Genomic DNA, 72,089 nt, shown 5'->3' on the forward strand with positions numbered 1-72,089 from the left:
TCAATCTTGTTTGTATAAGAAAGAAGAACAGAGAAATCAAACTATGTGTAAACTTCAGAGACTTCAATAGACACTATACTAATAGCTAAATAAAGAGAACAAGTTCAAAGAGTGTAGAGCGGATTCAGGACACCTTTTGGTTGTTTTCTAGCTCATCATTTGTATAGACAACAATGAAGCACAAACATCCACGCAGCATGCTAGCATCCTAAGTTCAAGACCTAAAAAAACTGTTAAGAAACTTTATAGTTTGTTAATCTTTTGTTTTTGTATAATCAAATTAATTTGTTGTGTTATGTATACTTTTGTTATTTCTGCATTAGTGTATTTTTTGTGTTATATATATACCATATTAAATTAACCTATGTTTTACTAAGTATAGCTCTCAATTCCCCTGGGTTTGAATTTTTAAAATGTGAAATTTAACTAGAGAACAAACTGATTGATAAATTAGAGATTGACGATACAAAATATAGAATCCTATGAATTATAATGTTGAAATCTATGGTATTTAAAAGATTGTAAGGATTAAGATATTAAAATTTCTAGATCAATAGGCTGAAGATCTAATAGGTCAAACTAGGATATTCGAATCACACTACAACTCTAAGAACATAATTTAAGTGAATTATTAAAATATAGATGGCCCATGTGAGTTTAGATACAAATTAATTCATTTATCCTTTAGAAATTATCTTAGACTAATGATTTATCCTTATAATTATATATGAGTAAATTTCACATTATACATCTATAAATTTTATTATACAGAAATGAACTACGCAATATGTAAGAATTTAAATCACAATAGTAAAAGGATTGATTCTCGTAATTTTCATTAATTGATATAGGCATAGGCTATTTAAAAAAAAAATAACAAGAAACTTACCAAAACGTCTACATATATCTTGACAACATGATGTCCGACTATGCACACTTGTGGACATCACATGTGTGATGTCATAGCCAACACACTACCTATATTCTATACCACTCACTCTATCATTAAATTCTAATGGGTTTTAGCATCTTGATCATACAAACTTCTCATAGGAACGATGGAAAAGGCCATATTTTCTTGGGGTTCCTATATAAGGAGCACACTGTTCATTCTTCATGGTAAGACTCTTAATATAGAATTATCTCAAAAAGTAAAATTCCATGGTCTATGTGCATTTAAAAAAGTAATCACCTATCATTAATTCATGATTGATACTTTAATTAGCACCTAAGAACTAATTGATAGATTCTAGTTGAACTAACTAAATTTTTTCAATAACCACACTCTTTTAGGAGATTATTTCTCTAAATTACTCGAGTTCCTAACTTTAAATAAATATTTATCCAACAAAATTTCTATTTCCCTTGTTACGCATGAAGAAAAAAGGTGGTATTAGGATTCCTCCAATCTAGATTCCAAGCTTAAGTTTCCTAAGGATACATGAAATTTTTTTTATCCCATCTATTTAATTAGTTTTCTACGTGCGAACTTTGAACTTCATTTAGATGCTAATAAAGACTTCACCAATGTAACCCATTTTGAAATATATAAACCATAATGCCAAGTGAAACTCTCATTTTCCTCTTTAATATTTGTTGATTAATTTAATGAATTAATCTATTCAAGGAGTAAATTTGTTAAATATTTTAGAAAAGTTTTGTTTGAGCTAGGCCATACTTAAATAATATTAGCTTAAATTTACCGATATGTTGATAATTCAAAGAAGGCTTTCCTTGCACCTTAACTTATACTTCTCATTGTGTTAGTCCTTGAGAAAACCTTGCATGAAATAACAACTTCAATAAAAAATTAATTGGATTATTACTAATGTTTTAGAGAATAACGAATAAATTATATTTATTGGTATTGATACTGAACTAACAATTTTATAGATTGTTATTGTAGAAGTTCATGATCAACCATAGGAGCCAAGAATCGCCTACAAGAAAAACACCTATCACACAAAAGATATCAAGCTAATATTATATTTGAAACACAAAATACATCATATTACAACAATTACTAAAAGTAGAGACCTTAGTCCCTATCATTAACTAAGGTCAAGGCTTCACTGGGAATTTGAAATGAATAGGATTTTGTTAGGGAACTCCAATTTCTATTAGCTATAAAAATTTCCTACAAGCTCAAATAAAAATAATAACTATTTCCAATATAACTTGAAATATAATGCACACATAATCGTACAATTGGCAACAATTTAATTCTTCACTACCAACATATTCGAATAGAACATCATACTATGACTTGATTATATTTTAATATTTTTTAACCACATTTGACATCGATTTGTAATATAAAAAGTGTAGACAATTTTATTTTTTTATTAGATAAGGTGGGAAGATGATCCTGCACCCAAAGTTATAATATTAAAATAGAGAATTTCAAAAACAAATAAGTTACTGCACAAACACAATCCCAAAACTATCAAAATAATAAACCACAAAAAAATATGTACACTTCATACTATGGAGGCTCATAAGAGAATTCAACTCTTTCATGACCAATTTTATTCTTTAATTCTAGTTCTCTCAAGTAGTACCCTTACTGCTTCTTTTCACCTTCCGTATTTAGTTTGCTTTCTTTTTTATTTGTGCCTTTTTTGTTCCATCCGAGACTTATGCCTATTGTGATACTTAGTCAAATAGTTTGAGAAGTCATTGAAAAAATCCATTAAGAAAAAATGAGTCCCCAAATTGAGAAAATATATTGCCCAATAAATTTATTTTCTCTTTCAATCTACCTTGTTTTACCTCTATCCCATAAGTGTTTCATTATGGGCCTAAATACACTCAGAAATAGACAAAACCGACACTTAAAAGTCATTCCAAAACCTACTAAATGTAAAATCTATATTTCTATAAGGATGAAATTGGGTGCAAATACTAACTTACTCAAATATAAAAAAAAAATAAAAAATTTATTTAAAACACAAAATACATCACATTACAACAATTACTAAAATCAGAGACCTTAGTCCCTATCATTAACTAAGGTCAAGGATTCACTAGGAATTTGAGATTACTAAGATTTTCCTAGGGGACTCCAATTTCTATTAGCTATGAAAATTTCCTACGTGGTCAAAGAAAAAAAAAATTTCCAGTATAACTTGAAATAAAATACATACATAATCATACATTTGATAACAATTTAATTCTTCACTACCAACATAGTCCAAAAGAACCTCATACTATGACTTGATTATACTTTAATGTTTTTTAACCACATTTGACATTGATTTGTAATATAAAAAGTGTAGATAAAAATTGTTTTTGGTTAGGTAAGATGGGAAGAGGGTCCCACACCCAAAGTTATAATACTAAAATAGAGAAGTTCAATAATAAACAAGTTACTACATCAACATAGCCCCAAAACTACTAAAATAACAAACCGCAAAAAACTATGTAGACTTCATGTTATGGAGACACATAAGAGGATTTGACTCTTTCATGACTAATTTTACTCTATAATTCTAGTTCTCTCAAGTAGTACCCTCCTTTCCTCTTTTCACATTCCATATTTGAATTGATTTCTTTTTTCTTTGTTGCATTTTTTTCCATCCTAGACTTATGCCTATTGTGATACTCATCCAAACAGGTCGAGAAGTTATAGAATAAATCAATTAGGTCCTTAATGATAGTAAGAAAATGGAAAAATGTGTCCCCAAATTGAGAATCTTTATTGCCAAATAAATTTATTTTCTCTTTCAGTCTACCTTGTTTTACCTCCATCTCATAGTCATTGTTATCCTCTCTTCACCATGCTTAGCACTCTTGTTTCTCTGTGAAGCTTAAATAAGTAGGTTGGGATCTAGCACTATGGAAGCCAAGTTGGTTTCCAAGGCCTCCTCCTCCACAATTATATGATAGTATGATTTTGACATGTCTTTAAGGGATAGGTCCAAAGTGATTTTGTAGGTATGTCAAAATCTTTCCCTTTTCTTTCCTCAACAGTGTACAATATCACTTTCAAAGAGTTAGTTCTCGTATATTTGGTTGTTTAGGTAGGTCGAATTCTTGCCCTTTAATAAGCCCCCAATTTTTAACTTTACATTTTGGTGAACCCGACTCCTTACACCATAAATTCATATTTTTATTTTCAAATCTGAGTGTATGCAATTTAAATTTCAAATTTTCATTTACAAGTTTGATTTTCTTGCAAATTTTAAACATTTAGAGGTTAATTTCATTAAAACCCTAATTTTTATTTTTAAAATTGAGCTTTTGATTTTCTTAATTTGGATTAATTATTTTAGATCTGAGAATTCGTTCAATTTCCAAATTCAAATTTTCATCTACAAGTAAAATTTCACAATTAATTTTTAAAATTAAGACCCTAATTTTTAAAACCTTAAAATTGAACTTGCAGGTTGTTTAAATCTTGAATTTACCTCTTTAAATTTGTTGTTAATCCGAATTCAAATTCAAAATTTCAATCTTGGATCAAATATCAAATTCAAATTCAAATTTTAAAATTAAGTGGTTACTTTTAAAAACCCTAATTTCTGAATTTAAATTAATTTTGTGCATTTTCCAAATTTTCAATATTCAAATATTAGATCTATTTTTAAATTTTAAATTTAGTGGTTCTTTCTATAAGACCCTAATTTTAAATTTAATTCTCTTTTGGAAAAATTCAAATTTAAATTTTTTAAAAAAAATTAAGAGGTTACTTAAAAGATCCCTAATTTTTAAAATTAAATTAATTGTTTCAATTATCAAAATTCAACATTTCAAATTTTAAAATTAAGAGGTTATTTAACAAAGCCCTAATTTTAAAATTAAATTTTTCTTGCGTAAATTCAAATCTTCTAGTGAGTAATTTTAAATTTAATTTAAGAGTTTATTTTCAGCACCCTAATTGTAAATTTAAATTTCGTAGGAGGTTGCATAATTGAATAATCATTTTTCCTGAAATTTTGAATTATTCAAATTTCCAAACTTTCAAGTTCCCATTTTCAAATTCTCATTTCATTTTTTTTTTTATATAAAATAAAAAATCAAATTTGAATCCCATTTATTTAAATAAATTGAGTGGTTTTATTTATAAAATCTTAACTTATTTTCAAATAATTTGCTTGAAATTAAATTTCAATATTAATCATGGTAATCAATGGACGTGATCTATTTTCTATTCCGCATATGATTACATTACTTTTTATGTACACATTTATTATAATCATGTGTTGGATAATGGTTTCTTTCACTTCATGTTACTTCTTTTTATTCATGGCACTTGGACATATTGCATTCTTGGGATTTCCAAGTTGATTACTTTTCATAAATTAGATCCCAAAGCTTTCATCTTTCATGTATGTTGTGCTATTGTGATGTTTTTCGGTAAATGAATTTCATACGTAGAGCACCTAAAAGCTTTTGTAGATCTTAATCCTAGAGATGACAATGAAAAACATAATACTTGCACCTCTCCTAGGGTATCTAATATGAATGAAAAAAGAGAAAATACTCCTATCAATGATCTCTATAATGGAGACCAATCATTGAAGAGAAACATGCACCCATCTTCTTCTTATACACATACCCTTGCGCAAGGGAGGCAAGGTCAAAATATTAGTCTTTCTATCTCTCTAGATCCTCCATATTCTCCTAGAGTCTATATTAGAAATCAAAACATTTGTAGAGAAGATGATGTCATTCATTTTAATCGTGATCTCTCTCCCCATATAACATTAAGAAAAAATGAGGCCTTAGATGATAAGGATCTTCCATCCCAATCTACCAAAGAGGATATGCATGATGAAATAAAGGAATATGCTCCTTTACAATATATTCCTTCTTCATCTACTAATCCTTTCATTCTTTCTAAACGTCCTTACACTAAAAACTTCAAATAAATTTATTATAATGTTCCCTGACCTTCTCAATTAAAATATTCTTATAGGAGTGGCTTTAACATAATATAAAAACAAGGTTTTAGAGGACAAGGACTTGGAAAATTTGAACAAGGAATTTGACTCCCTATACACCCTCCTACACAAATAACCATAGAAGGCCTAGGAAATGATAATAAATCTCCTATGGAAGAAAAACTTAGGATTCAATACTTCAAAAATCATCTTGCAAGTCATTAAGCTATTAGTGCTCGTAAAAGAGCTTCTTCTTCAAAACCTCCTTTTTGTTTATTTCATCAAACCCATGATCATCATCTCGGTGATTGTCCCAATTTTCAAAATTAAGTAAAAGAACCGATCGATAGTGGTAAAGTTAAAATAATGGATGACAATCATTCCTCTTCTCATAGCAACTCTTGTCCTCAATCTTAAAATAATAATACTACAACTATTAATGATTAAGAAAAAATAGCAACTAGAATATTTTGGAAATTGAAGTACGATAATAATGTTGTCTTTCCTTTTGTGAAGTTTAGCAATAAACATAATGAAGGAAATGGATATTTCCTTTTTTCATCATGGTGGTTCTCACTCTCTTGGAAAGTGTAAAGAATTTAAGGAATTTGTTCAAGAACAATACGATCGTGCTCGTATAAGTCTTTCTGCAGATCTTTCTCTCTTTCTAGGTGAAAATTTAGTGCCTTAGCACTCCTTTCCCCTCATGTTGCTCCTCACCCTATGAAACAAGTAGTAAACTTAATTGGGGGCTCTTTTTCATTAGCGGCGGTTCTTTTTCGATTCCAAATATCTTGGTGTAGAAACATGATTCTCTCCAATCTCTTATCTTTTCACTATTTATTTTCATGGAGTGCATTATTCATAAATTGATGTCCTTTCTTGCATGGAATTACCCTTCATGTGAATAAATATTTTTTCCTTGGCTTAGACATATTCCTTCCTTGAGGCATTACATCTTTCATGAATAATCTCTCCTTAGAGAGGATTTGTTATCCTTCTTTTATCTAGCTCTTTCTCTTTGAAGATATTAACTCTTATTTTATGCTGCATTATTCAAAATGTGATCCTCTTTCTTGTATAGGATCTTTCTCCATGCTAATGTATGTGCATCCCTTGTGAGGACCTAACCTTTGTTTAAAATGGCATGTTTCTCATGAATAATCTCTCTTTAGAATATGTGTAATTCTTCTCCTCGTCCTCTTGCTTGGGGGGAAAGGATGATTCTTCTCCCTCTCTCTTTCTATCATTATTCCCTTTAGGGGCTGCATTTTTCATGTGTTGATATCCTCTCTTCCAATGGTATGTCTCTTATGGATAATATCTCCTTAGGGGAATATGCGATATTTATTTCTCTCTCTCTCTCTCTCTTTGAATATTACCACTTCTCTTGAGATACATTTTATATAAAATAATGTCTTTTCTTGGATTGGATATTCATTAATATTAGTTTATTGTGCATTTCCTTATGCTTAATCTCTCCTTAGAAGATTGTGTAATTCTTCTCATTGTCCTTGCACTTGGGGGGCAATAAATTCTCATCTTTTCTTCTCTCTAAGGATCTACTTTACCATTGTTGAGTGGTATTTGTTTATGATTGGGTGTCATTCCTTGTGTGAAGCTATTGTTTTCTCAAGGATTCTCTCTTATACAAGAGGTGTAAGTCCTTGGCTGCAACCTCTTCTTCATTTGGCAATGCACATCTATCATAAAATTACCCCTCACATTGGGTCAAAAGTATGTCATCCTTCATTAAGAATCTCTTTTCACCTAGCAATAGGAGGAAGGTATGGATTATTGTTCCCCTTCCCTTATCTTGGTAGAAGATGTTATGTTTGTTCAAGATAACTCTTTTTGGAGGTAGATGTCTTTTGCAAAAAGATATCCTCTCCTCCAAGGAAACCCTTTACACGTTTAGCAAGATATCTCTTTTTCAACTATCTTATCCTTTCCTGAAGAGTATTCCCTCTCTAGCTTGGATTTATGACATTGTTGCCTGAAGGATATCTCCTTGGCTTTGAAGGTAAGGTATCCTTGTATCTAGTTTCCTTAAGACATTAACATAAAACTATGTTGATATCTTAAGGGGGGGCACCTGTATCATTCCCATTGTACCATATTGTCATATGCTCTTGCGAATCATTTTTGCATGTCTTAAATGGGGTGTCCATTCCTAGAACCAGAGTAAAAACTCTTAGAGAGAGATTCTTCACACTCAAAATGAGACACAACATTTGATATATGTCTTAGACGTGACTAACGTATCACTGAAAATAACAAAGTCTTAAATGGGATGGCCTTGAAACTAGACATGTATCTTCGCCATTTGGAATTTACAAATTTGCACACACAGAATCGCCCCATGGAATTTGCATTGACATTACATGTCTTAAATAGGTTGAAGCACACTCAAAGACAAAGACTCTTAAGCGAGGTTCTTTACACTTGAAACGAGATATCTCTTGCACACACACACGAGGATAGGTGGAACTAGCTAAAAACAGCTAGACTATTCTTTCCCTCCTCTCCCTATGGATCACCTAGATAAAAACATCTAGGGGTGAGTTGCCCATTCTTTCTCTCATCATTCTTCTCATGGATCACCCGGATAAACACATCTAGTGTGTATTCATGTTCTCTCTTCTTTCTCTGATGAACTCATAGCTTTGCTATTGATAATTCATGGATGATGATTGCTTTTCTCATTTATGTGATCGTTTATGTGCATGAGATGACATTTGTTGAGAATGATATTAGTTGTTGAGACATTTTGATATGGAGGTCTCTTTGGTTAGTTGACTTGAGTTCTTACTTTTGGTCTTTAGCTTTTGGGCCATGTGTGCTTTTGTGTCTTTTCCTTTGTTTTTATTTTGTCTTTATTTATCTTTTTACCTTTGTCTTGTGTTTTATGCCCTTGCATATGTTTCAGGTGAGTTAAGATCCTAAGATTCGGGCCTTTGTTCCTCGAAATTGGTGATATCTTATACTCCTTGTGCTTTTCATCTGTGCTCTTACTCTTCATCTCTTTCTTCTAATTTACCGTGAGTATTTGTGTAAGCTCATACTCTCGCTAAAGTGGGGGCTAAATGTAGCATCCTAAAATTGCACCCTTTGTAATTTTGATTGTATTCTAGACCCTCACCTTATCGGTCTCTTCCCATGCTTGATCGAGACCTTTTTATGCCTCCCCTATGCAATCAAACCTCATTTTTCACCTTGCACCTTGTATGGCCACCTTGATCCTACCCCAAAATAGGGCAGGACAAGGGCATGGTGCCCTGGGATCCCTTAAAGGGGGCCTATCTTGGCCCCTCTTCCTTGGACCTATCTATAATGTGAGCAGAAAATAAACATCTATGTCGGCCTATGCCAGAAAATTAAATATTTGACGATGGGTGTGTATATAAGGGGGTCTTTCCCTCTGAATTGGCATAAGAGAACATACGATCACATTTTAATATAAATAAATAAAATATTTAATTTGGTATAAATAAAATATCTTCCTCTTTTAGAAAAGTTTCAACTATTTTAATATAAAATTATATTTTGACTCTAATATAAAATGTTGATTGACAGTACAAAAGTATGAACAATATTTGATTCAATATTAGACTTGAAGATAAGCTAGATAAATATATAAACAATAAGAAATTTTGCGCATCCAAAATTTCTATAAAAAAAATATTATAGAGCTTGGCCCTTGCTTCATCTATGTATACAAAAAGAAAAAGAAAATGTCAATGCTCTGTTACTCAATTTACATCTCCAAGATAGGTTAAATACACGAGGTAAAGAAATTTCCTTTTTTTTCCAAATCGTTGGCGGCTCAAAACAATCAATATATTATTTCCTTTGAATTTGGTGATCCTTCCCATATAGTGTAACGATTCCACATTATCGAAAGAATGGCGAGAATAGTTTTCTTGAGTCTATAAGATTCTATATTTTGTATTGTCAATCTCTAATTTATAGATCGTTTTGTTCTTAAGATAAATTTAACATGTTCAAACACAAACCCAATGGGATTGAGATCTATACATAGTAAAATATAGGATTATTTAGTGTGGTCATGTTGATTAATCATTGGTATTAAATTAGTCTATGTAGCCAAATGTATTGTATATAGTAGTATCACAAATTATTCATCCTTGTTCCCAAAGATAAGAACTCATAACCTTCTATCAATTATGAATATAATTTAGATTTTTTGATATGACTACTTATTCAAATAATAATTTTATTTGACATTAGTTGCATCAATATAATAAGCCTATATTTGTGTTGAAAAATTAAGTTCCTTAGATTTTAGTTAAAGTATTTGGGATGTATCATGTATAGCATTCAATCTGCTACTAATAATATAGTTTGAAAAATGAACTACTTATTTCATGGTGTTTATGTGAGACCTTGAGTCTCTAGTTCCTTTATCTTATTTATGGATGGAGAATATTATAGTACGAAATTTCAAATCTATATTCAATACTCCTAAAAAAAAATTAGTGTTCCATTCATTAGATTTAAAAAAATTGATCGATGATTTTCTTATTTATTTATTTCACCTCTCTATTGCAACTGGATTAATGTTATTCTACCCTCAAAAATGACCTTTCGAGTAGAGAGATATATTCCATTCATTATTTACTTAGTAGTGTACGTGTATTTATTTCTTGTGGCAGTATAATTATAGTGTAACCCATATATTCATTCATATCCTTCACCTTTTAGAGTATTTTTATTAGAATTTGCATGCTAGAACCCTTTGGATTTTGGGAGGAATTATGTTTTTAAAAACATTGGATGATGTAGATGCTTTTTCATTTCTCATCCATTTGATATTTAGTTCTCCATGGTGGAATCCTTTTAGGAAAATTTAGAGTCACATTCATGCTAGCACGTTCTAGATTATACTAGCAACTATTAATACCAACCTTCCTTGCTATTAGTCAGGCTAAACCTTCTAGTTAATAATATTTATAAAAGAGTTATATATAGGTTATTTTCCTCTTGAATATATATTTTTAATTTTTTAATTCAATAGCTACCTATGATGACTCTCTCCATCTCATTTCTTGCACATGTAACACTCACCTTCTCATCGATAGAATTAAAACTTCACTTTAGGATATCCATTATTAGAAGCAATAGATGGAAATCACACATAAGATGAATAATTGATCATGTTCACTTTACCCACAACAAATTTTTTTGGCCTACTACTTGTGTCATCTCTCACTTATCAATTCAATGCCAATCAAATATCACCTTATAGATGTTGTAACCTTTCCAACATCTATCCATTCTATTTTTCCCAATTGTTTATTCTTTAGAAATTTCTTTGAGTCTTCTAAGAACTTGCCCTTTCGATAAATTATAGGGATTGCAAAATGGACTAAAAAAAACGTCAACAACGTTGTTGTAAGGCAGCTACGCTAGCTAAATACTTACTTTCCACATAGAAAAAACATAAAGTGTCAACGCTCTGTTAGTCAAAACTTCTTGATCTACTATTTAGTCCATCTCTTATCTACTAGTTCAATCTCAATCAAAGCTCATCCTACAGATGCTATAACCTTTCTAACATCTAGATCCATTATCTTTTTCCTAATTCTTTATTCCTTAGAAAGTTCTTTGAATCTTCTATTACAATTACACAAATATTGTCAAATGATTATATAAATAAAATATCTTCCTCTTTTAGATAAATTTCTACCATTTTAATATAAAATTATATTTTGACTCTAATGTAAAATTTTGATTGACAGTACAAAAGTATAAACAATATTTGATACAATATCACACTTGAAGATAAGCCAAATAAATCTATGAACAAAAAGAAATTTTGCTCATCCAAAATTTATATAAAAAGAATATTATATTATAGAGCTTGGCCCTTGCTACATCTATGTAGAGCAAAAGAAAAAAAATAAAATGTCAACGCTATATCAGTCAATTTACATCTAGAGAGATAAGTAAAATACACAGTAGGTAAGAAATTTTCCTTTTTAGCCAATTCGCTGGCGGCTCAGAATAATCAATATATTATTTCCTTTGAATTTGCTGATTCTACGTTACCAAAAGAATGAGGAGAATCCGTCTACGGTAGCTTCGATAACTATATGTCGTAGGGCTTACGTAGTCACCCCAACTTAATATAAAGAGCACCAACTCTGCAAACATATAATATTATAATAATTAACGACTGCGTCAACATGAATTAGTCCCAACACAGAAACTATATTATAATTAATCAATTACGTCAACATGAATTAGTCCTCGCAGAGTAGTTAATTTTCCCGCTATATAATAGACATGTTATGGGATTGTAATACACAATTCGACTACACATTCATATCCCGAGCTTTTCTCTCTGATTCTTCTGTGTCTCTATTTATAATGGGTAACCGCATGATTTACTTCACGTTGGGACTTTTCCTATTGATATGTTGGTACAGTGATAATGTCATGGCAGCGGATTCCGATCCCTTGCAAGATTTCTGCGTCGCAGACAAGGAAAGCATGGGTGAGTACATAAGTTTTATTTGATTTGCTTATCAGGCGAGTTGCTCACAAATTAATTAAAATACAATGGTGTGATATGAGTTGTTGCTAACAAATTGATTAAAACAGTTAAGGTGAACGGGTTCGTTTGCAAAGATCCCAAGGATGTTTCGGCAGAGGACTTCTTCTTCGGGGGACTTGGGCAGGCAGGGAACACCGACAATGCAGTGGGCTCCAATGTAACGATGGCCAATGTTATGCAGATACCGGGCCTCAACACCTTCGGAATATCGTTGGTCCGTATCGATTACGCAGTGGGTGGAATAAATCCTCCTCACACGCACCCAAGAGCCACTGAAGTTCTTGTTTTACTGGAAGGCCAGCTTCTTGTGGGTTTCATTGACACCACCAACAAGTTTTTCAGCAAAACGTTGGAGAAGGGAGATGTGTTTGTGTTTCCAAAGGCACTTGTGCATTTCCAGCAGAATGTGGGGCATGAAAATGCGGTGGCCATAGCTGCATTGAGCAGCCAGCTTCCGGGAGCTCAGACAATCGCCAACTCTCTGTTTGCAGCGGATCCTCCTCTCCCAGATTCCGTATTGGCCAAGGCCTTCCGCATCACCCAAGAGCTTGCCGATTACATTCAGAAGAAATTTGCATAAGAATTTGCTTTTTTCTATTAAATAAAACAAACAAGCGGTCTGGTCTGGACAACGTGGGAAGACCGTCCTTCCCAATTCTTTTTCCTCACAGTTGAATAAAACTCTCTTTTTAGAGTTATTGCCGTCCTCTTGTGCTATTCATAGCATCCGTTTTTAACCCAGGCACTTCCCCTCCGTGAACATTGCTTGCAAATCTGCCATTGTTTCCTAACGATTTCCTTAGACGCTCTCTCATCCTCTCAACTTCCAAATTACAAAGCACGCTTATAATAGATGTCGATTTTATTATATTCTATTTGTTTAAATATTTTGATTTTATTTTATATATCCATGATTTTACTGCATCAATAAGTGAGACAACTTCCATAGCAAAGGGCATGCTCGTTTATGTGTTAATGAAAGATATTGTTTGCTCCTCATTTTCATTTTTTGTACTTAGAACTACATGTTTGAATACCTCATTTGATATATTTAGGTTGATAAACCTTCTATTTCTCTTTGCTAATAGAATTTATACTATCATATGACTCAATTATTGGACTCCAATATTCCTTTCTATTATTTTTTTGGTGAGAAACCTCCTATAAGCTCTTGTAGCTGAATCATCTCGGTTCTTCATTAAAAAATTAATGGTATGATTATGAGCCAATTAAATATTTTTTTGCATACTTTGTAATATATTTAATTAATTCATGTACTGACAGAACGAATTACCAATCAATATTTCCTCGCCATCACTGGAGTATATAGCAATTGTGTGGCTACACTCTACCATTATTTCTCAATGGTGAAAATTCTATATCCCCCTTTTTTTTTTATCTTCATAAACTCTTGATCCCTGCAAACTAAATGGCCATGGAACATTATACCTATATATCATTTAAGTATATATTTTTTGGTAAATTAACTAATTTATTCAAGCAATACATTATTTATATTAATTGTTCAAACTAATGATATAAAATGCAACAATTACTTGAAGATCATCTTTGCCCGTTTTTTATGTGTATGGTGTTCAAAATCTTCTCATAGTCATTGTTAAATTTAGTCTATACAAGTTGTTTCATACTTTAAGAGATGGATGTAAAGAAAAATTATAGAATTCTCACAATGTAAATTTTGATTTATCAATTTGCAATTTTATATTAATAAAACGGGTACATAAGATTGTGCATATTTGTTTAAGTTCTAATATCTTCTCGATGGTTCCATGGATGAATAATTACTTCAAGATTCATTAGTTGATCTACATTAAAATCAAATCAATATCATCCATATTTGGTTCTCCATACATCCATGTGAATCCATACACATGTATTTATGGTGTATGTTGGCACTCATATATATTATAGTTTAATCCAGCTATGGCCACTGCATTTTCATGCCTCACATTCTGTTGGAAAAGAACAAGTGCCTTTGGTAACACAAACACATCTCCAATATAGAAGGCAAGACTATCAAAGGAGAATAGGAAACTAAGAAAATGTTGAGCGTGATTAAGAGAAGACATGATAACAATGAATTATTATCATAGTCAAACATCGATTTGTTAATATGTGAAAGGTTGCGATTAAAGATAGATGAAGGAAATAATTCCAAAGAGAGGAGACTTGTCTCCTTAGACACCCTTTGTCCTCATAGATTAAAGAGGGTCTCTACTGGGGATATTACAGTGGTATCAGAGCATGATCTTTCCAGCCTGTGAAATAAATAACATTCTAAAGATTGACCATGAGACCTAACCGAAGGCCTCAACATCCAAAGAGAAAGATTACCTATCATCAACCTAGAAAAAGGCATCGTAACCTCAAGTCTATATTGAGGAAAAGAAACTACTTGTACATAAATCGTATAGAACTATTAGCAAATCAAGAATTCCTACATCGCTTTCGTGATTTTACACATGGCAACAACATCTTCACAACAAGTCAATAGTAGAAAGAAGCCTTCTTGCAGAGAGAATTCTTGTCGTATACACCGATCTAGAAGCATCACACTCTTCCATCAAATGAGAATATTTCTATGAAGATAATATTCAAAATAGTATCATATATTCAATTTTAAAAAGGAAAAACAAAAGTAGCTTGCACATGAAGGAACGATACCTTATATAGGTCAACATTATTCAAATTGAATAGTTGACATCAATATAAGGATGCATAGATCATTAATTGAAGTACATGAGAGTTAATACTGCACATGAGTAAAAGTTAGAATGATCAAGATGATTCAAGAAAAGGGTTCATCATAGAACATTTAGAGCCTTAAAGGGCTTACCTTAAAGAGGTTAGCAATGTGGTTACAACAACCAAGTAAGAGGGAAGCGAGAATGGAGGTTAGGCTAAGGGCCGCTAAGTAAATACTTGGTGTAGGAATGACTCAATAAAAAACCCATGCCTTCCCAAAGAGTATATGGGGAAGTAATAATGTGGATAGCAAACATGAGCTGCCAAGTAGAGCAAGAGGGTTGTCGAGAACAACCACTCTTATGCTTAGTGTAGAAATGGATAAAAATATGCTTCCCATTTCTTCCCAAGAAGGAGATGAGAATGGCATAAAGGTTGACCCGAGCCACCAAGTAGAGAAAGTAAGTCTCTTAGGTTTGGTGTAGAAATGGCTCCAAGCCTCCAGGAAAGTTCCCATTCCTTCTAAACATAGAGAAATGTAGAGGAATTATGGCACAAAGAAGGCAGTTCCTCTTGGGCATAAAGAAATGTAGAGGAATTATGGCGCAAAGAAGTCAGTTCCTCTCAAGATTAGGTACACTAGCTCAAGGAAGATAGCCCCCCTGAAGTGGACATAATGGCTCAAGGAAGCCATTCCTTCTCGATTTGGGAAGTGGCTCAAAGAAATCTAACCCCCCCCCCCCCCCACAAAAAAAAGTTGGATAGAGATTGCTCAGGGAAGCCAACCTCCCTCAAGTAGATAGAATGGCTCGAGGAAGCTAGTCCTTCTCAAGTTGGGCCATGGCTCAAAGAAGCAAGTCCCTACCAAGTTGGAAAAAGATGGCTCAAGGGAGCCAGTCTCTCTCAAGTTGGACAAAAATTGGTTAAGGAAGCCAATCCATCTTAAGTTTCGGTAAAGGACTCAAGGAAGCCAATCCCTCCAAGTTGCAATAGATTCACTAGAAACTAAGTAGTAAATTTTGTAACATTTGTCACTACTTTAATTTATATGATTATATGTTTGGTACTACTAATCTATGTGCAGGTTCATCCAAGAAGGAGGACAAGGAGAAATTGCTCGAGGACAAGCAAAATCAAAAGGGGCAGATTGTGATATCCCCATATTGACCAATTTTGTGAAGTCTCTAAGAGACAAAATCATAGTTTTATTGTTTAAAATTTATCACTGAGGAAGTCCTCAATTAGAGAATATGAATCGATGATGGATAAAGTAAGTAGAAATAAATATACTTTTCATACGTTGAAATGAATAAGTGAAGACTACTGCATACAACTAGAATATGAGATACCATCCTATTGATGGTGTTTTGATGCATTATCGAACACAGAATAAAATACCAATGGCACTCTATGCTCTCTTGATAAAAAAGACTCTTAGATGTTGAATATCTGTGAAGGATCACATGAGATGACTCCAAGGTTCTTTTATGTCAAGTCTTGACTTGTCGAATAGCTTCAATGGTATTGATGTAATTTGTTGTACCTGCGAGGGGACTTATATGTTGAATACCTGAATGCTTGAATGATGCTAGAATGTAGGATTTCACTTGACTTGATTAAAAAAAAGAAGAAAAAGGATAGGGCGTAGAAAGTTATTCTAACTCTAAGAATGTAGGAGCAATGGGTGATCTTTGATGAAACTCTAACTAAGTTTTGCTTTGACATGCTATGAACATCTCCACAAGGCTAGTGTGATCTTCTAAGGATATCTTTGTGATTTTTAAATCATCTCTACAAGCATAGAAACCATCAAGTTGATGCATATCAATGAAGAAGCGATAATTGAAGTTAAGCTTTAGTTGAATGATTCGTGTCGACTACACAGTATGGATATACGAATTTCACCATTGATCACACAAAGTCTTTCATTCATTTAATTATCAATATCTAAAATGAAGATCCAACAAGAAACCATGCAATTATAGAAGAAACAACACTTTCCACCATAACTTCAATGGAAAGGAAGTTTATTTACAACTTTGGCAACAATTTCTGCTTTCTCTTCCTATTCTACTCTAGTTGCTAACTTCTCTTGAACTACTAGCTATTGACTATTCCCCTTACAAATGAAGAAGTGAGGCCTTTTATAGTGATCTCATTACAATTCAGTGGATCAGATTGATTTGAGATCAATGGCCAAGATTAAAAGATAGAAACCCTAATTAGGGTTTGTTGAACCCATTACAAAATATTTAATTCTTGACCTATGATATGTTTACATTTTAATAGACACATGTCCTTAGAAAATTCAATGAATATATGATGGCTGTAGGTACATCAAACTTTGTGCCTTTGTAGTAGTTATCTCCTTTTGATGAATGAGGTTAAACGCATTGAATCTAGATGCCTTATCCTAAAATGATATGATTGGATGTAATGATGACTAGGCACCACCTCAGCTTTATTGATTGTAACTCATCACAAGTGTGCAATTGAATGTGACATATCTCTTGATACTCAACATTTGCAAGTGCTTGATGTGACGATGACTCCACTCATGTTGATCTTCTAACTTTGATTAAATCTTCTGAAACGATCGCATGTCTTGATTGCTTGCATTCGCAAACTTTCATCTAACTACACTGACAAAGATTCTTGGATTTCTGAAAGAAATTCAAGATTGTAAAAATTCTTCATGAGTGCGTGTCGCTGACCCTCATCTTCCTTCTTGATGAGAGCCTACCATTTCTTTGCACGAACTGAGTTCTTGCCTTGCATGAGCTTGTGACTTGACGATTCCAACAATTGCTTTGTAGAGGCTTGAAGCGTGATGTCCTCCTTCATGTGAATTTTTTGCGATCCCGTCGTCACACACCTATGAGATTTGTTCAAGTTAGTGTCATGATATGAGATTTACTTGGAAATAAATAATCATTTACTTAAGATAAATCAAGAAACCTCGTAAAGAAAATCAAACCAGTCATAACATGAGGCCTGATTTCTCACAAAATTGATCAAAGATGTAATTTGCTAAATAAGATGAGTTCGACATGGTTGAGGAGTTCTAATTCATCACTCCCCAATGAGGTTGTCATATGTGCAATCGCAATGGCGACTTGCTGCTGTAACTTCAACATGATCATTTTCTTCCTAGGATAAAACCTAGTTAATCACTTCTAAAATATTATCCCTTTTACTTACATCACTCCCTGCAAATGACCCAAGCAGGTTTTCAAAGTGTCAACCTACAACCCTCTCTATTTTATCTCCAGCCGAACACCGCAGATCATTTTCATCCTTGATCACCTCATTCCTGTTGAGCAACCTCTTTGCCTTAATCGACAAGTGAAAAAACTTTGTATTTAAGTCTTTTTCCGAAATCCACATCTCCCTAGACTTGTCATGCTAGAAAATATCCTCCCTAATCAATACCTCCAATAGACACTGCATTAGCTCCTTTCCTTTTCCAAATTCAACATTAGTCATTCCTATCCAAATCACCTTCTCATTAAGAGACACAATCTCCTCCTCTAGCCTCAAAAAAAATATTCCTAAAGGATTGTATGTTCCACTGCTTAATTTTATCCTTAAGGAAATGTAATTGTTTCACAAAATAGAAACTAGGCATATCTTCAAATATATTACTCTCTTCCCACAACTTTTTTAGATAAGACAAGAATTGCCCGTCCTACCACCACATGCTTTGAAAATAAAAATTCCCAGAGAATCGAGTCTTTCCAATTTCTAGTTCCAACTAGATAGGGAAGTGATCGGAAATAAAAATCAGCAAAATGCTCAACACCAAGGAGAAATGACCTTCCATCCTTCATGGTCCCACCAAGAACCAATCTAATCTTTTGAAAATATTGGTAAAATTTAGTCTCCTATTCATCCTTGTAAATTTGCCATTTTTTGGAATTACATCAACCACCTAATTGTCTGCTTAAAAAACTTTTAAAATATTCCATAATTCTCTTAGAACTTCTTAAATTGCATTGAAGTCTCCTACCACCACAAACCAATCCTTGCCAATGATACTGATGCATTCTGATAGTTCCTTCCAAACTCTCATCTTGTCCTTTGTTTTAACAGACCCATAAACATTAATCAAAGGGAACTCTGAGTCATAAGAAGGGAGTTCACTCTAAATATCATCCAATATTCTGTCATTTCTCCAGGAAAAATATTGACCACATGGGGGTTCCATAAGAACCCCAGGCCTCCTGCAGAACCCCTAGCTTCTTGGAAAAAACCTTCCCATCTAGAACAATAATGTAGCAAACTAAGCACCTTATTCAAACTCAGCTTGGTTTCTTGGAATAGAATTATTTTATTAGAGACTTTCTCTAATGAATGCCTAACCAAGCGTTTCTTGTCAAGAGCCGAGAGGCACCTGGAATTCCAGGTAAGGATCCTCATGTTCCTCCAAGGGAGGACTTACCTCCCTTGGATCTTCTAAAAAATTTGACTACATTGATGATCCCTTTCTCCTTTGCCCTATCTTCATGCTTTTTCTTGTTTCTCCTCGTCCCTCTACTTCCTTTGGATCTCCCCAACAGAGCATTAGCCGATTGGCTAATGCTTCTCAGGTCAATAATATCCAATTCATCTTCATTATCAAACTCCTCTTTCGACCTCATGTCGTAATCGACCTTCACGTCTGACAAGCCCATCCAAGCATCCTGAGCATTGTTAGAAGCCTTGCTTCGGTCTATGTCCATGATTATGGGAGAGAAACCAACCTTTTTTGAATTGTCTCTTCCACCCTCCCCATCATTGTCTCCATCTGTTTCTTTGATGACCAAAGCCCCTAAAGGGCCTATTGTCTCCTTCCTCGAAGATGAAAATACCTTCTTAACCGACTGCTATCTCTTGGGCTGCATAACCATCTCATAGCGGGCCTAACAAAGATTCTACATTCCTTTGTCATATGATTCCTACCACCACATCGACCACAAAATTGTTTAATGTCTTCTACTTCAATCTAATGCATCCATATACTTCAAACCGATTTCAAACAAATCTTGGAGGAACCTTTTTAACTACAATGATTCTGATTCCAGCATACAAATAGGAGTCATTTTTTGCTATCCCCTCATCAGTTTATAGTAAGGTTCCCAAGGTTCTAGTAATTCTCTCCAAACTACTCTCCCCGATATTCTATTGCAAGTTTATAAACACGAATCCAAATAGGACTATCATACGGAGCCAATGGAACTGGGTCAAAATGGGGAAACCACAGTTTCATGTATAAGGGATGGTTATCCACAAACCAGTTGCCATGGAGAAGAATCTTCTCTTTCTCCTCTACCTCTGCAAAAATAAAAATGAAGAATCTGCTTAGATTGAATTTAACAACCACCTTGGCCTTCTAATTCTCCTCAATCCAAGATTTAATTAATCTTCTCTCATATTTCGGCTTGACAATCTTGCAAATGATCGCCACTTCCTCCCAAAGGTTGATATCTTCTTCTATTTCATCTGATAGGTCAATCTTCACCTGTTCCACTTCCACCTCTTTTTGGGCTTCTGATTTTAACCCATGGAGGTTAAAGTAAGGGCTGCCAAGTAAATACTTGGTGTAGGAATGACTCAATAAAACCCCATGCCTTCCCAAAGAGTATATAGGGAAGTAAGAATGTGGATAGAAAACATGAGCTGCCCAGTAGAGTAAGAGGGTTGTAGAGAACAACTACTCTTAGGCTTAGTGTAGAAATGGCCAAAAAAATGTTTCCCATTTCTTCCCAAGAAGGAGATGAGAATGGCATAAAGGCTGACCCAAGTTGCGAAGCAGAGAAAGTAAGTCTCTTAGGTTTGGTGTAGAAATGGCTCCATGCCTCTAGGAACCCATTCCTTCTAAACATAAAGAAATGTAGAGGAATTATGACACAAAGAAGATAGTTCCTCTTAGGCATATAGAAATGTATAGGAATTATGGCACAAAGAAGTTAGTTCCTCTCAAGATTAGGTACACTATCTCAAAGAAACTAGCCCCCCTCAAGTGGACATAATGGCTCAAGGAAGCCAGTCCCTCTCAATTTGGGAAATGGCTCAAAGAAAGCTAGCCCCCCCCCCAAGTTGGATAGAGATTTCTCAAGGAAGCCAGTCTCCCTCAAGTGGATAGAATGGCTCAAGGAAGCTAGTCCCTCTCAAGTTGGGCCATGGCTGAAAGAAGCTAGTCCCTACCAAGTTGGACAAGGATGGCTCAAGGAAGCCAGTCACTCTCAAGTTGGACATAAATGGCTCAAGGAAGCCAGTCCATCTCAAGTTTAGGTAAAGGACTCAAGGAAGCCAATCCCTCCAAGTTGCAATAGATTCAATAGAAACTAAGTAGTAACTTTTCTAACATTTGTCATTACTTTAATTTATATGATTATATGTTTGGTACTAATAATCTATGCGCAAGTTCATCCAAGAAGGAGGATGAGGAGAAATTTCTAGAGGACAAGCAAAATCAAGAGGGGGAGATTGTGATATCCTTGTATTGACCGATTTTGTGAAGTCTCTAAGAGACAAAATCACAATCTTGTTGTCTAAAATTTATCACCGAGGAAGTCCTCAATTAGAGAATATGAATCAATGATCTTTGATGAAACTCTAACTAAGTCTTGCTTTGACATGCTATAAATATGTCCACAAGGCTAGTGTGATCTTCTAAGGATGGCTTTGTGATTTTTGAATCATCACTACAAGCATAGACACCATCAAGTTGATGCATATCAATGAAGAAGTGATAATTGAAGTTAAGGTTTAGTTGAATGATTCCAATTGACTACACAAGGCACTTTACCATAGGAAAGTGTTAGTAGTATGGATATACAAATATCACCTTTGATCAATGAAGTCACCGTACAAGAGGATGAATTCCCTATCCTTAAATGAGATCCGTATGCTCGTTGAATTTCGATTGAGGAAAAAAGAATTTGTTGATGAAAATCAGAATCGCTGCCTATGAACTTATCAAATACGCTGTTCAAATGCAATTCGTCAAACTCAAGCTTGAGGGTTTGCCGATATTACTTTGCCAATGCCGCTGATGTCTAAGTTGCTGTGTTCAAGGGTAAATTCACCAATGTCAAAATCAGAGTCGTAATTCCATGATTCTATTAATGGATGCAAATCGCAGGTCAGAGATTTGGAATCGCTTCTCAAGATGCAATCGCTGTGGATGAATACATTTATTGCAGTCAATTTAATCGCAATGTTCACTGGTATTGAAGGTAGCTTGTAGTCGCAGTATGACAAACACTCGTTGATGATTCAACTTGCAATTTGGGCGATATGTGGCTTGAAACATTGCATTATAGTATACCAATATTAGTATAATGCAAATTAGTTCATTGGCCGCCCATGTTACAATCACTTAATATCCATTCTTAGTCCCTACCTTATAAGGCAGAGACTAATGTTTTCATTACAAGCGTTTGATATTAAATTGCTGCTTGAAAATTTCATCAACCCATTTAAGCTATAGTTCTATGTTATTATTTTATTAAAGCTATTTTTTAATTAATTTTTGCTATTTTCTAATTGGCAGCTGATAATTTCCTGGGGTTTAAATTATTTTTTATGGAAAATAGAATCGTTCACCAATGAAAAGGAAAAATTGAGTTTTTTAAAATGTTATTTTTCTGCAGGTACGACGACATTTAGAAGTTCCTTGAAGTAACAGCTGGCATTCGTTAAACACATTAAATGCAGTTGTAATTATATGCCATGTTATTATTGTTCCTACTTTTTTCAAACTCCCGCATTCTGCTCTCTGGCTTTGATTAATGGCGGTTATGCTGTAGGAGACTAAAATATTGTTCAATCGAAGGCAATAAGGCTTGAACTCTGTGTGCTAAATTTTGATAGCTCGGTGGTTTCAAGTTCAAGTTTCGAGAGTTTGATGGGCACAGAGTGGATCTGTTCTCATTCAATTTATTAATTCCAGGTTAGCTTAGTTCCCATTATTTTTTGTCTATAATTCTTGGTTCTGGTGAGGCTTAAAATGGTAGCTGAGAGAATATGTAACCATCTGCCTCCTTTTCATGGCTAAGTGAGTTGATTTTTTAGATGCTTTCTGTTTGTATAATATCTTAGAATTTTTATGCGAATAGTTAAAGGAACTATTTCAATCATACCTTCTAGATGCTTTGCATATTAGTCAAATTTGTTCAAAATATCTGTAAAAGATTATGTGCTACGAGCTGCTTCAAACAGGTGTGAATGTATCACAAAATCACTAGACCACAACCTTCAGATAACTTTGGCCATAGAAAGGCAACCAATCTATAAATTTTCACATTACAGTTTCTGTCATTATCTAATTTTTAGTTAAAACCTACCCTCTTGAGTTTTGCAAAGATATGAACTCTAAACATAAAATTGTATATATGCTAAATGCATTTTGTGTGTCATTATTTAGAGTCTCCTAACTTCATTGCGAGCCCGATGCATTTTGTGTATTATAAGCATGGAAGATTCAAATACATGGAAGCAAATATGTTTTTGGCTTTGATTTTTTTGTGATTTTTGTTTGATAATCATTTTTCAAGTTTTCAAGAGGTTAAAAACAGTTAAAATACTGTCGAGAAAATCATTTATTTATATTTAGCTTGATTTCTTATGCCTAATTTGTACAAAGTAAGTTTTTATTGGCATAATTTTTTGTCAGGTGTAATTTCGCCCTAAAAATGCTCGTTTAACTTGGGCTTAGTCTGAGTTAAATGGTGTTTTGTTGGTAGGTATAGATTTTGCCCTAAATTTATTTGGAGCCAGAAAAAAAGCCTAAGTTTTATCGCAAGATTTTTAGTTTTCACAAGTCAACGCATGTTTTTTTTAATAATTATTTGGTAAGGCACAATGAAATATTGTGGAGTTTTTTTCTCATTTTTTCATAATGGGAGAAATAATAGTTTAATTGCTCCATATGCATAATTAACATAAGAGGTTACTTTGTAAAATTCTCCTCTTAGTCACAAATTCAGGAGTTGCAAAGGATTCATTAGCCTCTGGAAGCACGTTCCGATGAAATACAATGTAAATTTGGTGATGTTATGGCTCAACAATCATCTTGTATTCAAAATCTTCTCACACTTGTTATAATATCCTTTTAATTCATAGTTCTATCTTTTTAATTATTTAAAAGAAAGGCTGAAAACTATATGTTATGTTAGTTGCTTCATCTTTGCCTAAAGATTAGTATGCAATTTAGCATTTTATAGAATTTTGTATTGTGTTTTTGTTAGGGAATCAGTGATTAAGAAGATCGACTTTCAAATGATTAAGAAGATTGACTTTCAAATGTATTGTTGGTTGCTTACATTGGGCCAGTGATCTGTAGATTTTTTTTTGTTGGTGAAATATTTGCTACGTGAGATTATCAAAGTAAAACTTTAACTTGAAGCACAGTTGGTACCACACAGAAAGTATAGGTATAGGTTTCTTAATGACTACAACTGACATTCATAAAACACTGAGGTGGTATTAATATTTATGAAATTCGTAAAAAAATATAATGTACGTGTTTTGTTATTGCTTCTACATTCTTCTTACATTCGCTTAAAGATTTGATGAAGGTTTTCAAGTATACCCCTTGATTTTTCTTCCAGCTGCTTGCTATTATGTCCGAGGTCCTATGATGCTGGAGGAGACCTGAAATATTGTTGAGTCAAAGGCAATAAGGTGCTTTAGTGTCGGTAAAAGCCTAAGTTTTATTGCAAGATTTTTAGTTTTCACAAGTCAACACATGTTTTTTTTAATAACTATTTTGTAAGGGACAATGAAATATTGTGGAGTTTTTTTCTCATTTTTTCATAATGGGAGAAATAATAGTTTAATTGCTCCATATGCATAATTAACATAAGAGGTTACTCTGTAAAATTCTCCTTTTAGTCACAAATTCAGGAGTTGCAAAGGATTCATTAGCCTTGGGAAGCACGTTTCGATGAAATACAATGTAAATTTGGTGATGTTATGGCTCAACAATCATCTTGTCTTCAACATCTTCTCACACTTCTTATAATATCCTTTTAATTCATAGTTCTATCTTTTTAATTATTTAAAAGAAAGGCTGAAAACTATATGTTATGTTAGTTGCTTCATCTTCGCCTAAAGATTAGTATGCAATTTAGCATTTTACAGAATTTTGTATTATGTTTTTGTTAGGGAATCAGTGATTAAGAAGATCGACTTTCAAATGATTAAGAAGATTGACTTTCAAATGTATTGTTGGTTGCTTACATTGGGCTAGTGATCTGTAGATTTTTTTTTGTTGGTGAAATATTTGCTACGTGAGATTATCAAAGTAAAACTTTAACTTGAAGCACAGTTGGTACCACACAGAAAGTATAGGTATATGTTTCTTAATGACTACAACTGACATTCATAAAACACTGAGGCAGTATTAATATTTATGAAATTCGTAAAAAAATATAATGTACGTGTTTTGTTATTGCTTCTACATTCTTCTTACATTCGCTTAAAGATTTGATGAAGGTTTTCAAGTATACCCCTTGATTTTTCTTCTAGTTGCTTGCTATTATGTCCAAGGTCCTATGATGTTGGAGGAGACCTGAAATATTGTTGAGTCAAAGGCAATACGGTGCTTTAGTGTCGGTAAAAGCATAAGTTTTTAATAGACAAGTGAAAAATATCAGATGATTGGATTTTCCGTTTGTATGTTGAAACCCTAATACTCTACCCTATTTTGTGGCTTGCATTCATTATGAACAATTCTTATATTACTTTCAAGATATATTAGCAAAGTTTAAGAAATCATGAGTCTAGCCTATCTGTTAATTAAAAAATTAACATTTTTCTTTTGGGTTTCCATTGTCTCTTTGATTGTTAAGAAGAGTCTCATCTATTATGTTTAATGATATCCTTTGTGTTGTCAAAACAACCACAAAATTATTTCATATATAGATTGTCATAAACTTTCTATATGTTGTTCTAGTTTTGAATATTTCAGAAGTTCTTAATAGACTTTGTTATTATGTTTTTGAAAATTCATCATTTTTTTCTTATTTTTTCCTTGTTTTTCAAGTGATAAAAATTTACATGACAAAGAAAGAGAATCCATGTTCTAAGTAATTCTAAAGCTAGAGTTGCATTGTGTTGCAGATGTATCTTGTTAAATTCAATATACCTTTATACACCTGCAAAACCTTAGTAATAATGTTATTTTTTTCTCAGATATATTGCTGAGTTTTTTATTCAATTTACAAAAAAATACCCCACCACACCACTTCTTGCTCTCCCACCTTCTTGAATTTCTTTATTTTTCTATAGGTCTATATCCTCGAGTATTGCAAAATAAAAGCTAAACCAACAATGAAATAATACAAAGTGATAAATGTGGATTAAAATTAAAAAATGTTCTTTAGTCTCTTTTACCAGTTCACTCGAAACCATAATATCCCGATCTAGTTCATTCCCGATCTAGTTTGCAATCCAATCCATTGTGGGTGTGAGCATGGCACATGATTTTGGGTCTAGATTAATGAAATTAAATGCATGTTTAGTATCTAAGCTATTAACTATGATTCTTGGATTCTCTGTTTTCAATTGTATCTCTTTTAGTATTTTATCACATTTTTCTTAAAAATATTGATTTTGGTTTTTTCTTGCTAAAACTTTTTTTATTATTTTGAAAAATCTTTAAAATAAGTTGTCCCCTATTATCCATTATATTTCAAAATGTTCTTCAATTTGAAAAAACAACAATTATTAATCAGTTTCTTTTAGTTATATTGTATGAGTTATTGTTAATTAATAGTCCTAATAATAAATTCAAATCTAATGGTTATTGTATCTTTCCATAATAATTTGGAACCAAACAAGCTTAGATTTTACCCATTTACAATGCAATAAAAAAATTCACCAATAATGTTTGTGATATCAAGCTCTCTATTATTCTTAACCATGCAATTGTTCAAATTGTTGAAAGAAACTATGATAATAGTCTCTACATTCTAATACAACTTTATATCCCAGTTTTTAGTGTGCAATAACCTTTTTTTTTTTTAATTGTTTAGGAGATTTGTTTTCTTTAGTAATCCTTGTTACTTTTGTAGGTTTTGCGATCTACGAGATAAAAAACCTTAGAGCTCGATGTTGCAACTATTGAAGAGCTTGAAATTATATTCTCATACTTATAGTGCTTGAAATAATCTTTAGTTTTTGTAAACAAAATTTTTGTAGAAATCTTTAGATTTTTTAAACATTAAATTTGTCCATCTAAAGTTTTGTTCTAAATATCAAAAATATTTGACATAGCAATTTTGATATCTTTATTTTATGATTGTTGTTGAAAAGCATATCCTTGTAATTGTCTTAAGAATAAAAATACGTTACAAAGTAGACAATTAAATGTAAATTGCCATAGTTATGTCTAAATTTGAAATGTTTATAGCTTTGACCATTTAAATTTATCTGTGTATTAAAATTCATATACATTGTGAAATGCCTCGAGTCTCAAAATTTTTGATAGTCATAATATTGTTATCAAGTAAATTTTCTACAAAATCAAAATCTTTCCAATATTCTATTTTCTACTAATTTTTGCAATTGGTGGGGACTCTAGCTGTATCACAGCTCTTGTTTAAAATTGAGTTGCCACCTTTGATTAAATAACTCATCACAAATCATCGATTTCACTTCAGCCAAATTAATACTTTACTGCTTTGAACCATTTAATGTTGGTCAATTGAGAAAAGAAGGATCGAATTTTCCTTACTCATCGTGAAATTGAATATTGAAATCGTTGAGCGACTTGCATCGTTCGAAGCAGTCATGTGCACTCGAAAAGTGCGATGCTTTCAAGAAGCAATGCTTAAAAGTAGTAATGATATTAATGAGCACTTCTTAAAAGGTAGTAGCGACATTGAAGGGTACCCCTTGAAAGTAGTAACGCTACTGAGAGGCACTACTTAAAAGCAGTAGTGACACCAAGAAGCACCGCTTAAAAAGGCACTGCTTGAAAAGAAGTAGTGACATCAAGAGGCATTTCTTGAAAAGAAGCAGTGACACCAAGAGGCACTACTTGAAAATTAATAATGCTACCGATGCTTATTTTCCATGCCTTAGCCAAATTTTAACGATTTTCATTTTTTGTGTTTTTCAATTTTTCATTTTTTTTTCAATTTTGTTTTATTTTTTATTTTTTTGAATTTTAAAATGATCTTTACTCTATGCTGAAGTAGCATTATTAATACCTTAGAAAAACATTTTGCTTTCACACACACTAGTTAAAAAAAAAACATTTTCAACATCCTTATTGCTTTGTGGGGCCAACAAAGAGAGTTTTTTTTGAAACTTTTGAATTCTCCCTACTTTAAGTCAAAATTGGGGCCAAAGTAATGCCACGAAAAAAATCAAAATGCCTTGAAACCTTGCAAAATTTATATGTTGAAAGCTTGGGGTGGGTCCCAACAAAGAGATTTCTTTAAAAAAAGCTTTTAATTCCCAATTTAAAGTTTAAAGTGGGGCCCAAGTAGGTGTGACATGGTAGTGGGATGTAAAGGCAAAGGTAATGAGTGAAGTGGATGGAAAAGGGGGGGATACAATGAATAAAGGGGAGTTACAAGAGACAAGGGAAAGGTAAGGGTGACGATAGGTGGTAAGGGGTTTAGGAAATAGGAGTATAGGGGCTATGGGTTATAAAGAGTTAATAAGAGGTTGGGTGTAGGGTGTAGGGGGTAAGATAGGGGTAGGGTAGGGGTAGATGATAGGTTAGGATGGACAGGATAAAGAAAGGGGTAGGATGGAAGTTAGGGGATAGGTTAGCTTAAGGAAATAAGAGGCTAGTGAGGGTGTAGGAAATGGTAGTAAATAAGGAAATAAAGGGAGGTTTTAGAATATAAAGTATGATCTAGGGTATAGGAAATGCAAGTTGGGAGGTGGTGAGGAGATATAGGTAGTGGATAGGTAAGTTTAAGATAAGTAGGAAGTGAGGGTTTTGGAAGGTAGGGTAAATAGAGGATAAGAATGGTGTTAAAGGGGAGTGGGAGTTAATTAGGATGGAGGTTAGGATAGGTAATCTTAGGGGAGTTATGAGAGGTATGCTGAGATGGGGGGAGGGGTGAAAGAGATGGATGAGAATCAATCAGGATTGGGCGCCCACTAGTAATGCTGGGAGAGGCTTCATCCTAGAGAGACTTGTCCTGATTACATCTTAACCACCTGAGATCTATCTACTTTATCAATCCTAAAGGGAATAAAACATGTTTTGGAAAATGCCTTTAGTCAAAGACAGATCTGCATTACACAACAAAGGGATGAAATTACCTAGTGCATATCCAAAAAAGGTGAATACTTATCCAGGACTAGAAATTTTATCCAAAATGTAGTTCAATCTAATCCTACATGACTTGTGGTGTTGTGTTAGCACTCTGTAATATTTCCTAAAGACAAATATTTTATTTGGATGATGCTCGACATGTGTATTTTGATGACCCAAGATTAATGACAATTGGTATTAATGAAAAAAGTTGATGTATGTTGTGTTAAGATGAATGGAAGCCCTTAGTTTCCCATTTACTACAAAGTGTTGGGACTAGCTTCAACTCTTTTTGGGTTGGGTGGGTCCTCATCAAGATGATATTTTTGAGTTCATGACAAGTTGGCCAAAATAACAACAAAAATCACTATGGTCAGATTCGTGGATTGTTGTTTCTTAAATACTAGAGTGGAAGCAAAAGAATAATAGGATCTTTAATAAGATCCACATCCAAGTAGAGGAAGTAATAAGGAAGATAAACACTTAGATCTACAAAGTAGTGATTACTAAATGTTGCTTAAAGACTTACACGCAATTTTCTAGATGAAATGAGGAGCTGCAGAAGGGATGGCAGAAATTAAGAAAACCCAAAGGTAAGCTCGGAGACGAAAGGTAGATTAGGAGAGAGGCAAATTAGACAACCCCTGAGGAGGGAAGATTGAAGTTAAACTTTTATAGTATAGTAAATGGTAACCTATGGTCAACGGTTACAAGCTATATCATAAAAAAATGTCAAGGGCAATGTGTGTGGGCTCTCTCAAGCAAGCTTGGTACTACAACCAACAATATGGTTGAGATGGAGGCACTTGCATTAGGCATATGGTTATGTAAAGAATTTTTTTTGAAACATCAATGTAGAGGTTGACTCATTGCTATGTATTGAAGAAATTACAAAGAAAGACACGACCAATTTGAAATTCAAGAGTTGGGCTTCCAAAATTTGAGTGCATTTTGGTAACTTAGGAGTTTTTTCTATTATGCATGTTTTTAAAGAGGCTAACAATGCTTCAGATCTTGTTTCTAACCAAGTGGTTTTTCAATCCCTAGACAAGGTGGTAGACTCACACACTACTAGGTGGGCTGGGCTAGAGGAAATAATAACAAAAGAAAAAAAAAAAAAAAGATTACCATTCCATGTTTTGATTACCATAAGGGGTTAGGATAAAAAGACCGGGTCCTATTCTCAATTTGATAGCACTGTACGTTCTTTATCGAATCAACTAAGTACTAGAGGTTTGATCGTATATCCACACAAAGATAAAAGATGTGATGGTAGATGACTCAAATAGACTATATTGACAAGCTATAGAAGTTGATCAAAATTTGACAAGTTTAGGGGCATTGGATCCTAACATCCACTCAGAGGATGATCGAAGCGTAAAGCTTTCCCAACCTCGAGAAGGGTTTGGGTGTTAGAGATGATATACTCAAAGGACTTGGGCTATCCAAGGAACATAAATTATATGTCATGTATGTTTTTAATATAATGCCAATGCAAACAGGAGACCATGGTTGAAAATATTTCCAAACCTTTTAGAAAAAAAAGGCAAGGCCATGACTGTGTGTGTGTTCACAAAGATAATTGGAGAAGCATTTTGGAATTTTGGGCACCTTGATGATGGATTTGTATACAAGCGCTTCTTTACCAATTACATCTAGGCCATGAGGACCATAACTTAGGGCTCCTCATATGGGAATAGATTGATTACAGATCCAAACAAGATAGTGGTACTAGCCATGCCTGATGCTATACCCATAGAGCCTACACATGGATTTATTGGAGGCATATTTCATGTTGAAGCTCTTAATAGGAAGCAAAGAATATTTCGATCTCTCCAATTGTATAGGAAAGTGAAGTAAAGGGTTTCATTGTTGGCCTGTGGCTAGTTCATTGGAAAATATGGGGATTTTTTTCTCCTTTGCAAATTGAAAGACTGTATGAATGTGTAGAGGGTCTGATGTAATGTAGGAACTGTAATTGGGAGCTACCTCTTTGGTAGTATTTCTCTATGAGAAAAATATTAATTAATATCAAAATAGATACTTATAAAATCTAAATGGAATTATAAATTGTATTATGAGCAAAATCTTGGTATTTGGTAAAATTAAAAGATTTAAAAGAGAATAATTAACTATTATTTACAAATTTAAAATGAAAATCATCTAATAGGATTAATCATAACATAGTCATAGTTAAGGGACAAGAATACTAAAGTACCTCTAGTCAATTAATTCCAATACATATACAATTCTATACAAGAAAAAGGCCATGGTTGAACCATGTTAAAGGGGCAAAATTGATAAGACTAAGCATGTGGTAGGGATATTATATGTGGCCCAATCATTCTGCTACTGTTTATACTAGAAAATCCAGGTTTTGACATTAGGTGTGATGGAAATTATATTATGTCCGTTGAATATACACTATATTATATGTTTCTCATTTCTAGGAGCATTTTTCGACATTTTTTAAAGACTTCTTTGATAAAAAATTAGGATGAAAAGATTATTATGAGGTTTTCAAGAGACATTAGCATAATTGTTTTTAATATTATTAATTAAATATTTCACATTAAACATAAGCTTTTAAATTGTGTATAACTATTATAGTAAACATTTATTAAATCACGTTATCTAAGATTTTTTTGAATAATATATAAAATTCATTGTCGATTAGTTGGACCTGTGTATATTTTAGTATACAAAGATTGAAAGCGCATTGAATAATAATGAATTTTAGTATTAGATTCTCTTCTGCATTCTAAAAAATCAAAGATAGTTACTCTTACGAAAATATTATTACTAAAATGACGTAAAATGTGATATCTAATTTCAAATGAGTGTATGGGGACCATGAGATAATGATGAGAGCCATTCAAGCGAAAATTCTTTCAGTTTAATTTTTGAATTTTATTCAATAAGATTATTGTAATACACATAATACAAAATCTTATCATTAAAGAATCATAGTGTAGTAATGCAATGCCTTTACCATTCCAAATGTTTACCTAAGGATACTTGTAAAATGTATAAATAATGTACGATGGTGATGAATGGGAGACGTAGCTTTGAAAGGTGAGCATGGATGAAAAGATGAATTGTGATGCATACCTTGAATCCCATCTGTTTCATTTGATTTATTCTTTAACATGTTATCAATAAATTATTAATTAGAAATATTAGCAAAATTATTAAAATTTGAAATTTACTCTTGAGTTATATATGTTGAAAATCGATGCTATATATAATACATCAGCAGAGAAATAACGAGATTAAATAGATTTATTTTATTCAGGAAAAGAAAAAAATGACAAAGATGGTCTTCCCACGTTTTATTTCATAGACCACAGCGAATTCAGGTTGAGAATCTTAGAGGAATTTGGCCTGAATGTAATCGACAAGCTCTTGGGTAATGCAAATTCTTATGCAAATTTCTTCTGAATGAAATCGACAAGCTCTTGGGTGATGCGGAAGGCCTTGGCCAATACGGAATCTGGGAGTGGAGGATCCGCTGCAAACAGAGAGTTGGCGATTGTCTGAGCTACCGGAAGCTTGCTGCTCAATGCAGCTATGGCCACCGCATTTTCATGCCCCACATTCTGCTGGAAATGCACAAGTGCCTTTGGAAACACAAACACATCTCCCTTCTCCAACGTTTTGCTGAAAAACTTGTTGGTGGTGTCAATGAAACCCACAAGAAGCTGGCCTTCCAGTAAAACAAGAACTTCAGTAGCTCTTGGGTGCGTGTGAGGAGGATTTATTCCACCCACTGCGTAATCGATACGGACCAACGATATTCCGAAGGTGTTGAGGCCTGGTATCTGCATAACATTGGCCATCGTTACATTTGAGCCCACTGCATTGTCGGTGTTCCCTGCCTGCCCAAGTCCCCCGAAGAAGAAGTCCTCTGCCGAAACATCCTTGGGATCTTTGCAAACGAACCCGTTCACCTTAACTGTTTTAATCAATTTGTTCGCAACAAATCATATCACACCACTCTATCTTAATCAATTTGTTAGCAACTCGCCTAATAAGAAAGTCATATAAAAGTTATGTACTCACCCATGCTTTCCTTGTCTGCGACGCAGAAATCTTGCAAGGGATCGGAATCCGCTGCCATGACATTATCACTGTAACAACATATCAATAGGAAAAGTCCCAACGTGAAGTAAATCATGCGGTTACCCATTATAAATAGAGACACAGAAGAATCAGACAGAAAAGCTCGGGATATGAATGTGTAGTCGAATTGTGTATTACAAGCCCATAACATGTCTATTATATAGCGGGAAAATTAAATACTCTGCGAGGACTAATTCTTGTCTATGAAATGCAAATTACCACAAGCAATAAGTTATTTCTGAAACAAACTCAACCCTTAAACAATATGTATATTTTTAGAAAACTAAAATCAAATCACTTCTAAACACAACAACATCATCGTTTATCAACTTGATATACACAACATTACAAGGGACCCATTTGATAAAAAAAATTAACAACTTACTCCAACCCATTTCAAAAGTCCAATAAAAATTCTAACCCAAATGTGAGAATGAATATTTTTATTCCACTATCAAGGTAGCACCCAATTTGATTCAACAAGAAAGGTTACAAAACATAGTTTTTAAACTAGCTAAGGGAGAGCTCACCTTCCAACATTTGGTATTTCTCACAACCAAGCCCCAAGCTAAGAGGCCCATGACAAAATTTATTGCCCAATACAAATACTCCATGCACATGTAAACTCCATTAAGGGAATCCAACACCATATACTTCACAACCCTTCTAAAATATACCAAACAATTTTTCCACAGATTTTCCAAAAGAATCAAGGACACTCATACCCAAGAAATCTGCTTCTCAATGAGAAAAAACCATTCCCTTAGAGGTTCCACATATCCTTCACCCTACACATGAGTTTCTCTCATCAATATGGGAGAGCCTAAAACCTCTCACACATGTCATTGACATAAGAAAAGATATAAAAAGATGAAATTTAAAAATTAAATCAAAAGCCTCCAATAAAATATTTACAACAAAATGAAATATAGCATTCTAAGGAATAAATAATATCAAAATATTTCCTTACTATATCAGGAGGGTTTGATAGAAATTTCTCAAAGACTCTTTTGACTCCTTGCACAAAGCCTCCCAAAATCTCCAAAAAGATAGAGCCAAAAAATAAAATAATAAGACATACAAAGAGTCTAAGAATGGTATATATAATACATGTCATATGACCTCCCCTCCTCTGATCACGATGCACCACATGGATCTCATCCACCTCCTCTCTCCCCTTCACACCAAACCCTAAGGGTATGTGGATATCACAAATGCTTCTACATGTGAGAGCATTGGGATGAGAGGAATAATATTGTATACTCTTCCCCAAGAGGATCTTTTTGATCCACTCATATGTGCGAGGCATGCAAAATACCATTAATAAAATTGTTGGAGTGGATTTGGAAGTGGTAATTTACTTACTATCGCCCACAAGTTAGAATTTTGACACCTTTTTTCTAAGAGACTTGGACAGGATCAAATGATTACAAAAGCCCATGGTTTAATTCCCCAAAAAGGTACCGAACTCATAAGTGTTTCATTTTGGGCCTAAATACACTCAGAAATAGATGAAATAGACACTTTAAAGTTATTCAAAAACCCGCTCAATGTAAAATCTATCTTTCTATAAGGATGCAACTAGGTGCAAATACTAACTTACTCATATATAAAAATAAAATAAAATATATTTAAAACATAAAATACATCATATTACAACAATTACTAAAATTAGAGACCTTAGTCCCTATCATTAACTAAGGTCAAGGCTTCACTAGGAATTTGAAATGAATAGGATTTTCTTAGGGAACTCCAATTTCTATTAGCTATGAAAATTTCCTACATGCTCAACTAAAAATAATAATTATTTCCAATATAACTTGAAATAAAATGCACACATAATCATACAATTGGCAACAATTTAATTCTTAACTACCAACATATTCCAATAGAACATCATACTATGACTTGATTATATTTAAATATTTTTTAACCACATTTGACATTGATTTGTAATATTAAAAGTGTAGATATATATATATATATTTATTAGATAAGGTGGGAAGACGGTCCCGCACCCAAAGTTAGAATATTAAAATAGAGAAGTTCAAAACCAAATAAGTTACCGCACAAACACAACCCCAAAACTATCAAAATAACAAACCACAAAAAAACATGTAGACTCCATATTATGGAGGCTCATAAGAGAATTCAACTCTTTCATGACCAATTTTATTCTTTAATTCTAGTTCTCTCAAGTAGTACCCTTGTTTCTTCTTTTCACCTTCTATATTTAGTTTGCTTTCTTTTTTCTTTGTGCCTTTTTTGTTCCATCCTAGACTTATGCCTATTGCGATAATTAGTCAAACAGTTTGAGAAGTCATTGAACAAATCCATTAGGTCCTTAATGATAGTAAGAAAATGAAAAAATGAGTCCCCAAATTGAGAAAATCTATTGCCCAATAAATTTATTTTCTCTTTCAGTCTACCTCATTTTACCTCTATCTCATAAGTGTTTCATTATGGCCCTAAATACACTCAGAAATAGATAAAACAAACACTTAAAAGTCATTCCAAAACCTACTAAATGTAAAATCTATATTTCTATAAGGATGCCATTGGGTGGAAATACTTACTCAAATATCAAAATAAAAAAATATAGTATTTAAAACACAAAATACATCACATTACAACAATTACTAAAATCAGAGACCTTAGTCCCTATCATCAACTAAGGTCAAGGCTTCACTAGGAATTTGAAATGACTAGGATTTTCTTAGGGAACTCCAATTTCTATTGGCTATGAAAATTTCCTACGCGCACAAAGAATTTTTTATTTATTTCCAATATAAGTTGAAATAAAATACACACATAATCATACATTTGATAGCAATTTAATTCTTCACTACAAACACAGTCCAATAGAACATCATACTATGACTTGATTATACTTTAATGTTTTTTAACGACATCTAACATTTATTTGTTATACAAAAAGTGTAGATATAATTTTTTTTGGTTAGATAAGGTGGGAAGAGGGTCCCACACCCAAAGTTAGAATACTCAAATAAAGAAGTTCAATAACAAACAAGTTACCGCACCAACATAGCCCCAAAACTACCAAAATAAAAAACCGCAAAAAACTATGTAGACTTCATGTTATGGAGACACATAAGAGGATTTGACTCTTTCATGACTAATTTGATTCTATAATTCTAGTTCTCTCAAGTAGTACCCTCCTTTCCTCTTTTCACATTCCATATTTGATTTTATTTCTTTTTCCTTTGTTGCATTTTTTTCCCATCCTAGACTTAAGCCTATTGTGATACTCATCCAAATAGGTCGATAAGTCATATAATAAATCCATTACCTGTCCTTAATGATATTAAGAAAATGGAAAAATGTTTCCCCAAATTGAGAATCTCTATTGCCAAATAAATTTATTTTCTCTTTCAGTCTACCTTGTTTTACCTCCATCTCAAAGTCATTGTTATCCTCTCTTCACTATGCTTAGAACTCTTGTTCCTTTGTGAAGTTTAAATAAGTAGGGTGGGATCTAGCACTATTGAAGCCAAGTTGGTTTCCAAGGCCTCCTCCTCCACAATGATATGATAGTATGATTTTGAGATGTCTTTAAGGGATAGGTCCAGAGTGATTTGTTAGGTACGTCAAATTCTTTCCCTTTGCTTTCCTCAACAAAGTACAATATCACTTTCAATTCTCATATATTTGGTTGTTTAGGTAGGTCAAATTCATGCCCTTTGCTAAGCCCCCAATTTTTAACTTTACATTTTGGTTAACCCGATTCCTCACACCATTAATTCATATTTTTCTTTTCAAATTTGAGTGTATGCAATTTAAATTTCAAATTTTTATTTACAAGTTTGATTTTCATGCAAATTTTAAACATTTAGAGATTAATTTCATTAAAACCCTAATTTTTATTTTTAAAATTGAGCTTTTGATTTTCTTAATTTGGATTAATTATTTTAGATCTGAGAATTCGTTCAAGTTGCAAATTCAAATTTTCATCTACAAGTCAAATTTCACAATTAAATTTGAAAATTAAGTGGTTAATTTAAAAAAAACCCTAATTTTTAAAACCTTAAAAATTGGACTTGCAGGTTGTTTAAATCTTGAATTTCCCTCTTTAAATTTGTTGTTAATCCTAATTCAAATTCAAATTTTCAATCTTGGATCAAATATCTGATTGAAATTTAAATTTTAAAATTAAGTGGTTACTTAAAAAACCCTAATTTTTGAATTTAAATTAATTTTGTGCATTTTCCAAATTTTCAAAATTCCAATATTAGATCTCTGTTTTAAAATTTTAAGTTTAGTGGTTCTTTCTACAAGACCCTAATTTTAAATTGTTAGGTATTTGAAAGTGATCAAATGATTTTTAATTCGTTGTAAACTGCAGTGGAGATTTTTGCAAAAAGTCATTCTATGCCACAAGACCAATATGGAAATCAGATTATGTATCTCAATTCCAACAAGCTACTGAAAGTTCTAGTTAGCTTAGAAGGTATTTTTAACTTGGACAACCACCTAAACAACAAGAATATGAACTTTTCTATAAATAAATGTGGCTATAAGATTTTGGTGGTTGCTAAAGGTAGGTCACTGAAATTTGGAAAGGTATGCTCTATAGCTAAACAAGAAATATTTATTTTAACTTTGTCAAAGTACGATGATATATTTACTTGGACCTATGAAGATTTAATGGGGTTTGAACCTACCTTAGCCCAACACACTATAGAATTATATCCTTATACAAAACTACTTTGACAAATAGAAAGGCCAATAAATCCCAAAATAGAGCTCTTGATGAGAAAACAATTAACCAAACTCATAGAGGCTGCTATCATTTTCCCTATCAAACACTCCTCATGGGTGGTCAATCTTGTTTGTATAAGAAAGAAGAACAAAGAAATCAAACTATGTGTAAGCTTCAGAGACTTCAATAGACACTATACTAATAGCTAAATAAAGAGAACAAGTTCAAAGAGTGTAGAGCAGATTCAGGGCACCTTTTGGTTGTTTTCTAGCTCATCGTTTGTATAGACAACAATGAAGCACAAACATCCACGCGGCATGCTAGCATCCTAAGTTCAAGACCTGAAAAAACTGTTAAAAAGCTTTATAGTTTGTTAATCTTTTGTTTTTGTATAATCAAATTAATTTGTTGTGTTATATATACTTTTTTAATTTCTGCATTAGTGTATTTGTTGTGTTATATATATACCATATTAAATTAACTTATGTTTTACTATGTATAGCTCTCAATTCCCCTGGGTTTGAATTTTAAAAATGTGAAATTTAACTAGAGAACAAAATGATTGATAAATTAGAGATTGACGATACAAAACATAGAATCCTATGAATTATAATGTTGAAATCTATGGTATTTAAAAGATTGTAAGGATTAAGATATTAAAATTTCTAGATCAATAGGTTGAAGATCTAATAGGTCAAACTACGATATTCGAATCACACTACAACTCTAAGAACATAATTGAAGTGAATTATTAAAATATAGATGGCCCATGTGAGTTTAGATACAAATTAATTCATTTATCCTTTAGAAATTATCTGAGACTAATGATTTATCCTTATAATTATATATGAGTAAATTTCACATTATACATCTATAAATTTTATTATATAGAAATGAACTACGCAATATGTACAAATTTAAATCACAATAGCTAGTAAGAGGATCGATTCTCGTAATTTTCATTAATTTATATAGGCATAGGCTATTTAAAAAAAAAATAACAAGAAACTTACCAAAACGTCTACATATATCTTGACAACATGATGTCCAACTATGCACACTTGTGGACATCACATGTGTGATGTCATAGCCAGCACACTACCTATATTCTATACCACTCACTCTATGATGGAATTCTAATGGGTTTTAGCATCTTGATCATACAAACTTCTCATAGGAACGATGGAAAAGGCCACATTTTCTTGGGGTTCCTATATAAGGAGCACACTGTTCATTCTTCATGGTAAGACTCTTAATATAGAATTATCTCAAAAAGTAAAATTCCATGGTCTATGTGCATTTAAAAAAGTAATCACCTATCATTAATTCATGATTGATACTTTAATTAGCACCTAAGAACTAATTGATAGATTCTAGTTGAACTAACTAATTTTTTTCAATAACCACACTCTTTTAGGAGATTATTTCTCTAAATTACTCGAGTTCCTAACTTCAAATAAATATTTATCCAACAAAATTTCTATTTCCCTTGTTATGCATGAAGAGAAAAGGTGGTATTAGGATTCCTCCAAACTAGATTCCAAGGTTAAGTTTCCTAAGGATACATGAATTTTTTTTTATCCCATCTATTTAATTAGTTTTCTACATGCGAACTTTGAACTTCATTTAGATGCTAATAAAGAATTCACCAATGTAACCCATTTTGAAATATATAAATCATAATGCCAAGTGAAACTCTCATTTTCCTCTTTAATATTTGTTGATTAATTTAATGAATTAATGTATTCAAGGAGTAAATTTGTTAAATATTTTAGAAAAGTTTTGTTTGAGCTAGGCCATACTAAAATAATATTAACTTAAATTTACCAATATGTTGATAATTAAAAGAAGGCTTTCCTTTCACCTTAACTTATACTTCTCATTGTGTTAGTCCTTGAGAAAACCTTGCATGAAATAACAACCTCAATAAAAAATTAATCGGATTATTACTAATGTTTTAGAGAATAACGAATAAATTATATTTATTGGTATTGATACTGAACTAACAATTTTATAGATTGTTATTGTAGAAGTTCATGATCAGCCATAGGAGCCAAGAATCGCCTACAAGAAAAACACTTGTCACACAAAAGATATCAAGGTAATATTATATTTGAAACACAAAATACATCATATTACAACAATTACTAAAATTAGAGACCTTAGTCCCTATCATTAACTAAGGTCAAGGCTTCACTGGGAATTTGAAATGAATACGATTTTGTTAGGGAACTCCAATTTCTATTAGCTATAAAAATTTCCTACAAGCTCAAATAATTTCCAATATAACTTGAAATATAATGCACACATAATCATACAATTGGCAACAATTTAATTCTTCACTATCAACATATTCGAATAGAACATCATACTATGACTTGATTATATTTTAATAATTTTTAACCACATTTGACATCGATTTGTAATATAAAAAGTGTAGATAATTTTATTTTTTTATTAGATAAGGTGGGAAGACGATCGTGCACCCAAAGTTATAATATTAAAATAGAGAATTTCAAAAACAAACAAGTTACTGCACAAACACAATCCCAAAACTATCAAAATAATAAACCACAAAAAAATATGTACACTTCATACTATGGAGGCTCATAAGAGAATTCAACTCTTTCATGACCAATTTTATTGTTTAATTCTAGTTCTCTCAAGTAGTACCCTTATTGCTTCTTTTCAGCTTCCGTATTTAGTTTGATTTCTTTTTTATTTGTGCCTTTTTTGTTCCATCCGAGACTTATGCCTATTGCAATACTTAGTCAAATAGTTTGAGAAGTCATTGAAAAAATCCATTAAGAAAAAATGAGTCCATCCGAGAATTCAACTATCAAAATAATAAACCACAAAAAAATATGTACACTTCATACTATGGAGGCTCATAAGAGAATTCAACTCTTTCATGACCAATTTTATTGTTTAATTCTAGTTCTCTCAAGTAGTACCCTTATTTCTTCTTTTCAACTTCTGTATTTAGTTTGATTTCTTTTTTATTTGTGCCTTTTTTGTTCCATCCGAGACTTATGCCTATTGCAATACTTAGTCAAATAGTTTGAGAAGTCATTGAAAAAATCCATTAAGAAAAAATGAGTCCCTAGATTGAGAAAATCTATTGCCCAATAAATTTATTTTCTCTTTCAATCTACCTTGTTTTACCTCTATCTCATAAGTGTTTCTTTATGGGCCTAAATACACTCAGAAATAGACGAAACAGACACTTAAAAGTCATTCCAAAAGCTACTAAATGTAAAATCTATATTTCTATAAGGATGACATTGGGTGCAAATACTAACTTACTCAAATATCAAAATAAAAAAATATATTATTTAAAACACAAAATACATCACATTACAACAATGACTAAAATCAGAGACCTTAGTCCCTATCATTAACTAAGGTCAAGGATTCACTAGGAATTTGAGATTACTAAGATTTTCTTAGGGGACTCCAATTTCTATCAGCTATGAAAATTTCCTATGTGGTCAAAGAAATTTTTTTTTCCAATATAACTTGAAATAAAATACATACATAATCATACATTTGATAACAATTTAATTCTTCACTACCAACATAGTCCAAAAGAACCTCATACTATGACTTGATTATACTTTAATGTTTTTTAACCACATTTGACATTGATTTGTAATATAAAAAGTGTAGATAAAAATTGTTTTTGGCTAGGTAAGGTGGGAAGAGGGTCCCACACCCAAAGTTATAATACTAAAATAGAGAAGTTCAATAATAAACAAGTTACTACATCAACATAGCCCCAAAACTACTAAAATAACAAACCGCAAAAAACTATGTAGACTTCATGTTATGGAGACACATAAGAGGATTTGACTCTTTCATGACTAATTTTAATCTATAATTATAGTTATCTCAAGTAGTACCCTCCTTTCCTCTTTTCACATTCCATATTTGATTTGATTTCTTTTTTCTTTGTTGCATTTTTTTTCCATCCTAGACTTATGCCTATTGTGATAGTCATCCAAATAGGTCGAGAAGTCATAGAATAAATCCATTAGGTCCTTAATCATAGTAAGAAAACGGAAAAATGTGTCCCCAAATTGAGAATCTTTATTGCCAAATAAATTTATTTTCTCATTCAGTCTACCTTGTTTTACCTCCATCTCATAGGCATTGTTATCCTCTCTTTACCATGCTTAGCACTCTTGTTTCTCTGTGAAGTTTAAATAAGTAGGGTAGGATCTAGCACTGTGGAAGCCAATCTAGATTCGAAGGCCTCCTCCTCCACAATTATATGATAGTATGATTTTGACATGTCTTTAAGGGATAGGTCCAAAGTGATTTTTTAGGTATGTCAAAATCTTTCCCTTTTCTTTCCTCAACAGTGTACAATATCAATTTCAAAGTGTTAGTTCTTTTATATTTGGTTGTTTAGGTAGGTTGAATTCTTGCCCTTTAATAAGCTCCCAATTTTTAACTTTACATTTTGTTGAACCCGACTCCTTACACCATAAATTCATATTTTTGCTTTCAAATCTGATTGTATGCAATTTAAATTTCAAATTTTCATTTACAAGTTTGATTTTCTTGCAAATTTTAAACATTTAGAGGTTAATTTCATTAAAACCCTAATTTTTATTTTTAAAATTGAGCTTTTGATTTTCTTAATTTGGATTAATTATTTTAGATCTGAGAATTCGTTCAATTTCCAAATTCAAATTTTCATCTACAAGTAAAATTTCACAATTAATTTTTAAAATTAAGACCCTAATTTTTAAAACCTTAAATATTGAACTTGCAGATTGTTTAAATCTTGAATTTACCTCTTTAAATTTGTTGTTAATCCGAATTCAAATTCAAAATTTCAATCTTGGATCAAATATCAAATTCAAATTCAAATTTTAAAATTAAGTGGTTAGTTTTAAAAACCCTAATTTCTGAAGTTAAATTAATTTTGTGCATTTTCCAAATTTTCAAAATTCAAATATTAGATCTATTTTTAAATTTTAAATTTAGTGGTTCTTTCTATAAGACCCTAATTTTATATTTAATTCTCTTTTGGAAAAATTCAAATTTAATTTTTAAAAAAAAAATTAAGAGGTTACTTAAAAGATCCCTAATTTTTAAAATTAAATTAATTGTTTCAATTATCAAAATTCAACATTTCAAATTTTAAAATTAAGAGGTTATTTAAAAAAGCCCTAATTTTAAAATTAATTTTTCTTGCGTAAATTCAAATCTTCTACTGAGTAATTTTAAATTTAATTTAAGAGTTTATTTTCAGCACCCTAATTGTAAATTTAAATTTCGTAGGAGGTTGCATAATTGAATAATCATTTTTCCTAAAATTTTGAATTATTGAAATTTCCAAACTTCCATGTTCCCATTTTCAAATTCTCATTTCATTTTTTTTATATAAAATAAAAAATCAATTTTGAATCCCATCGATTTAAATAAATTGAGTGGTTTTATTTATAAAATCTTAACTTATTTTCAAATAATTTGCTTGAACTTAAATTTCAATATTAATCATGGTAATCAATGGACTTGATCTATTTTCTATTCCGCATATGATTACATTACTTTTTATGTACACATTTATTATAATTATGTGTGGATAATGGTTTCTTTCACTTCATGTTACTTCCTTTTATTCATGGCACTTGGACATATTGCATGCTTGGGATTTCCAAGTTGATTACTTTTCATAAATTAGATCCCAAAGCTTTCATCTTTCATGTATGTTGTGCTATTGTGATGTTTTTCGGTAAATGAATTTCATATGTAGAGCACCTAAAAGCTTTTGTAGATCTTAATCCTAGAGATGACAATGAAAAACATAATACTTGCACCTCTCCTAGGGTATCTAATATGAATGAAAAAAGAGATAATACTCCTATCAATGATCTCTATAATGGAGACCAATCATTGAAGAGAAACATGCGCCCATCTTCTTCTTATAGACATACCCTTGCGCAAGGGGGGCAAGGTCAAAATATTAGTCTTTCTATCTCTCTAGATCTTCCTTATTCTCCTAGAGTCTATATTAAACATCAAAACATTTGTAGAGAAGATGATGTCATTCATTTTAATCATGAGCTCTCTCCCCATATAACAATAAGAAAAAATGAGGCCTTAGATGATAAGGATCTTCTGTCCCAATCTACCAAAGAGGATATGCATGATGAAATAAAGGAATATGCTCCTTTACAATATATTCCTTCTTCATCTACTAATACTTTCATTCTTTCTAAACATCCTTACACTAAAAACTTCAAATAAATTTATTATAATGTTCCCCGCTCAATTAAAATATTCTTATAGGAGTGGCTTTAACATAATATTAAAACAAGGTTTTAGAGGACAAGGACTTGGAAAATTTGAACAATGAATTCGATTCCCTATACACCCTCCTACACAAATAACCACAGAAGGCCTAGGAAATGATAATAAATCTCCTATGGAAGAACAACTTAGGATTCAATACTTCAAAAATCATCTTGCAAGACATTAAGCTATTAGTGCTCATAAAAGAGATTCTTCTTCAAAACCTCCTTTTTGTTTATTTCATCAAACCCATGATCATCATCTCGATGATTGTCCCAATTTTCAAAGTTAAGTAAAAGAACTGATCGATAGTGGTAAAGTTAAAATAATGGATGAAAATCATTCCTCTTCTCATAACAACTCTTGTCCTCAATCTTAAAATAATAATACTACAACTATTAATGATCAAGGAAAAAATAGCAACTAGAATATTTTGGAAATTGAAGTACGATAATAATGTTGTCTTTCCTTTTGTGAAGTTTGGCAATAAACATAATGAAGGAAATGGATATTTTCTTTTTTCATCATGGTGGTTCTCATTCTCTTGGAAAGTGTAAAGAGTTTAAGGAATTTGTTCAAGAACAATACAATCGTGCTCGTATATGTCTTTCTGCAAATCTTGCTCTCTTTCTAGGTGAAAATTTAGTGCCTTAGCACTCCTTTCCCCTCATGTTGCTCCTCACCCTATGACACAAGTAGTAAACTTAACTGGGGGCTCTTTTTCATTAGCAGTGGTTCTTTTTCAATTCCAAATATCTTGGGGTAGAAACATGATTCTTTCCAATCTCTTATCTTTTCACTATTTAATTTCGTGGAGTGCATTATTCATAAATTGATGTCCTTTTTTGCATGGAATTACCCTTCATGTGAGGAAATAATTTTTCCTTGGCTTAGACATATTCCTTCCTTGAGGCATTACATCTTTCATGAATAATCTCTCCTTAGAGAGGATTTGTTATCCCTTCTTTATCTAGCTCTTTCTCTTTGAAGATATTAACTCTTATTTTATGTTGCATTATTCAAAATGTGATCCTCTTTCTTGTATAGGATCTTTCTCCATGCTAATGTATGTTCATCCCTTGTGAGGACCTAATCTTTGTTTAAAATGGCATGTTTCTCATGAATAATCTCTCTTTAGAATATGTGCAATTCTTCTCCTCGTCCTCTTGATTGGGGGGCAAGGATGACTCTTCTCCCTCTCTCTTTCTATCATTATTCCCTTTAGGGGCTGCATTTTTCATGTGTTGATATCCTTTCTTCCAATGGTATGTCTCTTATGAATAATATCTCCGTAGGGGAATATGCAATATTTATTTCTCTCTCTCTCTCTTTGAATATTACCACTTCTCTTGAGATACATTTTATATAAACTAATGTCTTTTCTTGGATTGGATATTCATTAATATTAGTTTATTTTGCATTTCCTTATGCTTAATCTCTCATTAGAAGATTGTTTAATTCTTCTCATTGTCCTTACACTTGGGGGGCAATAAATTCTCATCTTTTCTTCTCTCTAAGGATCTACTTTACCATTGTTGAGTGGTATTTGTTTATGATTGGGTGTTATGTATGGTGAAAATGGATAACAATAATAACAATATTGAAAGGCTAAATGAATCCAACCACAAAACCCTAGCCTAATAATCAACAAAGATCCACCATAACATATGAAGATTACCTAAGACAATGCAAATCACATGAAATCACAAAGATTATACCATCACATGTCCAATAGGGTTTTGATCTCCATTCTTCCTATCTCCATTGATCTTGCTTGATATATTTGCTCTCAGATTTTATGTGCACAAGAGCTCAACAAAGAACGGAATGTGGTTGCAAGTAGGATCGTAGTGTAGTCAAGTGATCAAGTTGTTAAAATGCATCATTAGGGTTTGATAATGAAGAAGGCATCTCCTTAAATAGAAGACACAATATGAAATGGAGGGATAAGATTGAGAGGTGTAAAAAGGAGGTCGGCTAAGATTAGAGGGTAGGTAAAAGAAATACCAAAATAATGAAAGGGGTAGGTAGTGTAGGAATTAAGAGATGAATGACATGTGTCATGTGTAGAAAAAGATAATGAATTAATTAAATAAATAAAGATTTATTTAATTAATAGAAGAAGTAGGATCAATTAAATAAATAAGATATTTATTTAATTTAGGAAAAGGATAATTTAAATAAATAAATGTATTTATTTAAATGAGAAATAAGGCTAGAAGAGGACAAATGAATTAATTAAATAAATAAAGATTTATTTAATTAATAGAAGAATTAGGTTTAGATAATTAAATAAATAAAATATTTATTTAATTAGACATGACAATTTTGGGTGTCTACATTTTGCCCCTCTTTGAGACAATGCGACTTGTCGCGTTGTTTCAAAGAAGATAATATGAACTGATACAGAGTTGCCCCAGGATGGGAATGATATGCCCCCTCGAGAGATTGGATGAAAATGTCTGAAAAGATTGCAGACAATCTCTCGATAAGAAAGAAAGGCTAGAATGGATTGACCGAATAAAGTGCCAAAGTCACGGGATGAAGAAGACTGACTCGGGAAATGAAGGCCAAGGCTAGTGTAGGCTATAAGATAGACCATGAGGGAAAAGACATCCTCATTGTCATCCACACCTTCACGAGATCAAAGTGCAGAGCGAGAAAAGAGCAGCAACAGTCAGCAGGGATGGCTTTTGTACACAGATTCGACCGCGTTCGCCGATTTCAGAGACCAGTAGAGGCAGGAGAGCCAGTAAGTACCACCAAACCTCCTTGTGCTTTGACGAATTTGCTTTTGTCATTAATGCATGGTAGATAGGGCAATAAATGCGCTTAGAAGTAGGATGCAAAAAATGCAAAAACCGGAAAACCGTGTCTGCGTCAGTGTCAGGCGTGTTTGTGTCCGACAGGTGCGTCTGTGTCAGTGCCAGACACGTCTGTGTCTGGAACCACATTTGTGCTAGATGCGGGCGCGTCTACGTTCTCCAAGGGCGTTTATGTTGCAAAGTCGCGTTTGTGAACAATGTAGACATGTTTATGTCAAACAGGCGCATCTGTGTTGTTTAGGTGCGCTTGTGCAGTCAATAGGCGCGTTTGTGAGTTAGAAACGCGTTTATGTCTGAAAAATGCAAGGTTTTGGTCTTCTAGGTCAAATCAACAGTTCTGTGATGAACATACGCTGTCGATTGGATAAGCTGCTGAGAGGATACACTCAAGCAGGTCCTCTAGGAAGACGAGGATAGATCAAGGCACTTTGTGATGAACAGTGAGCACCAAGATAGAGTACTTTGTGATGAACAGGGAGTACCCAAAGTATGAGCAGCACTTTGTGATGAACAGGGAGTGCAAGATGTGAGTAACACTTTGTGATGAACAGGGAATGTCACACACGTAGTACTTTGTGATGAACAGGGAGCACTACTAGGATAGATAGCAACACTTTGTGATGAACAGTGAGTGTCACTAGGGTAAATAGCCATATGCATTTAGATAGCGAGTAGCATTTTGTGATGAACAGTGAATGCCACAATGACTGACATGATTGATTTGTTTGACTGTAGGAGTATTTGCCTATGTTAGAGTCACGGGAGAGATTCCCATCGACACAGAGGTTGCAACCGGAGTTGTCATTTCAGGATAGGGCTGCCATCGAGGAGATGGGATTGAGACACGTGCTGTATGTGCCTGAGTTTCAGGCAAACATGGGATTGCTGACTGGACTGGTGGAGAGGTGGCACTCCGAGACTTGCACATTTCATTTGCCGATGGGTGAGATGACAGTCACCTTGGAGGATGTATACAGGATTCTGTGGATACCAATTGATGGGGAGCTGATTCCGTACGATCGAGACGGAGATAGGGATGCCCTTAGACGAGTGTTCTAGGAGCCGGGACTGGAGATGAGGGTGGGACAAGTGGCATGGGATACCATGACATGGATAGGATTAGCACTACCAATAGTGTTGGCAGGAGTGATCAGTGAGTTCCTCTGTATTAGTTTTGTACCATTTTGTATAATGATGTAGACACCTGCGGGTGATTGTAGCCATATGATTTTGACATCATTGTATCATGACACTTTATATATATATATATGAGATGATTCATCTTTGTGGAAGCTATATGCATGCATACCTATGTGATGAGATGTTCTTATGTGATGCTCATGATATGGATGCAAATATGTATATGATGCAATGCAATATTTTTGTTCTTTTATGTTTTATATGTGTATGCATGATGCAAATGTGAATGTATGTAATGCAGATGAATATAATAATGCAAATGTAAATTGTGCTAACATGTGTTGTGTGCAGGATGTGATGCAGTTGTGATATCTATATGTATGTATGAAATGCTTATATGTGGTAATGTAGGTGCAACTACATGAAATGCAAATGTTTTTGGTGTGTCATTATACTCAGTCATGTGATAGTAGGCTACACAGACTCGAGAAGGATGATGGAAGTCAATCAAGAAAGGGGGATGAAAGATAGAAGATATGACCATGAAAGAGCTTCTTGTGCGTTATCATCATTGAGCTTATTATGGCAAAATAGATTATGACAATTGAGGCATTTGTTCGACCCAGAAAGTCATTGTACCTGTTTGCATGGAGATAAGACAGTCACAAACAAAGAATGCCCCAGTTCATACTAGACTCACAATGTCCTCATATCCTTGGACAAGTCATAGCATTACTAAAAGACAATCCACAGACAGCAAATGCAAATAGGTGATGATACCCCATCCTCGCCTTTCTAGTCAAAGACATCCTGGAGATAGAATCTCTAGTCAGAGACATCTTGGAAAAGCTAAAAGACATGTCACCAAAAGATAAAATCAAAAGAAAACCAAGACTCGACACCAACATCCACTGTAGTCCTCAAGTTTAGTGTCTCTTGTCACTTGTATAAGTCTTATTTGATTGTGGTCACAATGTTCACTTTCACAAAAAGGATAGATAGCACTGAACCATATGTTGTCTGAGTCTGTCGAAAGATTTGATTTGTTGAAGTTCATTTTTGCTGCTGTGTCTCATCTGAAACTGACTGAATCCATGAAACTGATACTTTATTGCGGAGAAGATGAAACTTTATTGCAGATCTGTGATGCAAATGTTGCTTTATTGCGTATTGTGCGTGGATAGACTGAAGAAAGATGGAAGAAACTGTACTCCTCGAAACATGTGATGCTCTTAGTTCCACACCCATCACTAGATGTAGGATTTGCCTTAGCCACAGATAGGATCTGATTTATTATGGACGGAAAGGGATGAAAAGGGAGGTTTATTATGAATGGCTAACCAATCTTGGGTAGATCAATAACAAGCCATGATGGGAATGGGTAAGGATAAATAGGTTGTGAGTGTGTGCAAAGTGAAGTGATGAAAGAGAATCCTGAAGGAGGGAGGAGCAATGTCTCTACGCATGGCGTTGGTGACCCAGTTTTCACCATGGTGCTTGCCCAGGGCGCCACCGAAGTGATTTTCACTGTTGGATGAAATTATTTCTCTTTACTTTTTTTTGGATTTTTCAATGTTTTTTGTGTCACAAGGCGCCTGTTTGCCAGGTTTTCACCAAGTAACGATTTTTTTGTTTTTATAATTTTTTTTGTATTTTTGAATTTTTTGATTTTTTTTGTATTTTTGAAATTTTTTGATTTTTTTGTATTTTTTGAATTAGGATACTCTGAAGAGCTATGTGTAAAACCTGCGAAGGTGCATGCTGTTGATAGGATCCTCCAAAGGTTCACCTTCTGTAGTTGAGAGCTGATATGCCCCAGATCCATATGCTGTTGTAATGATGTAAGGACCAAGCCAATTTGGTTCGAACTTGCCCTTCTTCTCTCTGTCTTGCTAATTCTTGGGGTTTTCTCTGAGAACTAAGTCGCCCACCTCAAATGTGCGAGGCTTGACCTTGTGATTGTAGCTGCATTGTTCCTTGACTGAATGATGTGTAGCTTGAGTGACTGTCTTCCTTGATGAAGGAATTGAGATAGAATTACTAGTGTGTGGACTACACAGGCCCGTATGCATGTCACCTAAAGAAGTTCGGGCATCCCTGATAACAAAGTCCCTTGAGGTAGCTCCATTAAAGGTCCATGATGTATCGCCAGAAGGGAATGGATCTGCGGAACAAGTGGATGAGCTATGAAGGCTTATGATTGTGAAAAGAAGTGAAAGTAGGATAGCATGATGGAGACTTAGGATCAACAAGTATGCTTTTTGACTTAAAATTTTAGAGCTTTTTCCCCCAGTTATTTTGATATTAGGGGAGATCAACTCTTGCTCTTTTTGCTTTATAGGATTTTTATCCTTGACCTTGATTTTTGCAGAGTCCAATAGATTTTGATTTTGATTTGGACTAAAGAACTTTTCTTTAGTTTTGACATTTAGATTTTTCTTTTCATAGCTTGATTTTTCATCCCCAATTAGTAAGGGCTTTTGTAATTCTTGTTGATCCAAGTCTGGAAGTGTAGTGGAAATGGAATGAGTGGATGAAATGTTAAGGCTATGTGAGTTCTCAAGAGGGCTGGTGATATGCTCAATAGATTCTTTGTTGGAACCACTCTTAGGATTGTTGATATCAAGAGTTGCTTGCACCACTAGAGGAGATTTGCATTCGGACTTAGTAGCCACAACACTAGGTGGTTCACACCCAATTCCTTGGCCTTGCATATTGCTTGTAGGTTGTTCCTATTGACAGAATACCTTAGGAGATAATGGGAGTTGGTCAACATGAAATATATACTCACCACATCCTAGGTCTTTAATCTTGAACTTTTCTTTTAGCTCTGCTTGTTTGGATGTAGAAGATTTTAAGGATTCAGGATCCACATATGCTGAAGATGGAACAACTTCTCGATTGGCTGGAATTGTTATTTCTGATCTAGGTCGCAGATTATTGCAATAAATAAATGGATTTGGATCCGCTTTGACGGTCACTTCAACTCCATTGTGTGGAAACTTGATACATCGATGATATGTAGATGGGACTGCCCTCATTTCATGAATCCAAGGACGTCCTAGCAATGTATTATATGTGAGATCTAGATCTAGGACCTGACAAACCACATCCTTTGTGACTGGCCCAATTCTTAGAGGTAAGGTGACTGTGCCCTTGGATGAGCGCTCTTCATCATCATATGCCTTGATGGTGATTTGATTTGTTGAATTCACAGCCTTATCAGAATATCCCAATTGTTTAATGGTGCTCAATGTACAAATGTTTAGACTAGCTCCTCCATCTATCAGGACTCGCTTTATTCGATGTTTGTGTATGAAGGCTTCAACATGTAAAGGTGCATTATGTGGCTGACTTACGGAGGCGTCATCGGCTTCTATGAATGTAAGGGAATGTGGAATGGAAAGGTATCCCACCCTGGCTTGAAACTGGTCCACGTTTAGATCAGTAGGAACAGCGGTGTCTCTCAAGATTTTGTCAAGAATAGCTTTATGAGCGGGGGATATGCGTAAGAGCTCAAGTATGGAGATGAGCGCGGGTGTCTTCCCTAACTGTTCTACAAGGTCGTACTCAGGCTTAGTTGATGAAGAAGCTGTATTTTTAGTGGAGGAACTTGGCAACGTAATTTTACCTCAGCGGGTTGTGACATTACATTCAGAGGTAGGTTCGGAAGAAGATCCAACACCTCTTAGAACAATCTTGGGTCTCTGAGGAGGATTCTCAGGGTTTTTGTTCTTGATGGTAATGGTAGAGATATGATTGTCCATCGAGATGTGATTGATAGTTGAATCATAGTTGTAAGGTGCTCTAGTATAGTTGGCCTGATCATCTGTGACTTTAGCTTTTCCCTTGTCATGCTTTGGGAATGGTTCCTTAAACATCTCATGTTCTTGATTGGATGAGTGTCCCTCAATCTCAATATCACCTCTATCAATGAGATCTTGCACAATGTTCTTCAGTCGATGGCAATTTCCTGTCTTATGACCCTTGCTTTTATGAAATTCACAATACTCATCATCATTCCACCAATTTGGTTTGACCTTTGGTTCATATGGAGGAAAATCTGGAACTGTGATCACTTTGTTTGCCACAAGCTTTTTGAAGACTAATTCAAGTGGTTCTCCCAATGGGGTGTACTTCCTTCGTGGTCTAGAAGTTGTTTGAGTATTCACTTGATTGTTTGTAGAACTTGATCCCGAAAAGATGAATTTGGGTCGCACTGTGTTGGCATCAACAACACCATCATTGACTGTGTTCTTGTTTTTATTCCAAAATCTTGGCTTGTCTTTTCCTTTAAAGTCATCTTTGTTTTCCTTGAATATCTTAATGACTCCTTGTTCAATTAAGACCTTTTCTGTTGCTAAGCCCTTTTCAATAACATCCTTGAAAGTGGACAAACAAGCTTTCCTTAGATCATAGCCAATATCCCTGTTAACATTTTGTGTGAACATTTCTACCATTTGTTTTTGTGGAATTTCACAAGAGCATCTGCTGGCTAGATTTCTCCATCTTTGTAAAAATGATGCAAAAGATTCTCCCTCCTTTTGCTTAGTATTGCACAAAGTAGTGACTGAGATATCTGTTTCTATATTGTAGGAGAAATGCTGAATAAATGCCTCTGCTAAGTCACCCCATGACTTAATACCAGGTGGTAATTGAGAGAACCATTCCATAGCTTGATCGCCTAAGCTTTGTGGGAACAACCTCATCAAATATGTTTCTTATGCCGCTACCTCAATGCAAGCTGTGAAAAATTATCGTATGTGTGCCTTGGGGTCTCCTTTTCCTCTATACTTGTCAAATTTTGGCGTCACAAAGTGTGCAGGAAATGGAGGCATTGGAATGCTCTTATCAAATGGATAAGGACATATGTCTCTCATAGTGTATGTTAGTTTTGGTGTACTCATGTCCTCCATTTTCTTTTGTAAATCTCTGATTTGTTGCTCCAAATTGCTCTTAGGTGGCGATCGATTTCTTGTAGCATACCCCATGTTTGGGACACCAATTTGAGGAGGAGCTTGTTGCATGTATGGATGATATTGATCATAGACATGTTCATATGGAGGAGGTCTATATTGATGCGGCATATAGGGAGCACTTGGTATAGCTTCATGTTGAGGAACCCCATATCTATTTTGTGCATGTATACCATATTCTATAGGCATGTCATGTTCTATTGTGTTGCCCCCAAATTTGACATGAGGTTTCCTTGTGTCCAAATTTTGAGCATGCCTTTGAATGTCCAATTGTTTTGATTGATCCATAGCTTGAGCATGTGATTGAGCATATCTATCTGCATAAGGCTTCCATAATGGTCTTCGAAGGTAAGTATCATATGTTTGACCATGTGTATGTGGGATTTCTGGCTTTTGAAGCAAAGCTGATGGTGATTCAGGTACCATATGCAGTCCTCTATTTCCTCCACTATTTGGTCTCCTTTGATCCATGTTGGAGTGAGTTTGTTGCGAGGGTCGGTTTTCCATAAGTTGAGACATGTCAAAGTCATGAGGTATTTTGGCTCCACTTTGTACCATCATGTGTAAAAAGTACTGTCTATCCCTCCTCATTATTTCTTCAACCAATCTATTGAAATGAGGATTCATAATGGATTCTTCTACATCTGCTGATTGTATTGAAAAGTTGTCCACATTGTCATTGTGTGTAGCATTGTTGTTTGTAGTGTCTGCGTTTTCCACATTGGGAATGTTTCTATAAACATCCATGTCAGGCAATGTAGTGTGCTCAGGATTGAAAAATAAATCATTGTCATACTCATAAGAACTCATGTTTGCGGATTCTTGAGCCTCTTTAGCTTTTCTCCTAGATTTTTCAAGGCGGGTTTCAACCATGAACTAGGTGTTTGACCAAGATGTGAGAGACTAGATGAAAATGAAAAGAGTATGGAAGACCAAGAGTTGTATGGAGTGTAAATTAATCTTGAGGTGTACTTGCAATGTCCAAAGTGTAAGACCAAGTATGTATGTAGTAGAGTAGGTGTGACTTCCAAAGAGATGATAGTTTCTCTTGATGAGGTAAGCTGACCTTGACTCTAAGTAAGACCAAATGAGACCCAAAGGTAAGAAACCTTGATGAGGGACCACTTAGCAAAGTGTAGTTGTATGTAGTATGTTGACAAAGTATGATGAGGACAAGCAAGTGACCTTTTGACTCAAGTTTAGACAATTGTGAATGTAAAATGAGATGTGAAGCAATGATGGACTGTATGAGACCCAAAGACAGGTTGAATGCTAGATGAAACCTGAAGAAACAACCTAGGAAGCTCAAGTATTCCGAAACTGATTTCTCTTGTTTGCTGGACTGTAAAAATTTTCAATTCTGCACACAGACGCTTCTGTATACTTCACAGACGCGATTCCCAAACACAGACGTGTTTCTATTCGACACAGACGCTTCTAGAAACACAGATGCTATTATGCCCTTCACAGACGTGCTTAGATGACTTAGACATGGTTAAAACAGACATAGACGCATTTCTGTAAACTTCGTGCAATTTTTCCAATCTGTGAAGTTGTTTTGTTGTGACCAAATCCGACTGTTTGACTGTTTTTTTCGTGACAAGAGGACACAATGTTGATGAGGACTCAATTTTTGCAAGTGTTTAGACTCCAAAAGTGTTTTGTTTGATGTAAAATGTTTTGCATACACTTGAAGACACAAAAGACACAACGTTTTGTTGTTTGGTCTTGAATGTTTGAATGTTTAACATAAGACAAGCACAATTCTTATGGCTGGCCAAGACAATAGTTGTTGATCCCACATAGGGTTTTACCCCCGAGGCTACGCTATTCAGAGTGGATACTTAGATGCTTGACCTCACTGGCTCCACCCTCGGCACTCACTTCTTGGATCAGCCAAGCATCAGTCCCCATGAAAACTCCCCATGGCGAACTTTGTATCTCTACTAAGAACCGTATGTGTGTGGGCCGCTACCAGAGGTCCGACCTCCTGCCTCAACAACTAGAAGGATTTGGGCTTCTAAAACAAAAAGGTGCTAGTAAGGGCATCCGCTCGTGTGGCCATACATGCGGCACTTTCAGCTCTATAAATACAGAAGGCTCCCAGCTGGTAGGGGTTACACCCTACAAATGATCAAATAAATTTGATCAAACGGGTTTATGGGGAGACATAGTGTCGGTATGAACTAATCAGCACACGTTATTCATAGTTTTCACCATGAATACATTTGATTATAGTGGTTCAGAAGAGGTGGGTTTTCCTCGCTACCACTTGGGTCGTTCTCTTCTCACTAGTGGTCCTAATGACCACACGGGAAGACAGGCCCTCTAAAGATTAAACAAAAAGAGCCTATTGCTCAAGACACAAAAGACAATGATTCAATTTTAGTGCACCAATGGAAGTGTTTACTAATCTATGAAAACAAGGCACACAAAAAAATTTCAAAACCCTAGCCAAGGACCTGCAACAAATTTTGTTAGTAGTTTGGGTTGTTTCAAATGATCACCCCTTCCTGCAAGCACACAAGTTAGGTAAATTTTAGAAAACCCAAAAGACTTTGTGAAAGAGGGGCCTTCAACCAAAACGTTTTTGCTTCCAAAACAAGCTGCACAAACTTAGTTAGCTAGATCTGAAAGGGTTAGTCCAAAAATAAACCAAATCTGAAACCCTAAGTGCAAAATCCGAAAACCGAATCAAAGAAAATTTTAAAATTTCAAAAAAGTAAAAACACAGACGCTATTACCCATGACACAGACGCGGTTCTGTGATGCACAGATGCAGACAAAAATCACAGATGCCCTTATCGGACACAGACGCGAGCATAAACAACACAGACGCGCTTATGAAACACAGACGCTCCTGTCTGAGACCTGCAAAATAAAATTTGTTGAAAACACAGACGCGATTCCAGATTCCGCAGACGCTCCTGAAAATCAGAGACGCGATCCGAAAGTTCGCAGATGCGGAAAAACCTAAAATGTCGTCGAAAAATGTCCGATCTGCAACTTCAAAAACGCAAAATCTGCAACAAAAAGGTTAAATGCAAAGGGACAAGAGTCCCACCGGGCGTGCCAAAATGTGTATGGTGAAAATGGATAACAATAATAACAATATTGAAAGGCTAAATGAATCCAACCACAAAACCCTAGCCTAATAATCAACAAAGATCCACCATAACATATGAAGATTACCTAAGACAATGCAAATCACATGAAATCACAAAGATTATACCATCACATGTCCAATAGGGTTTTGATCTCCATTCTTCCTATCTCCATTGATCTTGCTTGATATATTTGCTCTCAGATTTTATGTGCACAAGAGCTCAACAAAGAACGGAATGTGGTTGCAAGTAGGATCGTAGTGTAGTCAAGTGATCAAGTTGTTAAAATGCATCATTAGGGTTTGATAATGAAGAAGGAATCTCCTTAAATAGAAGACACAATATGAAATGGAGGGATAAGATTGAGAGGTGTAAAAAGGAGGTCAGCTAAGATTAGAGGGTAGGTAAAAGAAATACCAAAATAATGAAAGGGGTAGGTAGTGTAGGAATTAAGAGATGAATGACATGTGTCATGTGTAGAAAAAGATAATGAATTAATTAAATAAATAAAGATTTATTTAATTAATAGAAGAAGTAGGATCAATTAAATAAATAAGATATTTATTTAATTTAGGAAAAGGATAATTTAAATAAATAAATGTATTTATTTAAATGAGAAATAAGGCTAGAAGAGGATAAATGAATTAATTAAATAAATAAAGATTTATTTAATTAATAGAAGAATTAGGTTTAGATAATTAAATAAATAAAATATTTATTTAATTAGACATGACAATTTTGGGTGTCTAGAGGTGTCATTCCTTGTGTGAAGCTATTGTTTTCTCAAGGATTCTCTCTTATACAAGAGGTGTAAGTCCTTGGCTGCAACCTCTTCTTCATTTTGCAATGCACATCTATCATAAACTTACCCCTCACATTGGGTCAAAAGTATGTCAACCTTCATTAAGAATCTCTTTTCACCTAGCAATAGGAGGAAGGTATGAATTATTGTTCCCCTTCCCTTATCTTGGTAGAAGATGTTATGTTTGTTCAAGATAACTCTTTTTGGAGGTAGGTGTCTTTTGCAAAAAGATATCGTCTCCTCCAAGGAAACCCTTTACACATTTAGCAAGATATCTCTTTTACAAATATCTTATCCTTTCCTGAAGAGTATTCCCTCTCTAGCTTGGATTTATGACATTGTTGCCTAAAGGATATCTTCTTGGCTTTGAAGGTAAGGTATCCTTGTATCTAGTTTCCTTAAGACATTAACATAAAACTATGTTGATATCTTAAGGGGGGGCACCTGTATCATTCCCATTGTACCATATTGTCATATGCTCTTGCGAATCATTTTTGCATGTCTTAAAATGGGGTGTCCATTCCTAGAACCAGAGTAAAAACTCTTAGAGAGAGATTCTTCACACTCAAAATGAGACACAACATTTGATATATGTCTTAGACGGGATTAACGTATCACTGAAAATAACAAAGTCTTAAATGGGATGGCCTCAAAGCCAGACATGTATCTTCGCCATTTGGAATTTACACATTTGGACACACAGAATCGCCCCATGGAATTTGCATTGACATTACATGTTTTAAATAGGTTGAAGCACACTCAAAGACAAAGACTCTTAAATGAGGTTCTTTACACTTGAAACCAGATATCACTTGCACACACACACGAGGATAGGTGGAACTAGCTAAAAACAACTAGACTATTCTTTCCCTCCTCTCCCCATGGATCACCTAGATAAAAACATCTAGGGGCGAGTTCCCCATTCTCTCTCTCATCATTCTTCTCATGGATCACCCGGATAAACACATCTAGTGTGTATTCATGTTCTCTCTTCTTTCTCTCATGAACTCATAGCTTTGCTATTGATAGTTCATGGATGATGATTGCATTTCTCATTTATGTGATCGCTTATGTGCATGAGATGACATTTGTCAAGAATGATATTAGTTTTTGAGACATTTTGGTATCGATGTCTCTTTGGTTAGTTGACTTGAGTTCTTTCTTTTGGTCTTTAGCTTTTGGGTCATGTGTGCTTTTGTGTCTTTTCCTTTGTTTTTATTTTGTGTTGATTTATCTTTTTACTTTTGTCTTGTGTTTTATGCCCTTGCATATGTTTTAGGTGAGTTAAGATCCTAAGACTGGGGCCTTTGTTCCTCGAAATTAGTGATATCTTATACTCCTTGTGCTTTTCATTTGTGCTCTTCCTCTTCATCTCTTTCTTCTAATTTACCGTGAGTATTTGCGTAAGCTCATACTCCCGCTAAAGTGGGGGCTAAATGTAGCGTCCTAAAATTGCACCCTTTGTAATTTTGACTGTATTCTAGACCCTCACCTTATCGGTCTCTTCCCATGCTTGATCGAGACCTTTTTATGCCTCGCCTATGCAATCAAACCTCATTTTCCACCTTGCACCTTGTATGGCCACCTTGATCCTACCCAAAAATAGGGCAGGACGAGGGCATGGCACCCTGGGATCCCTTAAAGGGGGCCTATCTTGGCCCCTCTTCCTTGGACCTATCTATAATGTGAGTAGAAAATAAACATCTATGTCGGCCTATGGCAGAAAATTAAATATTTGACGATGGGCGGGTATATAAGGGGTCTTCCCCTCTCAATTGGCATAAGAGAACATACGATCATATTTTAATATAAATAAATAAAATATTTAATTTGGTATAAATAAAATATCTTCCTCTTTTAGAAAAGTTTCAACCATTTTAATATAAAATAATATTTTGACTCTAATATAAAATGTTGATTGACAGTACAAAATTATGAACAATATTTGATTCAATATCAGATTTGAAGATAAGCTAGATAAATATATAAACAATAAGAAATTTTGCGCATCCAAAATTTCTATAAAAAAAATTATTATAGAGCTTGGCCCTTGCTTCATCTATGTATAGAAAAAGAAAAAGAAAATGTCAATGCTCTGTTACTCAATTTACATCTCCAAGATAGGTTAAATGCATGAGGTAAAGAAATTTCCTTTTTTTTTCCAAATTGTTGGCGGCTCAAAATAATTAATATATTATTTCCTTTGAATTTGGTGATCCTTCCCATATAGTGTAATGATTCCACATTATCGAAAGATGGCGAGAATAGTTTTCTTGAGTCTATAGGATTCTATATTTTGTATGGTCAATCTCTAATTTATAGATCGTTTTGTTCTTAAGATAAATTTAACATGTTCAAACTCAAACCCAATGGGATTGAGATCTATACATAGTAAAACATAGGATTATTTAGTGTGGTCATGTTGATTAATCATTGGTATTAAATTAGTGTATGTAGCCAAATGTATTGTATATATTAGTATCACAAATTATTCATCCTTGTTCCCAAAGAAAAGAACTCATAACCTTCTATCAATTATGAATATAATTTAGATTTTTTGATATGACTACTTAGTCAAATAATAATTTTATTTGACATTAGTTGCATCAATATAATAAGCCTAGATTTGTGTTGAAAAATTAAGTTCCTTAGATTTTAGTTAAAGTATTCACTCTTGCATGAAGTTATCTTTTGAAATTAAAATTCTACATTCAATCCTTCTTAGTCTCTTTTGGGTGTAACAAGTTTTTGGTTTTTATTCAGTTTTTTCATTTTCTATGGTTTGGATCAACATGTGTGTAGTATTTCCGCAAATAGTCACCTCAAGAAACTTGGACTACCATAGACATATTCCTTGAGTTCTCTTTCTAGTTGTTTTTGTTGGACCCTCGGGTATTTGGGATGTATCATGTATAGCATTCAATCTGCTACTAATAATATAGTTTGAAACATGAACTACTTATTTCATGGTGTTTATGTGAGACCTTGAGTCTCTAGTTCCTTTATGTTATTTATGGATGGAGAATATTATAGTACAAAATTTCAAATCTATATTCAACACTCCTAAAAAAATATTAGTGTTCCATTCATTAGATTTAAAAAAATTGATCCATGATTTTCTTATTTATTTATTTCACCTCTCTATTGCAACTGGATTAATGTTATTCTACCCTCAAAAATGACCTTTTGAGTAGAGAGATATATTCCATTCATTATTTTCTTAGTAGTGTATGTGTATTTATTTCTTGTGGCAGTATAATTATCGTGTAACCCATATATTCATTCATATCCTTCACCTTTTAGAGTATTTTTATTAGAATTTGCATGCTAGAACCCTTTGGATTTTGGGAAAAATTATGTTTTTAAAAACATTGGATGATGTAGATGCTTTTTCATTTCTCATCCATTTGATATTTAGTTCTCTATGGTGGAATCCTTTTAGGAAAATTTAGAGTCACATTCATGCTAGCACATTCTAGATTATACTAGCAACTATTAATACCAACTTTCCTTGCTATTAGTCAGGCTAAACCTTCTAGTTAATAATATTTATAAAAGAGTTATATATAGGTTATTTTCCTCTCGAATATATTTTTTTAATTTTTTAATTCAATAGCTACCTATGATGACTCTCTCCATCTCATTTCTTGCACATGTAACACTCACCTTCTCATCGATAGAATTAAAACTTCACTTTAGGATATCCATTATTAGAAGCAATAGATGGAAATCACACATAAGATGAATAATTGATCATGTTCACTTTACCCACAACAATTTTTTTTGGCCTACTACTTGTGTCATCTCTCATTTATCAATTCAATGCCAATCAAAGATCACCTTATAGATGTTGTAACCTTTCCAACATCTATCCATTCTATTTTTCCCAATTGTTTATTCTTTAGAAATTTCTTTGAGTCTTCTAAGAACTTGCCCTTTCGATAAATTATAGGGATTGCAAAATGGACTAAAAAAAACGTCAACAACGTTGTTGTAAGGCAGCTACGCTAGCTAAATTCTTACTTTCCACATAGAAAAAACATAAAGTGTCAAGGCTGTGTTAGTCAAAAGTTCTTGATCTACTATTTAGTCCATCTCTTATCTACTAGTTCAATCTCAATCAAAGCTCATCCTACAGATGCTATAACCTTTCTAACATCTAGATCCATTATCTTTTTCCTAATTCTTTATTCCTTAGAAAGTTCTTTGAATCTTCTATTACAATTACACAAATATTGTCAAATGATTATATAAATAAAATATCTTCCTCTTTTAGATAAATTTCTACTATTTTAATATAAAATTATATTTTGACTCTAATGTAAAATTTTGATTGACAGTACAAAAGTATAAACAATATTTGATACAATATCACACTTGAAGATAAGCCAAATAAATCTATGAACAAAAAGAAATTTTGCTCATCCAAAATTTATATAAAAAGAATATTATATTATAGAGCTTGGCCCTTGCTACATCTATGTAGAGCAAAAGAAAAAAAATAAAATGTCAACGCTATCTCAGTCAATTTACATCTAGAGAGATAAGTAAAATACACAGTAGGTAAGAAATTTTCCTTTTTAGCCAATTCGCTGGCGGCTCAGAATAATCAATATATTATTTCCTTTGAATTTGCTGATTCTACGTTACCAAAAGAATGAGGAGAATCCGTCTACGGTAGCTTCGATAACTATATGTCGTAGGGCTTACGTAGTCACCCCAACTTAATATAAAGAGCACCAACTCTGCAAACATATAATATTATAATAATTAACGACTGCGTCAACATGAATTAGTCCCAACACAGAAACTATATTATAATTAATCAATTACGTCAACATGAATTAGTCCTCGCAGAGTAGTTAATTTTCCCGCTATATAATAGACATGTTATGGGATTGTAATACACAATTCGACTACACATTCATATCCCGAGCTTTTCTGTCTGATTCTTCTGTGTCTCTATTTATAATGGGTAACCGCATGATTTACTTCACGTTGGGACTTTTCCTATTGATATGTTGGTACAGTGATAATGTCATGGCAGCGGATTCCGATCCCTTGCAAGATTTCTGCGTCGCAGACAAGGAAAGCATGGGTGAGTACATAAGTTTTATTTGATTTGCTTATCAGGCGAGTTGCTCACAAATTAATTAAAATACAATGGTGTGATATGAGTTGTTGCTAACAAATTGATTAAAACAGTTAAGGTGAACGGGTTCGTTTGCAAAGATCCCAAGGATGTTTCGGCAGAGGACTTCTTCTTCGGGGGACTTGGGCAGGCAGGGAACACCGACAATGCAGTGGGCTCCAATGTAACGATGGCCAATGTTATGCAGATACCGGGCCTCAACACCTTCGGAATATCGTTGGTCCGTATCGATTACGCAGTGGGTGGAATAAATCCTCCTCACACGCACCCAAGAGCCACTGAAGTTCTTGTTTTACTGGAAGGCCAGCTTCTTGTGGGTTTCATTGACACCACCAACAAGTTTTTCAGCAAAACGTTGGAGAAGGGAGATGTGTTTGTGTTTCCAAAGGCACTTGTGCATTTCCAGCAGAATGTGGGGCATGAAAATGCGGTGGCCATAGCTGCATTGAGCAGCCAGCTTCCGGGAGCTCAGACAATCGCCAACTCTCTGTTTGCAGCGGATCCTCCTCTCCCAGATTCCGTATTGGCCAAGGCCTTCCGCATCACCCAAGAGCTTGCCGATTACATTCAGAAGAAATTTGCATAAGAATTTGCTTTTTTCTATTAAATAAAACAAACAAGCGGTCTGGTCTGGACAACGTGGGAAGACCGTCCTTCCCAATTCTTTTTCCTCACAGTTGAATAAAACTCTCTTTTTAGAGTTATTGCCGTCCTCTTGTGCTATTCATAGCATCCGTTTTTAACCCAGGCACTTCCCCTCCGTGAACATTGCTTGCAAATCTGCCATTGTTTCCTAACGATTTCCTTAGACGCTCTCTCATCCTCTCAACTTCCAAATTACAAAGCACTCTTATAATAGATGTCGATTTTATTATATTCTATTTGTTTAAATATTTTGATTTTATTTTATATATCCATGATTTTACTGCATCAATAAGTGAGACAACTTCCATAGCAAAGGGCATGCTCGTTTATGTGTTAATGAAAGATATTGTTTGCTCCTCATTTTCATTTTTTGTACTTAGAACTACATGTTTGAATACCTCATTTGATATATTTAGGTTGATAAACCTTCTATTTCTCTTTGCTAATAGAATTTATACTATCATATGACTCAATTATTGGACTCCAATATTCCTTTCTATTATTTTTTTGGTGAGAAACCTCCTATAAGCTCTTGTAGCTGAATCATCTCGGTTCTTCATTAAAAAATTAATGGTATGATTATGAGCCAATTAAATATTTTTTTGCATACTTTGTAATATATTTAATTAATTCATGTACTGACAGAACGAATTACCAATCAATATTTCCTCGCCATCACTGGAGTATATAGCAATTGTGTGGCTACACTCTACCATTATTTCTCAATGGTGAAAATTCTATATCCCCCTTTTTTTTTTATCTTCATAAACTCTTGATCCCTGCAAACTAAATGGCCATGGAACATTATACCTATATATCATTTAAGTATATATTTTTTGGTAAATTAACTAATTTATTCAAGCAATACATTATTTATATTAATTGTTCAAACTAATGATATAAAATGCAACAATTACTTGAAGATCATCTTTGCCCGTTTTTTATGTGTATGGTGTTCAAAATCTTCTCATAGTCATTGTTAAATTTATTCTATACAAGTTGTTTCATACTTTAAGAGATGGATGTAAAGAAAAATTATAGAATTCTCACAATGTAAATTTTGATTTATCAATTTGCAATTTTATATTAATAAAACGGGTACATAAGATTGTGCATATTTGTTTAAGTTCTAATATCTTCTCGATGGTTCCATGGATGAATAATTACTTCAAGATTCATTAGTTGATCTACATTAAAATCAAATCAATATCATCCATATTTGGTTCTCCATACATCCATGTGAATCCATACACATGTATTTATGGTGTATGTTGGCACTCATATATATTATAGTTTAATCCAGCTATGGCCACTGCATTTTCATGCCTCACATTCTGTTGGAAAAGAACAAGTGCCTTTGGTAACACAAACACATCTCCAATATAGAAGGCAAGACTATCAAAGGAGAATAGGAAACTAAGAAAATGTTGAGCGTGATTAAGAGAAGACATGATAACAATGAATTATTATCATAGTCAAACATCGATTTGTTAATATGTGAAAGGTTGCGACTAAAGATAGATGAAGGAAATAATTCCAAAGAGAGGAGACTTGTCTCCTTAGACACCCTTTGTCCTCATAGATTAAAGAGGGTCTCTACTGGGGATATTACAGTGGTATCAGAGCATGATCTTTCCAGCCTGTGAAATAAATAACATTCTAAAGATTGACCATGAGACCTAACCGAAGGCCTCAACATCCAAAGAGAAAGATTACCTATCATCAACCTAGAAAAAGGCATCGTAACCTCAAGTCTATATTGAGGAAAAGAAACTACTTGTACATAAATCGTATAGAACTATTAGCAAATCAAGAATTCCTACATCGCTTTCGTGATTTTACACATGGCAACAACATCTTCACAACAAGTCAATAGTAGAAAGAAGCCTTCTTGCAGAGAGAATTCTTGTCGTATACACCGATCTAGAAGCATCACACTCTTCCATCAAATGAGAATATTTCTATGAAGATAATATTCAAAATAGTATCATATATTCAATTTTAAAAAGGAAAAACAAAAGTAGGTTGCACATGAAGGAACGATACCTTATATAGGTCAAAATTATTCAAATTGAATAGTTGACATCAATATAAGGATGCATAGATCATTAATTGAAGTACATGAGAGTTAATATTGCATATGAGTAAAAGTTAGAATGATCAAGATGATTCAAGAAAAGGGTTCATCATAGAACATTTAGAGCCTTAAAGGGCTTACCTTAAAGAGGTTAGCAATGTGGTTACAACAACCAAGTAAGAGGGAAGCGAGAATGGAGGTTAGGCTAAGGGCCGCCAAGTAAATACTTGGTGTAGCAATGACTCAATAAAAAACCCATGCCTTCCTAAAGAGTATATGGGGAAGTAATAATGTGGATAGCAAACATGAGCTGCCAAGTGGAGCAAGAGGGTTGTAGAGAACAACCACTCTTATGCTTAGTGTAGAAATGGATAAAAATATGCTTCCCATTTCTTCCCAAGAAGGATATGAGAATGGCATAAAGGCTGACCCGAGCCACCAAGTAGAGAAAGTAAGTCTCTTAGGTTTGGTGTAGAAATGGCTCCAAGCCTCTAGGAAAGTTCCCATTCCTTCTAAACATAGAGAAATGTAGAGGAATTATGGCACAAAGAAGGCAGTTCCTCTTAGGCATAAAGAAATGTAGAGGAATTATGGCACAAAGAAGTCAGTTCCTCTCAAGATTAGGTACACTAGCTCAAGGAAGCTAGACCCCCTGAAGTGGACATAATGGCTCAAGGAAGCCATTCCCTCTCGATTTGGGAAGTGGCTCAAAGAAAGCTAGCCCCCCCCCCAAGTTGGCTAGAGATTGCTCAAGGAAGCCAACCTCCCTCAAGTAGATAGAATGGCTCAAGGAAGCTAGTCCTTCTCAAGTTGGGTCATGGCTCAAAGAAGCAAGTCCCTACCAAGTTGGAAAAAGATGGCTCAAGGGAGCCAGTCTCTCTCAAGTTTGACAAAAATTGGTTAAGGAAGCCAATCCATCTTAAGTTTCGGTAAAGGACTCAAGGAAGCCAATCCCTCCAAGTTGCAATAGATTCACTAGAAACTAAGTAGTAAATTTTGTAACATTTGTCATTACTTTAATTTATATGATTATATGTTTGGTACTACTAATCTATGTGCAGGTTCATCCAAGAAGGAGGACAAGGAGAAATTGCTCGAGGACAAGCAAAATCAAAAGGGGCAGATTGTGATATCCCCGTATTGACCAATTTTGTGAAGTCTCTAAGAGACAAAATCACAGTTTTATTGTTTAAAATTTATCACTGAGGAAGTCCTCAATTAGAGAATATGAATCGATGATGGATAAAGTAAGTAGAAATAAATATACTTTTCATACGTTGAAATGAATAAGTGAAGACTACTGCATAGAACTAGAATATGAGATACCGTCCTGTTGATGGTGTTTTGATGCATTATCGAACACAGAATAAAATACCAATGGCACTCTATGCTCTCTTGATAAAAAAGACTCTCAGATGTTGAATATCTGTGAAGGATCACATGAGATGACTCCAAGGTTCTTTTATGTCAAGTCTTGACTTGTCGGATAGCTTCAATGGTATTGATGTAATTTGTTGTACCTACAAGGGGACTTATATGTTGAATACCTGAATGCTCAAATGATGCTGGAACGTAGGATTTCACTTGACTTGATTAAAAAAAAGAAGAAAAAGGATAGGGTTTAGAAAGTTATTCTAACTCTAAGAATGTAGGAGCAATGGGTGATCTTTGATGAAACTCTAACTAAGTCTTGCTTTGACATGCTATGAACATCTCCACAAGGCTAGTGTGATCTTCTTAGGATAGCTTTGTGATTTTTAAATCATCACTACAAGCATAGAAACCATCAAGTTGATGCATATCAATGAAGAAGCGATAATTGAAGTTAAGCTTTAGTTGAATGATTCCAGCTGACTACGTAGTATGGATATACGAATTTCACCATTGATCACACAAAGTCTTTCATTCATTTAATTATCAATATCTAAAATGAAGATCCAACAAGAAACCACACAATTGTAGAAGAAACAACACATTCCACCATAACTTCAATGGAAAGGAAGTTTATTTACAACTTTGGCAACAATTTCCGCTTTCTCTTTCTATTCTACTCTAGTTGCTAACTTCTCTTGAACTACTAGCTATTGACTATTCCCCTTACAAATGAAGAAGTGAGGCCTTTTATAGTTATCTCATTACAATTTAGTGGCTTAGATTGATTTGAGATCAATGGCCAAGATTACAAGATAGAAACCCTAATTAGGGTTTGTAGAACCCATTACAAAACATTTAATTCTTGACCTATGATATGTTTACATTTTAAGAGACACATGTCCTAAGAAAATTCAATGAATAGATGATGGCTGTAGGTACATCAAACTTTGTGCCTTTGTAGTAGTTATCTCCTTTTGATGAATGAGGTTAGACGCATTGAATCTAGATGCCTTATCCTGAAATGATATGATTGGATGTAATGATGACTAGGCACCACCTCAGCTTTATTGATTGTAACTCATCACAAGTGTGCAATTGAATGTGACATATCTCTTGGTACTCAACATTTGCGAGTGCTTGATGTGATGATGACTCCACTCATGTTGATCTTCTAACTTTGATTAACTCTTCTGAAATGATCGCATGTCTTGATTGCTTGCATTCGCGAACTTTCATCTAACTACATTGACAAAGATTCTTGGATTTCCAAAAGAAATTCAAGATTGTAAAAATTCTTCATTAGTGTGTGACGCTGACCCTTATCTTCCTTCTTGATGAGAGCCTGCCATTGCTTTGCACGAATTGAGTTCTTGCCTTGCATGAGCTTGCGACTTGACGATTCCAACAATTGCTTTGTAGAGGCTTGAAGCGTGATGTCCTCCTTCATGTGGATTTGTTGCGATCCTGTCTTCACACACCTACGAAATTTGTTCAAGTTAGTGTCATGATATGAGATTTACTTGCAAATAAATAATCATTTACTTAAGATAAATCAAGAACCCTCGAAAGAAAATCAAACCAGTCATAACATGAGGCCTGATTTCTCACAAAATGGATCAAAGATGTAATTCGCTGAATAAGACAAGTTTGACATGGTTGAGGAGTTCCAATTCGTCACTTCCCAATGAGGTTGTCGTATGTGCAATCTCAATGGCGACTTGCTGCTGTAACTTCAACATAATCGTTTTCTTCCTAGGATAAAACCTAGTTAATCACTTGTAAAATATTATCCCTTTTACTGACATCACTCCCTGCAAATGAGCCAAGCAGGTTTTCAAAGTGTCGAACTACAACCCTCTCTATTTTATCTCCCGCCGAACACCACATATTATTTTCATCCTTGATCACCTCGTTCATGTTGAGCAACCTCTTTGCCTTAACCGACAAGTGAAAAAACTTTGTATTTAAGTCTATTTCCAAAACTCACATCTCCCTAGACTTGTCACACCAGAAAATATCCTCCCTAATTAATACCTCCGACAGACATTCCATTAGCTCCTTTCCTTTTTCAAAATCAACATTAGTCATTCCTAACCAAATCACCTTCTCATTAAGAGACACAATCTCCTTCTCTAGCCTCAAAAAAAATATTCCTAAAGGATTGTACGTTCCACTGCTTAATTTTATCCTTAAGGAAATGTAATTGTTTCACAAAACAGAAACTGGGCGTATCTTCAAATATATTACTCTCTTCCCAAAATTTTTTTAGATAAGACAAGAATTGCCCGTCCTACCACCACATGCTTTGAAAATAAAAATTCCCAGAGAATCGAGTCTTTCCAATTTCTAGTTCCAACTGGATAGGGAAGTGATCGGAAATAAAAATCAGCAAAATGCTCAACGCCAAGGAGAAATTGCCTTCCATCCTTCTTGGTCCCACCAAGAACCAATTTAATCTTTTCAAAATATTGGTAAAATTTAGTCTCCTATTCATCCATGTAAATTGGCCATTTTTTGGAATTACATCAACCACCTCATTGTCTGCTTAAAAAACTTTTAAAATATTCCATAATTTTGTTAGAACTTCTTAAATTGTGTTGAAGTCTCCTGCCACCACCAACCAATCCTTGCCAATGATACTGATGCGTTCTGATAGTTCCTTCCAAACTCTCATCTTGTCCTTTGTTTTAAAAGACCCATAAACATTAATCAAAGGGAACTCTGAATCATAAGAAAGGAGTTCACTCTAAATATCATCCAATATTTTGACATTTCTCCAGGGAAAATATTGACCACATGGGGGTTCCATAAGAACCCCAGGCCTCCTGCAGAACCCCTAGCTTCTTGGAAAATACCTTCCCATCTAGAACAATAATGTAGAAAACTAAGCGCCTTATCCAAACTCAGCTTGGTTTCTTGGAATATAATTATTTTATTAGAGACTTTCTCTAATGAATGCCTAACCAAGAGTTTCTTGTCAGGAGCCGAGAGGCCCCTGGCATTCCAGGTAAGGATCCTCATGTTCCTCCTAGGGAGGACTTACCTCCCCTGAATCTTCTAAAAAATTTTACTACATTGATGATGCCTTTCTCCTTTGCCCTATCTTCATACTTTTTCTTGTTGCTCCTCGTCCCTCTACTTCCTTTGGATCTCCCCAACAGAACATTTTCCGATTGGCTAATGCTTCTCAGGTCAATAATATCCAATTCATCTTCATTATCAAACTCCTCTTTTGACCTCATGTCGTAATTGACCTTCGTGTCTGACAAGCCCATCCAAGCATCCTGAGCATTGTTAGAAGCCTTGCTTCGGTGTATGTCCATGATTATGGGAGAGAAACCAACCTTTTTTGAATTGTCTCTTCCACCCTCCCCATCCTTGTATCCAACTGGTTCTTTGATGACCAAAGCCCCTAAAGGGCCTATTGTCTCCTTCCTCGAAGACGTAAATACCTTCTCAATCGACTCCTGTCTCCTGGGCTGCGGAACCATCTCGTAGCGGGCCTAACAAAGATTCTACATTCCTTTGTCATATGATTCCTACCATCACATCGACCACAAAATTGTTTAATGTCTTCAACTTCAATCTAATGCATCCATATACTTCAAACCGATTTCAAACAAATCTTGGAGGAACCTTTTTAACTGCAATGATTCTGATTCTAGCGTACAAATAGGAGTCATTTTTTGCTATCCCCTCATCAGTTTATAGTAAGGTTCCCAAGGTTCTACTAATTCTCTCCAAACTACTCTCCCCGATATTCTATTGTAAGTTTATAAATGCGAATCCAAATAGGATTGTCGTACGGATCCAACAGAACTGGGTCAAAATGGGGAAACCATAGTTACATTTATAAGGGATGGTTATCAACAAACTAGTTGCCATGGAGAGGAATCTTCTCTTTCTCCTCTACCTCTACAAAAATAAAAAATGAAGAATCTGCTTAGATTGAATTTAACAACCACCTTGGCCTTCCAATTCTTCTCAATCCAAGATTTAATTAATCTTCTCTCATATTTCAGCTCGACAATCTTGCAAATAATCGCCACTTCCTCCCAAAGGTTGATATCTTCTTCTATTTCATCTGATAGGTCAATCTTCACCTGTTCCACTTCCACCTCTTTTTGGGCTTCTGATTTTAACAGATGGAGGTTAAAGTAAGGGCTGCCAAGTAAATACTTGGTGTAGGAATGACTCAATAAAACTCCATGCCTTCCCAAAGAGTATATAGGGAAGTAAGAATGTGGATAGAAAACATGAGCTGCTCAGTAGAGTAAGAGGGTTGTAGAGAACAACTACTCTTAGGCTTAGTGTAGAAATGGCCAAAAATATGCTTCCCATTTCTTCTCAAGAAGGAGATGAGAATGGCATAAATGCTGACCAAAGTTTCGAAGCAGAGAAAGTAAGTCTCTTAGGTTTGGTGTAGAAATGGCTCTAAGCCTCCAGGAACCCATTCCTTCTAAACATAAAGAAATGTAGAGGAATTATGGCACAAAGAAGGCAGTTCATCTTAGGCATATAGAAATGTATAGGAATTATGGCACAAAGAAGTCAGTTCCTCTCAAGATTAGGTACACTAGCTCAAGGAAGCTAACCCCCCTCAAGTGGACATAATGGCTCAAGGAAGCCATTCCCTCTCAATTTGGGAAATGGCTCAAAGAAAGCTAGCCCCCCCCAATTTGGATAGAGATTTCTCAAGGAAGCCAGTCTCCCTCAAGTGGATAGAATGGCTCAAGGAAGCTAGTCCCTCTCAAGTTGGGCCATGGCTCAAAGAAGCTAGTCCCTACCAAGTTGGACAAGGATGGCTGAAGGAAGCCAGTCTCTCTGAAGTTGGACATAAATGGTTCAAGGAAGCCAGTCCATCTCAAGTTTGGGTAAAGGACTCAAGGAAGCCGATCCCTCCAAGTTTCAATAGATTCAATAGAAACTAAGTAGTAACTTTTCTAACATTTGTCATTACTTTAATTTATATGATTATATGTTTGGTACTAATAATCTATGCACAAGTTCATCCAAGAAGGAGGACGAGGAGAAATTTCAAGAGGACAAGCAAAATCAAGAGGGGGAGATTGTGATATCCTTGTATTGACCGATTTTGTGAAGTCTCTAAGAGACAAAATCACAATCTTGTTGTCTAAAATTTATCACCGAGGAAGTCCTCAATTAGAGAATATGAATCAATGATGGATAAAGTAAGTAGAAATAAATATACTTTTCATAAGTTGAAATGAATAAGTGAATATTTCGACATACAATTGGAATATGAGATACTGTCTTGTTGATGGTGTTTCGATGCACTATTGAACACAAAATAAAATACCAATGGCACTCTATCCTCTCTTGATAAAAAGACTCTCAAATGTTGAATATCTGTGAAGGATCAAATGAGATGACTCCAAGGTTCTTTTA

The 72,089-nt window shown here is 34.1% G+C and overlaps 3 protein-coding genes across 3 annotated transcripts; 2 read left to right on the plus strand and 1 right to left on the minus strand.

Annotated features, from left to right (window-relative positions):
• Positions 1–12,278: 12,278 nt before the first annotated feature.
• LOC131862549 (putative germin-like protein 2-3) lies at positions 12,279–13,252 on the plus strand. Its single transcript, XM_059215025.1, has 2 exons — positions 12,279–12,405; positions 12,513–13,252. Exons 1-2 carry the CDS (start codon positions 12,279–12,281, stop codon positions 13,043–13,045), a joined length of 660 nt encoding a protein of 219 aa, XP_059071008.1. The 3' UTR covers positions 13,046–13,252.
• Positions 13,253–32,859: 19,607 nt separating this feature from the next.
• On the minus strand, positions 32,860–33,710 carry LOC131862550 (putative germin-like protein 2-3). Its single transcript, XM_059215026.1, has 3 exons — positions 33,500–33,710; positions 33,133–33,392; positions 32,860–33,039 (listed from the first exon to the last, which is right to left on the minus strand). Exons 1-3 carry the CDS (start codon positions 33,708–33,710, stop codon positions 32,860–32,862), a joined length of 651 nt encoding a protein of 216 aa, XP_059071009.1.
• Positions 33,711–62,319: 28,609 nt separating this feature from the next.
• LOC131862551 (putative germin-like protein 2-3) lies at positions 62,320–63,377 on the plus strand. Its single transcript, XM_059215027.1, has 2 exons — positions 62,320–62,530; positions 62,638–63,377. The coding sequence occupies exons 1-2, from the start codon at positions 62,320–62,322 to the stop codon at positions 63,168–63,170; spliced, it is 744 nt and encodes a 247-aa protein (XP_059071010.1). The 3' UTR covers positions 63,171–63,377.
• The last annotated feature ends 8,712 nt before the right edge of the window (positions 63,378–72,089 follow it).

Source organism: Cryptomeria japonica, unplaced genomic scaffold (genome assembly GCF_030272615.1).
Source record: "Cryptomeria japonica unplaced genomic scaffold, Sugi_1.0 HiC_scaffold_46, whole genome shotgun sequence".
NCBI lineage: Eukaryota > Viridiplantae > Streptophyta > Pinopsida > Cupressales > Cupressaceae > Cryptomeria > Cryptomeria japonica.

What these genes read in the sequence shown, in the direction of transcription:
- LOC131862549 (XM_059215025.1), top strand. Translation starts at nt 12,279, where the DNA reads ATGGGTAACCGCATGATTTACTTCACGTTGGGACTTTTCCTATTGATA. An exon ending in CGCAGACAAGGAAAGCATGG is followed by an intron (nt 12,406 to 12,512) that starts GTGAGTACATAA and finishes TGATTAAAACAG; the next exon opens with TTAAGGTGAACGGGTTCGTT.
- LOC131862551 (XM_059215027.1), top strand. Translation starts at nt 62,320, where the DNA reads ATGTTATGGGATTGTAATACACAATTCGACTACACATTCATATCCCGA. An exon ending in CGCAGACAAGGAAAGCATGG is followed by an intron (nt 62,531 to 62,637) that starts GTGAGTACATAA and finishes TGATTAAAACAG; the next exon opens with TTAAGGTGAACGGGTTCGTT.
- LOC131862550 (XM_059215026.1), bottom strand. Translation starts at nt 33,710, where the DNA reads ATGTTATGGGCTTGTAATACACAATTCGACTACACATTCATATCCCGA. An exon ending in CGCAGACAAGGAAAGCATGG is followed by an intron (nt 33,393 to 33,499) that starts GTGAGTACATAA and finishes TGATTAAAACAG; the next exon opens with TTAAGGTGAACGGGTTCGTT. An exon ending in TACTGGAAGGCCAGCTTCTT is followed by an intron (nt 33,040 to 33,132) that starts GTGGGTTTCATT and finishes GTGCATTTCCAG; the next exon opens with CAGAATGTGGGGCATGAAAA.